The 72,089-nt window shown below is 31.7% G+C and overlaps 1 protein-coding gene across 1 annotated transcript; it reads left to right on the top strand.

Annotated features, from left to right (window-relative positions):
- The first annotated feature begins 22,513 nt into the window (after positions 1-22,513).
- LOC148272524 (uncharacterized) lies at positions 22,514-36,335 on the top strand. The gene is made up of 2 exons (XM_088239941.1): positions 22,514-22,996; positions 35,206-36,335. Exons 1-2 carry the CDS (start codon positions 22,585-22,587, stop codon positions 36,333-36,335), a joined length of 1,542 nt encoding a protein of 513 aa, XP_088096067.1. The 5' UTR covers positions 22,514-22,584.
- The last annotated feature ends 35,754 nt before the right edge of the window (positions 36,336-72,089 follow it).

A 72,089-nucleotide genomic window follows, 5' to 3' on the forward strand; every position in this document is an offset into this window, starting at 1 on the left:
AGTGTATTGCGTTTTTAATAATTAGTGTTGAATACGGTGATTTTTACAGAACTGCAGAAAAATAGTCATTTATAATTATATTACTTATATATTATGAACTTATATGTAGGTAGAAAGGAATTATCATTTTTTGTAGATTACCCTTTGAATAAATCACGGCTAGCCACTGGTATATTGGCTTCTCCCTCTATGTTACGATTCACTGGTATGTATATTGCCTGTCTCGCTCCAATCACGGTTTTGGTTCATATGTTATTTTTCATACAAATTCACGGTAAAAGATTGTGCAAAACAGAGTATGCACGGAGACGATTGCACACCCGTAGACAAATTGAGGGAATCTTCCATTAAAGTCGATTTCGTTAGGTATTTTAGCGCTAGTATTGAATATGTATAATGTTGCAATAGATCCCTGTTTCTGTGTATACCATTTTTTGGTACCAATATTACTAATTTAATTTTACATTATTTTACTTGGTATTGAACTGCACTTATGTACGTACTAAGGAACCGCCTCTGATTGATATGTACCTACCCCTTTCCTAGAATCCTTTTTCTTCCGTGAATATCTTACCACCATGGACGCACATCCAGACATCCTTATTTTATGTCCTTAAAACGGTTCTACTTCCTAAGCCACCCACTCTTTACGACGTTTATACTATTTCCAGCAAATCTAGAGTCTGTAGAGCGAGATATTTTCTGTTGCATTAAATAAATAAAACACCGCACCGCTGTTAAAAAAAAATATTAATTCTAAAATTCATACTTAAATTTTACACCGCTCTCTTTTGAATAAACTAAATAACCACATAAACTGAAAAGAACTCGTAAAGACTGTTGTCGCGAAAATAAGCAGTTATGTATTTGTATTAGACAAACTGAATCAAATAGCAAGCAATAAATTTTATCTTCTTATTATGCATCTGTATAATCAAATTTGAAATATGGTTTTATTTTTTGGGCAAGGTCTTCTTGAGTCCAGGATGTTTTTAAAATTGGAAAAAAAGATGTGTTTGGAAAATGGTAAATGCTGATTACCCGGCAACATGTTGGCCAATTTTTATAAGATAAAATTTATTAACAGTGACGGGTATCTATCTTTATACATCTATGTATTTATATCTTTATCATTTTACTATATTATATTATTTCATTTAATTCTACTGAAATTAGTCTATTTGTTAATTCAAGACCTGCATGTTTTAGTACACAGGAAAAAAACCACTGCAGTAAAACCAGGAAAAAAAGTAAATGAAAAGCTTCATTAGCAAAACGGCCATTTATTTAAAGAGCCCGTATGCATGGCAGTAAAAATATATGATAATCTTCCCAAATAAAATTTATTACTAAAATTGCAGGAGTGTGTTAAAAGCGTTTCTAATAAACATTTTTTTCTGAACTTTAAATGAATATTTGGAAGGTAAACATAAGTGTTTTGAATATGTTTCTTTTTTGAGTGATATATGTGTGTTGGATTTGTTCCAACGTTTCGGCTACCATTGAAGATGGCTATTGCAATGGTAGCCGAAACGTCGGAACAAATCCAACACACACGGTATTACCCAAAAAAGAAACATATTGATAACAGTGACCGTGAAAACTTTCGCACCTATAAGTGTTTTGAGTTTGTCCAAATTTTTGTAGATTAGGACTGGATTCAACCTCCTAGGGAGCTTTTAATATTAACATAATACAACAGATTAAAAAGCAGTAAAAGTAGCCTGTAAAACGTTCTTCATCTCTGATGTATTATGTTAAACAAAAGTGGTTGAAAACAAAGTTTTAATTATTTATTAAATCAATCACTAAATAATACTTCGATTCACCAAATTGTGTTGTTTTTCTAGCAAATTACTTACGTCTTTTAGCTACTGATATCACAATTTAACTAAGATTATTTATTCAAAGTTAAACTAGAGATGCATGTAACATAGAGTAATCTTTTATAAGATTAATATTTTAAGATTTTTCAACAGCCTGCTTTAGCTGTAAGCAGTATATATCTAGATACTTCTCCTACTTTTATCACGTGACCACGCACGTGGAAAGTCAGGTTAGACGTAAATATTTAACTTCCACCCGTTTACATGAGTTCAAAATATAACAAGGTTTTAATTATTTTCAAGGTAGTTAATCGTTTTCCTACCTGAAAAATCATTAAACGTAATATCAACGATCAACGTTCAACATCCGAAATATCTTAACCAACAATTTTATTAAATGGGAACTAATATAATTCTGGTTATATTTTTAACAAATATCACATTTCGTGATTGTTCGATCTCCTGTATAACTTGCAAAATGTTGGATATTTTTATTTTTATTTCAATCGACAAGCCTACAAAAGCTCTTATCAATTTTTTTTATTTATTTGACACTTTATATATATACACAATTAACATATCACAACAAAGATGAAGAACATTTAAGAGAAGGTAATAAAGAAGTCTAGACAGGGCTTATAACCTGTCAACGGTTGGTTTAAGTGCCTACTTTACACACTGTGTAACATTCACCATTCTGCCTATATTTGATCATCTATATTCCTTCAATTCTTTCATCTGTTGAGTTTTGTGAAGTTAAAAGAGCTGAAACCTTTATTTATGCGGGTGAGATTCATCTAATTGAATTATTTCACCTGCATACTAGGCAACGCCTAAAAATGTTATTTTTTCAATTTCTATACTTCTTCGTGGGCCAGGTGAATTTATCAGTACCAGGTGGATTTATGAGGTCATAAGCCCTGTAGATGCCTAGAATTCTATATAACCTTCTCTTAAATGTTTTTTTATCTCTGTTGGAATATGTTGAAAATAACAATTACTTTATCTACTACATACACACTTAGGTAATAGATTTTTCATCTCTGTTGTAATATGTTAATATATACGGCTCCCTAGGTAGTTGAATCCAGCCATTGTCTTCAAAAATTTGGACGAACTCAAAATATTGTTGATACATATACAATTCATATACAAATAAGGGCGGGCATATTGCCTTTAGGCAATTTCTTCCTACCTACCCAACCGTTCAGTTTGAGAAAATTATAAATACATGGACATATTGAATCTTACAATTTTATACAAAAACTAAAAACAAAGATTATCAAAATAAAAATATATAATATATATTTCAAAAAATTAACACTTTACTATGAAGAGAAGAAAGGGGGTGGGAAGGAAAGAAGAAGAATAAAGGAACAATTTAAATATTTAGATAGTGAAATTTCAATCTTGACTTAAATGTAAATAAAGAAGGGGCATCTCTAACATTAGTGGGTAGATTATTCCACAATCGAGCAGCTACTACTGTGAAAGAGGAGGCAAGAAAATTAGATCGATGACAGGGTATTAAAAGGTTTCTCTCGTTACTAGAACGAAGAGATAGTCCGTGTTGTGAAAGAGGTTGGATAAGCTCACTCAGATAAACAGGCGAAGTGGGATTATTTAAAATAGTGTGAAGAAGTGATAGAATGTGAATGTTTCTTCTATGCCTGATACTGAGCCAGAGTAGTTGCGTGCGATACTCGATTATGTTCTGTATTGCACAGTGATAAAAAGCAAAATACAAAATCATTTTGGTCGAAACGTCGAAACATTTTCGGCGTTTTTAGTCGTGCGACTACAAGAGATCTCAGCAGAATGCTTGTTCGAGGCTTTTATGTAATTTGAATTAGGTCTCTCTTCAATCCGTGCCTCATGTCTGAGGATGCTGACTACGCCTGACTCCAGGCCTGGCTCGTCTGTGAACAGTCTCCCTCCATCTGGAACGGTCTTGCGCCCTTTTATAGGCATTCGTCAGTGATGATTCTGATAATTAAGTGACTGTGTTATGTGGTTATACTCGGTTATGTGGTCAATTTTGCGAAGATCAAAGATAAAACGAATACAAATATTCTGCAATTATTCTAACATATCAAGTAATTCAGAGTTAGCATCTTAGATAGGCATCAAACATAATATATATAAGAGCATTCATGGAAACTATTTAAAATTACAGTAGGTATGGTAACAGCGTGATCTAGACAGACATGGCACTTGTATTATTTTAAATTCAGGAGTGATAACACCGCTTGCTTCTTAAATGCTTGCTTTTGCTGTAGAAACATATCGACAGTGCTGTTTAGAGAGATTTTTTAAACTGTTTTGAGGATCCTTAACAGATGTGAAAAGGATCTAAAATTTCCTACAGCAAAGACAGCATTAGCACGCAAATTACGGTGAGGTGCATTGAGGATATTGGAGTGCTTATTGCCAAATGGCTTTTTTTCCAACCAACTAATATAAAAAACAAATAAGTCAAACAAACAACCTACCCCGCCGTTACCTCGTATATATCTATGCATAAAAATCTCGCTTCCTCTGCATTCATGCATCTTCTCATGCACGCGCGCCGATTATTCCGACTTTCAACATGTCCATCTTCAAGAATTTGTTGGATTTGGTCATGCCATGTCTTTTTCGGTCTTCCTCTATTTCTGCATCCATCAATATACGCACTGTAAATATTTTACGCCGTTCTTTCGCTGTCCATGTCCTAACCAACGCAGAGCTCTTTTATTGGCTTGGTCGATGGTCCTTATCTCAGCCTTACATAATTTTATCACACATTTGCCTGCGAGATCGCATTTTGACAACATTCAACCTTCTTTCCTCCATGGAGTCCATACTTTGCTCCCATACATTAGGGTCAGAACCAGGACTCCACTGTGAACTGGTAATTTTGCCTTGAACTGCAATAAAATAAAACGAAAACGAAAAAAAAAATGGTTAAAAAGTGCATACAAAATAAAAAAGATACAAAAATAGAAATAGCAAATGCGTTTAAAAATTAATTCATGAAAAAGAAGTTGTGGAAGAAAATGAATAGGGTGTGTCAGAATGTAAATAAAAAGGTAAACCATGATCTGATAAGCGTTAAAATTTTGTACGGAGGAAAACACTTCGAGGCGGTCTTATCATCATTCGATTTTTTTTCAAGATTTCGGTATCATTTGTGCCTATGTTAGTAAGGACGAAGGGGCTCTTAAGATATTTTAAGGAATCAATTGTTTAAAGACAGTAAATGAATTTTCAGTTGAGATTTATACCACCGTCATAAGCAAAAAGGCAGTTTTTTGCCAAAAATCACAAAAATATTTTAATGTGGGGTAATGTTCTATAAGAAATTTCAAACAATTTCATATATACCAATGAGCAGTAAAACGAAATTTCAGTACATACGAGTACGGAAAGTCTATTTAAAATATTTAAGGTTCATACAGTAGACACTCTTTATAAAATAAATTCTATTATACAAATATATAAAAAATAAAAAATAAACGAATTTGAATTGAATAAGTCACTCAGATACCAACATAATATTAAAATGCTTAAATTCCATACAAGTCATGGTCAAAATAGCTTTGTCTTCAAAGGAGTAAAACATTATAATAATCTTCCTAATAAACTAAAAACTATTAAAAATAATATATCAATAAATAAATTTAAAGTTAATCCAAAGAACTTTTTTGAACTCGTGTAAAAACAACATTAAATTTTAATTGGCAGGAATGTATTTTTGTTTTATGTTTTTTCTTTATATATCCTATAATTTTATTTTTCTTTTCATGTACTCGAATTTAAAATTATATTAACTCTTATAAATAAATCTTTAACAGTGTAAGTCACTCTCCAAGCACAAGAGTTAGTCTCTTTTTTGGAGAGTTACAGTGATAACATAACTAGATGTGTAAAAGTAGTTATGTTTAGAATTTTTACAAAAACTTGTATTTTTTATGAAATTTATGAATAAAAAATTGAAAAAAAGTTCAAATACAATATCCAGAGATCAATTAGCAAAAACTCAGTGAAGATATGACACACCCAGGTTTTATGATTTAGAAACAACTGTATTTGTACATATCGCACCATTAGGACGAAAACGACTCAACTCAAAAAATCAACTTTTTGGGTAATTGCAAAAGATGAATGTAAATTATGACACCTGCTTATACTTTCGTCGATTGTTTCATATTTTTCGAAGTAAGCACCAAATTTTGAGTTAAAAATTATACCGAAGGCATTCAGCTATGAATCTAAGAAAAAAAAGCAACATGAAAATGAATTATTATAATATAATATGTAAAATTACAATATATTATTTTATGTTTATTAAGTTTAACCAACACGTTTATTTAATGAGTCATCATTATATTGAGGAAAAAAAAACAAACAAAAGCAAATTAATAAATAAAATAATGACAAATTTTTATTAGGTCAGATCAGGTCACCAGATACATGTTTTTATTTACTCATGAAACAACATGAACGTAAATAAGTCACTAAGATTATCGATAATTGAAATAATACAATGACATAAACTTAAATAAGTCACTTAGATTATCGGCAAGTCGGAACGAAACGATCACAAAGCTTAATTGGTCATTTTAATATTTAGAAAAATAAAAATGAACTTGACATTTGTATTTGAATAAAATAGACTCAACCGGCTTTCGGTCACTATATGTTTGTCAGCGTTGCATCCTTCACACAGCAATGTAAACACAACAATAAAAGCGTCCCTTTTGTACTGACACGGAATCTAAATTCCAGTGTAAAACAGTAAAACAGTGACCGATGTAATGGTTTTGTCCTATTTCCACCTAAACGTTACGTTTTTTCAAATGCAAAAAGATTAATAATGTTCATTGAAGCCGTTTTATGATCTTAACTCATTTCCAGATTTTTTGAGTTAAGTCGTTTTCGTTCTAAAGGTGCAGTATGATTATTTACAGCTTTTTTAAAAATTTGCATGAATTTGAAAAATACATAAAAGTGTCATATCTCAAAATATGACTTTTGCAAATAACCGCCTTTTTGCTTATGAAGGCAGTATATAAGTTATCTGTAGTAATGATAATATAGTACTTATCTGAACCCGCGAGTGCGTTTATTTTTCAAAGTTAGGTAAACATCGATCATGGCATTTCATTCAATAATTAAAATGTTTCCATTTTTCTCTGCTGGTATATTTCCATAAGTTTATTAATGGCTTAATTCATTCAATCAAAAATACGAAAACCCAAAGGTAACACAAATATTATGAAAAACGAACACCGAATGATTTAAACTCCCAAATTCAAACCGGAAATCAATTAAAACCCATTATATTTCTTCTTAAAGGTTATTAAATAAGCCAACATAACCATAACATTTCTGGCGCACAGAACCAATACAAAAACTATTAGGTATAAAACAAGAATATAAACAAAAACTCTATTAGCAGTTACTGAGGGCATCCTGTTTATACAAACTCATCAACAAACAAAGGATATCTCTACTTAATAATTATGTAAAGAAAAATTTAACACGATAGTTTTAGGCAAAAGTAGTGAAAAACTTTTTTGTTTGTATCCGGATGAAAGAAGAATACAGGTCCGTGTATGAAATATAATTTTAAATAGTAACGTTGATTCATTAATGACATTTATACACTGTCTAGTAGGAAACTGCTGCTTCCGTTCTGGCACTTCAATGTTAGTTTTGAAATGAAATCGCCTTAATAATAATGATAATAATAATATTTGGCTGATCTATATAGCGTCATTTTTGTGAAAAATCACCTCAAGGGCGCTTCTTTTTTTATTCCAGTAAAATGGCTACATAGTGCAGAGCCAATTCTACCATACAAAACAAAATTTTATATTTGAAGCACTTATGGTGGTCTCAGCATATTCCGCCATCGCTCGAACAAGGGTGAATAGACCCACTCTAGAGTGACTTGGGGAAGCGCGTTATTGAAGCTTTTCAGGCGTTCCCATAGGCTCCAGGCTCTTTGGCGAAGTAGGGCAGCGAAGGTGTTTACCCGTCCAGCTGTGAACTTTTCGGAGGCACTCCAGTACCTAGGCAGTCCAAATAATTGCCTGTATAAATACATACGTGACCCTTAATTTATTCCATGTATATTTTACTATACAATTGTTTATTTTAAATGACATTCTTACTAAGCTAAAGTGACATTTTATAATTCCTGATTTAAAGTTGAGGTTATAATAAACTAAAAAAGAGAGATCTTAGTTGGGATCTGAACTGACTGGCAATTGGTTCCAGGCAGAGGGGCCAGCAACGACAAAAGCACGATCTCCGAATTTAGTGTTTGGGGAGCGCCGCATTTTGACAAGTTCCTTCGGATTCTTTTCCCCTCTGCCAAGGATCCTCAGAACAGTGAACGAAATCTCACTTAACGGTACTGTTGATGTGTTTCTACAGCAAGGGCAGGCATTTAAGACACAAGCGGTGTTGTCTCTCCTGACTCGCGATGTCACACTTGCCATTTCCGCCTTGATATGCTTTATACCTTTTGTTAATTATACACTTGGTGAATTTAAGTAGTTTCTACGAATGTTTAAATTGACTATTACTCATTAATGCTAATCTATAAGAACTTACTTAAGCCTATTGATTGGCTTAAAAAAAAAAGTTTTCCTCCACCTGAATCAAATGCTGACCTAAGAGTAGATTTTTTTTGACGTGTATTGTACCTAATACAAAGGTCCGATAGGTATTTTGGAGTAATTTCACGAAGGAATTTGTATACTGTCCAGCAAAGTTTGTATTTCTAATATTTTTCTTAACCCGTCGGGAGTCACGCTATGAGCATTTTGCTCACGCTAATTTTAAATTAGTATTTTTCTGCAGTAGGTATATGACTGGGCGGTATCTTTTAAAATATTCTTCCTTTATCACACAGGTTAGTGCACATTATTGTCAGTACCCGCACGTTAGTGCAGTGAAACAATAGGAAAATATCTCATTTTTTTACATTTTTAAGGTTATAAAGGTTTTTGAAATACGGTCCAGTAAAAAAAATATTTTTGGCTAATTATTAGGAGCATAAAAAATACTTTTAAATTTGTAATTTTTAATTCCCTAAAAAACGGTCATTTCATTGGCCACGCCCCTAATACGTCACGACTCATATTTATTTGTTCGTGGCTATTGAAATTTGTGTAGAACAATATCACAAATCTTGACGTAACAACAACCAAGACCAAACTTGTCGCGTTTTTCCATGAACGTATTTTTATTGAATTTTTTTATTTTATTTATGTATGAAAACGTTTTTTTTTTTTTTTTTTAAATAAATATTTGGACCCCTGTATTTAGTAGCCTTACGTGTCATGTACAAGGCTTAGGTACTCGGAAAAAATAGTTTTTTTTGTCTTGGAAATGGGATGTTCGATCACTGATTTTGGTTTATTACCTTTTTAACTACAGTGTGGATATCTGCTAAGGATATTTCATCTTTCCTGCATTCTGCTTCAAGATTATGGCGTTGTATTAAAACATTTATCCACAAAATCCACATTGATTGAGAAAATACAATAAATTATTCCATTTCTCTTTCATATATTTTTATCGGTATTCGTGGGACGTGATATTTTCCTATGGTCATAAGTATATGAGCAATAGGGTTTTTGATGGTTAGAATAAGCTGCCACAAGAGCTGATTTCAATGTGTAGTCTCAATGGGTTCAAAAATGGACTAGATTTGTTTCGGAAAAGTTAAAGTCACAAAAAAAAACCCACACATATTCGTTTTGTAGGAGTATACAGATTTGTTCATTTGAAGAAAATAGGCATTGGCAGTTTGTGCCTCTGCCGACATTGGCCCTTAGCGGCGCCACAATCGGAACAAAACACTACTTGACCGAATAACATTTGGCGCATTTTTCAAATTTTACAAATAGTTACCGTATATGTTAAATTATTTTTTGTTATGGTTTTAATGAAATTCTAATTGGGTAGGCACTGCTTATGTGCCTATTACATTTTTTTGCACCACAACAGGCCAGGAGGCCCAATTACAGTGGTGAATTACATTACAGAACAACCAGGCTTGAGAAAAATCCCATTTTAATGTTGGTGTTCTCACCGGGAATCGAACCCGGAACCTTCCATGCGTGAGTCAAGCGTCTTGACCACTACACCACGGAGGCCGCCAAATGGGACGCACGCCACTGGGCACATCAATATGGTAAACAGTGAACTCAAACATTCGGAAAATCATCAAGGAGTTTCACACTCAAATCCCTCTTACTAAGGAAAATCCAGTCCTCAACTACTTTCTTGAAAATAGTTTTTGTCTTTGAAAGCTTAATGCGCTTTTTAAAATATTGAACACTCTTAATGCGATAAATGAGAGATGTCTCTGAGCAAAATTCAAATATATATGCCAAATAGCCAAGTTCTTATTGGGGACGATTGTGTCTAAAAGATTTATCGCTCTAACTTGTAGGCCTCGTGGTGTAATGGTCAGCGCGTCTGCCTACCAAGCAAGAGGTCTCAGGTTCGTTTCCCGACATGGTTGATATGAAATAATTATTTAAAAGGGTGTTTTCGCACCAGAATATTTCATAGTACGTGGACTGGTATCTGAAGCGTAAGACATTTTTCTTTCATGTAACAAAAATGATCAAGATACGATGCGATTGGTGTACCAATGCAGTGCTCTATGCACCATTAGGTGTGGAAAGGGAATGATGATGATGATGTAAAACCCCATATAAAACGACGACTCACGACCTCAAATAAAAATTCTTTGGGTTTAAGACAGATAATGAAACGACTCGTTTCATATTCTGATGATGAAAACAGAGGTAAAACAGAGGCTGCGGTAAACAGATTTTGTTCAATTTTTCCAAGAATAGGCGTTAAAATAAGCGTGATTTTCATGCAAAAATATACTTTGCTCATAACGTGTCCCATATGTTTTGAAGGATCTTTTTCTTCTTCACGTGTCATGTCGGGTCCCCCCGACGTTGACTATCACTTGGAAGAAAGCTTCCCTATCCTGAGCAGCGCGAAACAGCTCCTCCACAGTTCTAATCCTGGTTGCTTGGATGTTTCGAAGCCAGGAAAGCTGTTCTTCCGACCCCTCTACGTCCCTCGATCTTCCCCTTCATGACAAGCTGAAGTATGGCATATTTATCACCTCTCAACACATGGCCAAAATATGAAATCTTACGGAGCTTAACAGTGGTGAATAGTTCTCTATTAGTATTGGCTCTACGTAATACTTCATTGTTGGTTATCATATCGGTTGAAGGATATAAGTACTTTAAGCATGTATGACAAATTGAATGAATGTGGATGAAGCTAGGAATGTTTATCATGATAGATGTGTGTGACAGTCCATCCTCCCTGTCTTCTATTACATGAAAATTGCGTGATAGTAGTGGTAGAAGTTGTTTAAATAATTATATATTTTTTTCAAATTTTAATATCAAAGATTAGTACGTACTCATACAATAAATATTTACATTAATTTATCGATCGCAATAATTTATTGATCCTATTTTTCTTTGCTTCCTATCCTCATCCGTATTTCTGCTTTGTATGTTTTGATGTTTCCTTTTAATTTTTATATAACCTTTACCGTTATTTTTTTAACTTTATTGATTAATACGGCAGGCGCCGTGGCGCAGTTGATTAGACACTAAGAAACTGGCGTCGTGGGTTCGATTCTCGCCAGTCGCAAGAGAAAAATGCCAGAATTTTTTTTTTCTCAATTGTCCTGGGTGTTGTGGTGTATTTTTTATTACCTCCTTTCATATCCCTTCTATCCCACCTGCTGACTAGCCTCAAAATATTCCTATTGCTTAAAATATTTCTTTAAAAAATTATAGGTTTATTAATTTACACTTTATACACCATATTTAAATTACTATAACAATTATGGTTTTATCTTATACGGGTACATATTCTATTAACATAAATGATATTTTTATTTTGTATACCGGTTTATATTTGTAACTTCATATGTACAATTTATATTTTACTAGTTTTATCAGTATTTAATGTAATTTTTTGTATTTGGATTGCTTTTTTAAAATTCTATCATATGTAATTAAATAGTATTTTTAATTAACTCTATAATTCGTTGTTGTTAAATATTATGGCCAACACGGGCGCAGCCTAAAAATCCATAATATAAACAGGCGTCGCGGCGCAGTTAGTCAGACGGCCAACTGTGAGACTGGCGTCGCGGGTTCGATTCCCGCGAGTTGCAAGAAAAAAATCCAAAGTATATTTCTCAATTGATCTGGGTGTTGTAGTGTATTTTTCATAGCTTCCTTCCTTATCCTCTTTTTACCACTTGCTGACAAGGCTCTAAAATAGAGGCTTAGCGGGTTATTTCTTAGATAAAAAAATAAATAAAATGGTTTTGAATATGTGTACTAATGTAATTTGAAATTAATAATTAAAAAATTGTAAGTAGGTACAAGAACCTATGGCAAATGGGTAGAGGGTTTACAATAGCTCTTTACTTGCCCACTTTTGTCAAGTAGTTCTGTAAGTATCCCTGTTTGCATAACAATACATCCTAATAAGAGTTTATTCTCAGTCGCGTGCGCCGGGAAAACGCCAGTCAAGTGGAAAAATCGCGCAAGTACCTACTGAGTTACTTGTGCAAGTAGATTGTAAATTAAATGTTTCTGTTCAAAATAATACCAAAATAAATTTGCAGTTTAATTAAAAAAAAAATTAAGGGTAAAAAAGAAAATACAAACATTATTGAGAAATAGAGCCAGAATCCTGGACGAGTGTCGGTTGGAGGCTGCTCTCAGATAAAAATCCTGAATATGAAAGTCGAGTGGAAATAAGTCCGCCTTGCTGTGTAGTAGTTGGCGCATTCACTTTCAATTCTTAAGTTCCTGGATTCGATTCTTAGCAGGGTGGACGTGAAATATTGATTTTTAAACTGATTTTTACTGTAATATTTTTCGTGGACTATCACCTAAGCGTGAAATTGATAACCTTACCCCAATATTACATACATCATTCCCTTTCCGCACTTAATGCTGCACAGGGCATTGCATTCTTAAGGTTAGATGATCATTCTTACGCTTATGATACCAGTCCAGAGACTGTGAAATATTCTAGTGTGATTACACCCTTTTAAATAAATATTTCATAACAACCATGTCGGAAATCGAACCTGAGATCTCTTGCATGGTAGGCAAACGCGCTGATTATTACACCACAGAGCTGATATTACAGATAACCTTAATATACAGCATTTGGTATATCAGTGGGGTACCTACCCTATGCACATCTGGGTGCAGAAAGAGAGGTGATGATGATGAGAAGATGGCTGTTGTATTATATAGGTTGAATGCTGTATTCGTCTTAATAAGTTCAATGAAATTTTAAATATATCGGTCTCAACGATAAATAATAATAATTAAAAAATCATTGGTTTAGTTTTATTTTATTTGCAAAGTTAATAATAATAATAATTTATTTGCAAAGTCGGTCAAATAAAACAAAATGGTAAAAGTTTACACGTGAAGTTTATTGATATTTTTATAAATTTAATGCATTATAGAGTTTAATCAAGAAATATATTTTTTAAAAAACATCAATTTTGCGATAAGCAGTGTAAAAAAAAATATGAGTGACGAAGATCTTAAATGCATAGTAAAGTTCATCAATGGACCGAATGGCCATTGATTGGCCACCTTTTTTCAATGGTGCGTATAAAAAATATAGCCAGTAAAAACACTTTAATAACATATTAAAATAAGAAAAATAACATATAAATGTCAAATATAATATTCCGTCTATTCTTTGTAGTTCTATTCAAGATAAACTTATGAATGTTGAATTATATCGACGAATACTGATCTAGAAACGAAATGTTTTTTTAACTATTGTGTGGCTATGGTGTCACACTAGTCTACATACGATACAGGACTTATATATTTCTGTTTTTTTTTTTAAATGATTAAGTTGTATTTTTGTAACCTTCAAATGGACATTTTCACACCGGATTCAGAAAGTAACATTTGTATGACTATGCCGGATTTTAATAATAAAAAAAAAAGAATGTGATGCCAATTTTTTTTTTTCTATATTTTTATTAAAGAAGGTAAAAACATGAACAGAAAATATAATGGGAAAATAATGAAACCCACTAAACCGTGAAACTGGCTTGTCAGCAGGTGTTTTAATTTTCCTTTACAAAGAGAAACGTTAAATAAATTACATAAATTAAAAAGTAATATAAACATTATTAAGAACTAAAAGCATACCTAATTTTTACACAAAATTTATTTATAAAAATTAAAATAGATGGCATTAAATAATAATAAATAAAAATCTTTGTTACACATTAACCATTTAATTATTTTTTTCTTAAAAGCTTTGTCAACATTTTCTTTTAAAATCATCTTAGGAATCTTATTTAAAAAAATTGTAATTATATAATGAAGTGTTATATAATTACAATTTTTTTAAATAAATAGTAATCAAAATGTACTATAAAAGAACATGAAAATAGAACTTCAATAACAAGAAAGACAGACACGCTGTTATGTGGCAAAAGTTTGTTAGAAAAGAGATTTAGTCGGTTCTTGACAGCGATGGGGGACGCACGCATGTAAGATGACCGGCGTATTTATGATTTTTATTTTGCTTCAAATGCACAAAAATATATATTTTTTTATAAATTTCAGAAAACGCTGCTCTAATTATTGCATGTTTAAAGACCATTTTTAGCAAAATTGTGTTATGATTATGAATGCCAATATGTTCATTATTTTATTACGCGTCCATGTAGTTAAATAATGATTATTTTTTCCCTTAAGTATTTTCAGCATTTTTGAGTGCAAATTTCTACTTACTGATTTTAGTTATTTGACTTTAAAAACAAAAAAATGGAATTATTGAACTGTATTTTTCATTTATGTTTTCAAATGTCTGAACTTAGAATATTCCGTATTTTGCTTGTGGTAACACGATGCTGCATCACCTTGGGCAAAGGAATTATTTACCAGTCTTTTAAAAGTTGAGTACCCATGTATCTTTGTTGTGTCTTCGATGTGCGGTCGATGAGTATATCCAAACGTTTGTAGACATGACACGACGTGGTGTCTGTGTTGTGACGGAGATTTGAGTGCAACATTAAGTGTCGGCAATCCATAATGGGGGAATTAATCGGCACCGTAATATGACACCGCGATTCACTTGGCCGACTCTTGACGGACACTTGACCGTAGGACCCTCCACTTTGTTCCATTACTGTTTCGACCAAGTGCGCCCGCTAAGCCCCGAAACATTACAACAGATTATAATCGTCGTTCAAGTGCCACTTTTCGTTGATTGTAGGTACTACGTATACTAAAATACATGAAAAATAAATATATATGCATTTAACGCGCAGAAAGCTTTTAAAATAAAAAATGAAAATGAAAAATATAAAGGAGGCAGTTATTCCTCTTACTCAGTAAAGGTTATAAAGTACATAAACGTTACAATATTTTGAGTTTGTCCAAATGTTTGTAGACAAAAGACTGGATTTTACCCACGTTTTTTATCATTTTATTTATTTATTTTTACATATCATAATATTACATACATTTTTTTGTACACTTTGCCCAGCTAACAATGGTACAAACCCCGTTCAAAGCTAGGCAATTACATTTTAATACATAATAATTATTTACAAATTAAAAGAAATAACAGAAAAATAAAATATAAACTTTCTAGTCTACATATTTCAATACGTACACATTTTTTAATAAAAACCTTTATTAGCATATAAAAAACAATAAATGCAATTAAAAAAAATGGAACACTTAAGGTTGAACTTGCCAATAAAGAGTCTGGCTCTTGTGTTTACATATATATATGTACAGACATACATACATACATAAATATATATATATTTATATATACACAAACATACATACATACACACATACTAACACATATACACATACATGCATACATACACACAAACAAACACATACATACATACCCATGCGCATACACATACATACTCGTACATTAAATATACAAAATCTAATTAATATATGCGAAACTTCATAATTGCCTTTTGTACTTTTTTCATTTTTAAAATTATCTTAATGATTCATCTTAGTGATTTCTTAAGGGTGAAATCCAGTCTTTAGTCTACGAACATTTGGAGAAAATCAAAATATTGTAACAAAACTTACTGGTCCAAGAAGAAGTTTATAAAAATATTTATAGAAGTATTATAAAAATTGGACAATTGTTCTCAGGTGTTGCCTAGTATGCACATATAAATCGACCAATTGAATCACCTAAATGTTTTTCTTAACTAAAATCAACAGAAGGAAGAATTGAAGAAATACGGATGTTCAAACATAGGCAAAACGGGGAATGTATCTCCTACTCAATGAGGTCAAGAGCCCGTTTTTGAGTTGGAATACAACACAGTGGAAATTAGATGAATTAAAGAATACTAAAAATAAATATAATTGCAAAAACATAAATTTTACTTAACATCTGCATAACACGCTCAATAGTACGAGTATGTAAACCTATATAACATCTCACAGCTGTATCCCGCAATGGTCTTGTATACATCTAAAAATGGCTTATGTTTAGGAGAACTTAATAAGTTCATCCAGGACATTAAATACTCTTGGGGCCGCAAAAAGAAATTTCTCAAAGCGAAAGTCGTACGTGTTTTTTGGTGTAAAATAATACAAATTTCAGAAAAACCTCGTTCGAGCATTCTGATGTTATCTTCTTTTGTAACCGCATGACCAGAGATGTGTCAATGGCTCTTTTAACATATAATTTATTTCAGAATACGTATAAAACGTGAAGCTTCTTAATTAACATCATCACTGTTTTCCTATTCCATCTAGTGGTGCAGAAAGCACTATATCGGTTCTCTATTTGCGCTGTATAATAATAATAATTGATGAATTTTAATAGAACCTTTTTTTTCCTCATTCGCCTCAAGGGTAGCTTACGATTCTTCACCTATATATTTACTATTGAAATTATAATTCCCTCTCTCGCATGTACTGGCAGTACAATAAAGTTCAAAGCACAATGCGAATCGCAGATACATTAACTCTTAAAAGACTGTGGTAAATAATTTATTTGAGCGCTGTGATGTAACATCAAGTTACCACTAGTAAAATACGAAATATTCTAAAGTTCAGACATTTGAAAAAAGCAAAAACATGGAGACATACTGTTTGATAATTCCTTTTCCATAATTTATGCAAATAAACATACAGTTTAGCCTTGTTATTGCTCAATAAATTAAAAATCTCAAATACACCGCTCATGTTACACGCGTGCGTCCCCCATCATTGTCATAAACTGACTTAAGACTAAATTTGTTTTAGACGACACTCGCCGCAGAGCAGCGTCTGTCTTCATTGTTATGACTTTTATCTTCGTGCTCTCTCTTAAATAAGGTATATGTATAGATATTTTGCTGAATTAGCGGACATTTATTCTTTGAGTAGCAAGGATAAATATTTTTTGAATTAACATTTAGCAAAGTTATAAAAATTTTACTTTCTAAATCGGGTGTGGAAATATACAATTGAAGATTACAGAAAACCACGAATTTATCATCAAAAAAAATAAGAGATATAAATCAAGTCTTGTGTCCTGTGTCGATTAGTATGACATCACAGCCATACAAGAGTTAATAATGGCTAATTTACGATGGAATTAAAAAATGATATACCCCTTTATTGTACCACCATTTATGTATGATTTTTATTTAGAAACGTGACTGGTATGTCTTAAAACCATTTCTTTTTTATGATTTGATTGTTTGTTTCAGTAAAATAAATAAATTGATAACTTATCATCTATAGATTTAATTTCGTAATCCACCGTTAAGTATTTTTTCCTACGCTTTATTTGTTTAATTTTCTATTATTATAATTGTATATTTATTAATTTTAAGATACACTTTATTCTACTTTTTATTAAATTACTGTTTGTTATGAATGCTGTGGACAATTATAAAGAGTGTCAGGTGTGGCAATATTACGATATGCAATATTATCCTTAATATAATATGTATGTGTATAATATGTGTGTCCAGATGTATATTATTGTTTTTAATATTAAAAATAAACAAAAGGGCACGTCTAAAATTAAGTTCAATTTGAATTGGTTTGAGATTATTTAAAAAAAACAATATTTGAATCTGAAGGTTAGGTTTCCTTTATAACAATAAAGCGGTAATCTAATAATTCAACCCTCTAGCTACAAAGGGAGAGGTGATTTGAGCCCCATTAAGGACATTACCGCTAACCGACCAACTGTAAAATGATCACTTGTGGACATCCCTTAAATCCATGGGGTGAATCGTACCCTTAGTTACTTAATGTGTTAGCGTTTTGACATATTTTGTTAACAACGGTTGTCGAGGGTTGTAATCTTTGAGTGGGGACGATGAGAGTATCTATAGTAGATACGGAAATAGTTTAAATTAATTTAAATTGTAATGATTTTATTTTGTTTTTAAAATCAAAATACATTTTTTGATAAATCCGAGGGAATCAAAGTAGAGTAAATACAGACCGAAAAAATAATGATACACTGAGCACAAATAGTGTGATTTATATATTTTTTTAGAGTATACCTTGATTAAGAAATACGCTGTAGCTCAGAAACCGGTTGATCAATAAATAATAAGTGGTAATAAGTAAAGTATTTTCAAATAACGTTTTTATTTTAATTTTATATAATCATTTATTTATTTTTTTAACTTTTTGTGCATAATGTTATTTGTACATTGGCGGGCTTATTGCCAAATGACCATTTCTTCCAACCAACCAATAAAATAAAAGTTTTATTTTTTTAATTCAAGTTACAGAACATATTTAATAGAAAAAAAATATTAAAAAGCTAAAGATATTTAAAAATAGAAATAAACATATTTGTTTATAAATTAACATAAATCAAAACTATTACTCAATGGGAAAAAGGAAATAAGAGGAAAGAGGAAGATGGAAAGGAGGAGAGATTAAGGAAGAGAAAGGAGATGTTTCTTCAGACGTGATTTAAACAGAAATGATGTAGTAAAATCTTCGATGGTGGATGGGAGATGATTCCACAGTCGAGCCGCATGGACACTATATGAGTAAGAGAAGAAAGAGGAATTGTAGATGGGTATTAAGAGAGTGCCTTGAGAATAAGAACGAAGAGGTAAACCATGAAATGATAAGCGTTGAAATTTTTCACGCAGGTATTTAGGAGCGTTAGGACTATGGAGTATATTGAAGAGAAGTGAGAGAGAGTGATAGTCTCTCCGCTGTCTAATTTTGAGCCATTTTAGTTGCCTACGATAATCAGAAATGTGATCATATTTCCTAAGACCAAAAATATACCTTATGCATGTATTTTGAAGTCGTTCAAGTTTATCGAGTTGCTTACAGCTTAAATCAGTCATGGAAACATCAGCGTAATCAAGAATGGGGAATCATCACCTCCTTATTCGTATTCAATAGCGCATAAGGCACTAAATTGGAATACCAAGTGCAGCGTGGCATCTGTTACACAAATGTGAGGTGATCAGTCATGCGCTTTGGGTCCCAGATCAGGAACAGCAAATTATTGCATTGTAAAACCACATTTAAAACAAATATTTCACGTTGACCCTGCTAGAAAATAGGAAAAAAACGATGGTATGCAAAATTGCAAATGTACGAACTACGACACTATGAGGATGATTTATCTCCACTCGATATCCTTTGTCTTTTGGGTTTTTACCTGAGAGTAGTCATCGAGTCAAAAACAGTCGATACAAAACTGTATTATTCATTTGTCTAGACACATAATAAATTATTTAATTTAATATAATAAACGACCAGAACGTAAGTGCTACAAAAAAACATTTTTGGAAAATAATTTATTAAAATTATTTTATTAACTATCCAGAATGATAAAAACAAAAGCTTGCCCTCAAATAATATAAGGACATAATTTTAAGTTTCACTCATTTAAGGTTTTTTTAAACAGATTTATTCATTGTAACATGCGTAGGTCGAATATTAATCATCTTGATTATTTAAGACGGCAATTAAATATTTTTTTAAATTACTTTATTTTAAAAGCTCATGAAAATTTGTGACACGCAAGAATAAACCCTATTCTCTACTCATATTGTAACTTGAATCCAATTTTTACCGTCTAAACTTAAGTCTTTCTTATAAAAATACTTCCCCCTAAATTTTACTCCTGAATTATAAAACGAAAGAGACAGAATATTATTATTTCCAAGCCTTTTCAGCGGAAACGAAAGAGATAACCTTATTTTCTATCTTGGACTATTCTAAAAGCTTTCATGGTCGAGTTTGTTAAGTACAAAATGTCGTAGAGGGTTTTTTAAGGTGTATTCTAAAATAGGGCGTACGCTTAGTGCTGTAAAGCTTGATTTGCTGTAAAACACTGAGTGTGTTTGCCGATGTCGACTTAAAATAATGTGTTTGGTTGTTAATTCGTTAGGGAGAGAATGAGACAACGATTAGATTTGTGTTGAGCGATTGTTTAGAAACACAGAAGGGTTGAATAAAGTTTATTATTATATTTAAACACGTGATGTTTTTACAAATGTTTCAATATCGATCTAGATTTTCGTGACAACGTCAGAATAAGTATTCATTAAAATATACTTGGACTTTACAATGACTAGGTTGAATGGATTAATTTTGATTTAAAAAATATAAAACAATTACAAAAATAAAAAAGAAAACAACAATAAGAAAATTGATAATTCAGTGGAATTCCGTTTATCCAAACTCTTGCCACCCGGATTGCCAAATACTTAATAAATACAATAGTATTAAATTAAATATTTTATAAGTGTAATAGAAATAAAGACGAGATAAGATTGCCATTTTAATAAAAAAAACATAGTATCAAAATTGCGTTGTGTATAAATTTTTAAAAATGTATGAAGAGATGCCTGAATGTATGAAGAATGAAAAGAATTTTGATAAATTATAAAAATAAATACTGTAAAATAATTTAAATAGAAATGCTATTATAGTAAGTATAAATATGAGTTCAAATACTTATTGTAATATAAGCTAACTTTAAAAAAAACTTATGTTCGGATCGTTATAAGGAACCAAAAAAAATAAAAGAGATCACAACATTTTCTTTACTCTTCGCCGTTTGTAAACGAGTTTTTTCGTCAACGCATTTAAATTTGCTGGACGCATTTAAAAAAGCATTTAATCTGATTCCAATTCGCTGTATAATTTTAAATACAATGAATAGTGACCTAATAGTACGCTTTGCCTTTTCCTTCAAAACACCGCCTTAATATAAGGGTTAATCCAACAATGCGTGTCTGGGTAATTGGAGTTTGACTAAACCTATACAATTAAAAACAGCTGATAAAATTTACGATAAATTTATTTAAAATAAACTAATGTTATGCATGTAAATCGGTTTAGTACGGATTTCTAAATAAAAATGTTTTTTGTCTAGATAGTTACCCCAAAAAAACATATTTTAAAATAAATCGTGGTTTTGACAACATTATAGGTAAAGTTAATTTAAATGTTTGTAAACGTTTATAAAATCATTTTGCTTCTTCAATAGGCCTGAAGGGCCATTTCAGTTGTGAATCACGGCACTGTACAACTTTATACTGTAAACCCAGGCTTTAGAAGAAAAAACTTTTTTGTAACCTCACCGGGAATCGAACCCGGAACCCTCCGATTTATCCTCAAAAAATAGTATAACATCTTGTATTATACTTAAATTAATGTTTGAACATTTTTTCTGTTTTTTTTTTCTCTATTTAGCTTATAATAAATAATCATAAAATATAAGTTTATCGATGAGTACTGCATATATTCTATATGAATTGAAACTCAGTATGAACCGTGTTGTAGTCCTGCGGACTAACAGACATTTTGCCAAAGTAAGTTGTTCACAACTTGTTAAAAATGGCTCTTAAATTTAAATTATTTGAATAAATCACAAAACTTTTAAAAAAAAAGAATTAATTTTTCTTAAAATTCAAAAGCAGAAAAATAAATATTTTTTGCCTATTATTATAATAATTATAGTTAAATACTTAATTTGGCACCATTTTTGTGAAAATCCTAACTGGGTTTTTTTTTTAATGTGTTACATTTTTTTTTCAATAATAACAATCAAACATGCTTCCCAAGTGAACAACAAATTTAATTTATTATAATAAACAACTTCACTAAATATATAAATATTTAATGGTAATTTTTGAAGTGGTGCAATAATGTAGGCCATTCTTGTTTTGCTATAAAAATAAGCTTTTAAGTTCTTCTTATTCAAACTAGAGCGAAGAACAGAAAAAAACCTTGTTGTCTCTTTCTAATCAATGCGTTTTCAAATCATCCTCCGTCTTTCGTCTCCCTTCAACCCTTGATTTACGAGCTTTCAATACATGTGCGCTTTACTACAATACGCCTCAGCAAAAGAACCTTGTAAAAAGGCAAAACACGGAGTGAGTTTGTTAATTTTGCATCCAGTAAATGATTAGCGCTCTTGTGTGTATGGCTCAGATTTATATGGAAAGTTTTATTTGATATCCCATACACGTCAAGCAATTCTTTAACAATGTTGATATGACCAAATCAATTACGTTTTGACTCTCAATCTGTAAACATCGTGGTAGATATAAAATAAATTTACTCAAATTAATAAGCAGTGTATATTATAAGTGCAGTTAAAATTGAAGTCAAACTATTGCAGTGCTTTCAAAGTGAAGTTTAAAAAAAACGGATTGGAAAATATGGAGAGTTCCATTCACGCGGATTTTCTACCGAATTCTTCAACAAATAGAAAATCCATTAATTTTCTATCAAACACGACACCATTTTCTATAAATGATATACTGACTAAAACCAAAAATATGGAAAATCTTTCAGACTCCACGAATGATATAGAAATGGATGATTATAATAAAATTATGCAAAAGTTTGATAAAACCCAGCAGTGTTTACGGTTCGACAGGTATAAAGGCGAAGAGAAGGATTGCAGGGGAAGTGATAAGAGATTGGAAGGTGAAGACAGGTGCGATGATGAGAAATGTGAATATTTCGAAGAGTCGAGAAACGAGGAGGCAAGAGAATTAAAGAAAATGTACAAAAGTTCTTCAGAACAAGCTTTGGACATGCGAAAAAACGAATTAGAAAGTGACTCTGGTAAGTTTAAAAATATAAATTAATTTTATTTTCAAATATGTTTTTTTAATAATAAAAAAATACATTAAAAAAAATAATTAAAAGTTACTGTAAATAGGGCGGGATTAGGACTAAGATGCATGAAGAGAGGATTTGGAGGGGAAGGGAGATGTAAAAAAGTTATTATTATAGTGTCTATTACATAATACATTGTCATATTCAAGACAAGATCTGGACTTTTTTGGTTTAAGTTTACAGCGATTTAAACGAGCACTAAATAAATAGTCCAGATCTAGTCTTGATGTCCCTTATGTTTGTCAATGTTTTTTCTTTAAAAAATGTTTTAAGCTACTCTTCAATTGAAATATTAAAACCCTATAAATTCTATAAATGGACAATGTCCGTTAATAAATAAATAAATATATAAGTGTTAATTTTAAAACTGACAGAGTTATGTTCGTGTACTCTATGTCGAGCTATTTATTATACCCTTTTTGGACTTGATGGTGCATTGGGCACTGCATTGGTACACCAACCGCAGCGTATCTTGATCGCTTTGGTGAAATAAAGGTAAAATAATCAGTCTTAGACCTATGTTTGACTCCAATAGGTTAAATTACAAACAAATGTGCACCCAATATAACCAATTTTTTGAAAACCCAAAAGAAATAATTAATAATAAGGCCACTGCATCTTTCTAAAGACCATAGTAATAAAAAATAATTAAAAAAATGAAGTAACTCTAGACCCGCGAAAAAAAATGAAATACAAAATCTTTATGTACATATATATACCGGAAAAAACTTTTTTGCGCCTAAATAAAGCAGTAAGTAACCGAAACAAGAAAAAAAAGCAGTCTTCGCTTTAGGTGCCAGTTCGGAGACAAAACGATAACAGAAAACTACTTTATGAACAAGTATTTCATGTCCATACCCTAGGAAATAAAACCAGGACCTCAAGCACGGTAGCCGATTGCGCCAACCGCTACCTTTCTCCACTCGATTTCCTTTGTCAGGATTTTTACCTGAGAATAGTCATCAAGTCGAAAACCCTTTCAGGGGTTCTGGTTCTATTTCACACACAAATCTGTATTTTTCATCCGCCCGGTCATAGAATTACTTAATATATTGAGTTTTTATACTGACATTTCTTGGTGGAACTGCATTTTAATTATAATAATAAAAATACGCATACAGTTTTATTCCACTTTTATTTATAATTTGGTGGACGACATCACCAGTCTGACGATGTCGGTCACGAGGAAACCCGGTCACTGGTAAACAATTGTAAATAAAAGTGGAAAAGTAAAACTAAATACGTATTTTTGTTATTATAATATAATTACTTAGTTTTTATTGTCGTTAAATTACCTTTTTATTACAATATAGTTAATTGGGAATTGAAAAATAATTTGAGTGGTATATTCAAACGTTTGCAAATAAATAACAGATTTTACCCCTAAGTTTATTCTTCACCGCAATATATCATTGTTCCTTGACTGGAGCTTGTGCCGTTAAGGTACAAGCACGCTGTCCTAGAAAACCATAGCTTAAGACTGATCACCTTACTTTCTATATTACAAAAATTGTCCAGGTACCACTGGGTTTGGATAGGGAAATGACGATACAAATAAAATGAAAAACAAAATACTTACAAAAAGGTTCACAATACATGACGCGTTTAAGCTTAATGGGTCGTAGGAGCCTACTTGAGTTTTCAGGGGATGAGAAATGAATAAGTTTCAGTGCCACCTCCTGAAAGAACCTGAAAGTCTATAAAAATAAAGCTTTTAGCTGTCTAACGCAACTTTGGCACGTCAATAAGTAATAAACGTAACAAAGAATACATTAAGTAAATTAAGCAATAGAAAGACACGATTTTAATGCTTAAATGAAATTCAGGGGTAGCAAACAATATTAATCAATCAACAATAGTTATAATAATAAAAATACGTATATAGTTTTATTCCACTTTATTTATATGTTTTAACAGTGACCAAATTTCGTCGTGAATTACATCGTCAGACTGGTGAGAGAGTGAACAAATTTCTATGGAATATACAAGTACCAGCAAGGGTTGTAAATCATGATTTTATATAATTATAGGAAAAAAAGCATTTAAATTAAAATAATTAAAGTTTAAAGTTATAACGATTGGACGAGTTTTTCAAAAAAATGTTTATAATAAAAGCAGATGTAAAATCTTTAATTTTATGAAGATTTATAATGAAAATGTATTTGAGTTATCTTTTTTTTTTTAATTTTATTAAAACTATAACGGTTGTTTCTTCAACAGCCATGTCATTATAATTAAGTGATTCTCAAACTCTAAATTCGTATATTTATTAATATAATTGAAATGCAGTTCCACTAAGAAATGTCAGTAGAAAAACTCCCTCTGCAATCAACAATATATAGAACACGTCCATTTTATAGTTTTCCCTTAGAAATAAAAACACTAAGATACTTATATTTCTTTCACAAATAAACCACTACGTCGTTCCCCGTAGGGAAAGGCAGAGAGGATAGATTGCAACATCATTCTGTCTTTGCATATTAACCCCGCTTTGGGTACAAGCATACATCTTATCATGCACGCACACTGATTAGTCCGACTTTTGACTTGTCAATCTTTAAATATTTGTTTAATTTGGTCATGTCATGTCTTTCTTAGTCTTCCGCATTTACTACAACCATCAACTTTCGTAAAGTGAACCTTTTTTAAAAAAAAATTGCTGTCCATTCGCTCACATGTTCCTTTTATATGACTGAAAGACCCCATTTCTTTGTTCAATTATTTTTATTTTTCACGGCTTAATGTTTTTTATTGTACAGAGTTATCAAAAAATTAATATTTCTACATACATTGATTCACAGATGCACAGATGATAAAATTGTATTTGCTAAAGATGAGAAAGAACTTGAAAACATGATAAACGAAGTTAATACAGCATCCCTAAAAATAGGTTTGAAAATGAATGATTCAGAAACTAAAGTAATGAGTGATGCAAACCAATCGTGTAACATTTTAGTAAATGGACAGATCATTGAAAATATTGAGAGTTAAATATATCATACATATCTAGGATACGAAATAAGGCTCGGAAAAGATAATCCAGTGGTAGAAATAGAAAGAAGGCGAGATCTAGCATGGTCTGCCTTTGGTAAGCTATCATATATCCTGAAATCTTCGAAGTACTCACATTACTTAATGAAGAAACTTTTGATGCTTGTGTTCTCCCTGTATTGACATATGGCTATGAAACTTTTGTGTTCACGAAAATATTTTTACACAAATTATCAGTGACACAAAGAGCCATAAAAAGGAGAATGCTGGATATTTTGTTGAGAGGCAGAAAAACCAATACACTGATTAGAGCGAGAACAAAGGTCACCGATGTGGTCCATAAGGCTGCCAACCAGTAATGGAGCTGGACTGGTCATAAAGCGAAATCCGCAGACTCTAGATGGGCAAAAAAAGTCCTTGAATAATGACCCAAAACGGGTAGAAAAAGTGTCGGTAGGCCTCAGGCAAGGTTGTCTGATGACATAAGACGAGTTGCAGAAAGTGGTTGGATGCGGTTGGCTCAGGAAAGAGAGATATGGAGACTAAAGGGGGAGGCCTATGTTCACCATTGGACAAAAGACCGTTGATGATGATGATGACATTGGTTCACGTTATGTGAATCAGACAAATTACATTTAATATCATAAGCTAAATAAACTAAATACAATTAAAGAGATCAAAAATAATATGAAAAATAAAAATAATAAACAATATACGAAGAGTTTAACTTATATATGAAGAGAAAACTTAATACAACTAACAAAATTTAAGGTTAAAAGTGAGATTCGAATAAATAAAAATATTAACAATATTCGAACAATCAGCCTTTTTTGTATCGGCCCGAGACTAAATCGTGAACTGTTAATCTTGCCTCCTCCAACAGTAATTTGTATGCCTAAGTTGATTTCAATTCACCGTTCACCCTGTTCCTGGCACTCACCCTCTTTAATTTGAATAAAAGAGATACCTTACTATGTGTACGTATTGGATATGTGACACGTCGCGAAGAATAATCTGCGAACTATTTGTATCTACGGCAAGGTTGCAGAGGAGAGGTCTCGTAGTTGCTCCCTAAACTGACCAAATTTTTAATATGTTTTTAAGTCAGGATACGTAGGTCTACTCTACATTTTTTTAAATCATTCTGTGCTAAATAATTCGGAAATATTTTCGACATCTTTTCACGCATTAATGAGAAAATTTGCAACGGGAATTTGTTAATAAATAATGTTTTCTTACGCGCGGTCAAAATTAGAGCATTTAATTAAAGGGCCAAGTTCGTCTAAAATATAAGAAAAAATGAATGAAAACGATTTATATAAGAATTACCTACTTCAAATAACATCACAAATTCTTCCAAATCAACCAACGAGTGTTGAAATAGATTTTTGGTTTTCGGGAAGCCAGCCCAGCAATCAAAACAACTCACCGAGAGAACTAGTGACGTCTCTCGCGGAGTGAGGAAAATAGACACATAAAAAAATGAATTTGGGTTTAGTTTGATAGTCCATAAATGACCAAAATCCTCAAGCATACTTTACTTAATGAGGAAACGCAGCGCTTTATTCATTTTTTTATTTGTTAAAAGACTATTAAACTAATTCTATATAAAAAAAAAAATATATATATACATATATATATATATATCGTTGTATCAGCGCTATATTTTTTTAAAGTTTTATATTCCTGAAATAAGTCTACGTATGATGTCAGAGGTTCTCTTTTGTCAGTTTTCCATTTTGGTTCGTTTAAGGTAAGCAAACCACATATCCTTCACAACTGTAAATTCATTGACTGGTTCGTATGAACCAGTTCTTATGAATCATTTAAAGTAGTGCGTTTCTTTTTTTTTTTTTTCATACATTTTTAAGAGACTTTGTCGTACAATTTAAGGCTCCAATTGTTACCGCGCGCAAGAAAACATTGTTTGTACCCAATTTCTCGTAGGGCTGAAGTTCCTCATTGTGTTGAGTGCCTACATACGTCTTCGTTGCGCTTTTTGTCCACAAATAATATTTTCAATATACTTTCATGGCACCACGTTTTGAATGATTCATTTTTTTTTATGGTGGCTTGGGTGAGAGTTAAGCTTTGGACGCTATTGAAAAGTGCTAAAGAGATGTAACATCAGACAATTATAAACATTCACTAATAGAGTTTTAAATCTCGCTTAGGAAGTATATTTTTAGTATAAAATTTCGCCACCTCTTTTCTAATTTTCGTCCTATTGGAGTGTTCTCACTGTATATTAAATCAGCATGTCAAATGAATTCAATTTAGAAATCCACGGAAGCATTCTAATATATAACCTAACACAATTGAAACTTGCAGTATTGTGAAGCTTGTAAAAATCAAATCTAAATTATTAAATATGAAGTCAATCAAATAACGAGAATTCATTATTCTCGCATATTAAACATCAATATCGTGCACTCTAAAAATATTTATTTTATTACACATATTAAATTGATAATTGTTATTTATAAAATATTTCCTTAAAAAGATTAACAAAGCTCTTAAAACTTGAAAAAAGTGTATTGCTTTAGAATTATATCGAAGTAATTTACTTAAAAGCTCATAAATTCTCAAACTTTGGATGAATGGACGTTCTTTTTTTTATTGAAAATCAACAGAGATTTTTTTTGTATTACGTAAGAAAAAATAATGTTGGGATTTTTTTTCATTTTTCACAGTGGATAGGAAAAGACGTGCTAATTTTTAATTATTTTTTATAAATGATTTTTTTTTTGTAAATATAAAGTAATAAATGTTCTGCACATACATAGTTAAAAATAACGTTTTTACCCCTCTAATCAAGTGAAAACTTGTGTTTAGAGAGGGAGTTCGTTTTACATTATTTTTATTTTTATATGTATACATACTCGTTTATATATATGTGTATTACTTATTATTATTTAGATAAATACAATTCACATGTTTCCTACATGGTGTAAATTACCTTAAATATTTTAAGATATTTAAAAGCTTATTTATTAAATAGAGAAAAAAGATTCACGTACTTAAGTTATTATTATAAAAAAAAATCCAATAATAAAAATTCATACCTAGGTGATTGCGGATTTTACACAAAATACCATAATAAATATAGAAAGTAGAAATAAAAAAAGGATATAAACAGAAACTCTAAACTCAGGGCCTTACTTATAAACCTTGTAAAAAGTTACGCCTAGGTATAGTGGTAGAATAAGGATGGAAATACCATCCTTATTATAGTTTCCTTTGCCTAGGCGTAACTTTATAACACGTTTACAAGTAAGGCCCAAATATTATTAGGGTTTAAAACTGTATTAAGAGTTATCTAAAAAAGTATAAGAAATAAACAAAATTGAAAGCCTGGAAATATTTAAATCAGTTTGAATAAATACGATCTTCATATTTTTGAAAAATTAAATTTACTAGTTTAAATTATTTTTTAAGATGTTATGTTTGCGAGCTTAATAAAGCATAAATAAATAGTTTTTTGAACTCTTATCTCAGACAGAATCTCTTACACCTACAAACCAATTTTTTTTGCAAAATCTCATGGCATCGTAAAATTTTCACTTAAACTCGAATATTTTTAATAATCAGCAAAACATCCATAAAAGTATTTATGACTATTTATTTATACACACCCAAAAATTGGTAAATAATTTTCTAAGAAAAAAAAACTATTTTTATTTTATTACAACTGAGATCAGAAACATTTCTGAGAAAGGAATAAATTTAATACTAGTCTCTACACATTAAGACACTTTTAAAAAAGTTATACAGTCTAACGGATTAAGAAGCTCTGACCCATCGCACCGGCAATAAGGTAAAGTGCCAAAAGTTTAGAAATCCGTGCCTCGGTACCGATTGTACGGCGATGCTCAATCAGTGAACCGCCTTCCCAACCCCTTTTAAACTACCCCATATATATCTTCGACAAAATATATACAGGATGTTTTTATAAAAAAGTGTAAAAATATTTTGTACTTTTAGTATTGGTCGGAACCGCTTTCAAAATTGACTCTTTGAAATATTATAAAAAATTAAAGTGTTAATTATTATGACTTAAACGAATTTTTTTGATTGTGTGTATTTATAAAGGTATGTCATTGTATTCTTAATATTTATTTGAAATATATATTGTGATAAATTTTGCCTAATCTGTTTTTTGGTACTCTTTAAGATTTAAGTAAATAAAAATGTTTAATTGATAGACTCAAACCAAAATGTAACTGAATGTGTATTTTTTACGTAAATACACGAGATAATACGGCCGCGAGAGCGTTTGGAATACCCGCCCAGGTGAGTTTAAAAGGGAAGGGAAAGAGCTTCCAGAAATGTAAATGAATGTGTAAAGTGGCCACTTAAACCAGCCAATGACAGGTCATAAGCCCTGTAAATGCCTAGACTTCCAAATTTCTTCTCGAAAACTTTTTCCCTCTCTGTTGAAATAAATTTAAATATGAACAACTCCCTAGGGAGGAAATCCAGCCAGTCTGCAAGCATTTGGACATAATCAAACATTGTTGAATTACTACCTGGTAAAAGAAGAAGTATAAAAATTGGAAAATTGTTTCCAGGCGTTGCCTAGTAGGTGATTTGGTTCAGCCGGATGAATCTCACCCACGTGATAAAGGTTTCAGCTCTTTCACTTCACAAAAGTCAACAGATGGAAGAGTTGAGGAAATGTGGATGTTCAAACATGGGCAGAATGGTGAATGTTACACAGTGTGTAAAGTGGCCACTTAAACCAGCCAATGACAGGTCATAAGCCCTGTAAATGCCTAGACTTCCAAATTTCTTCTCGAAAACTTTTTCCCTCTCTGTTGAAATAAATTTAAATAAAAATGTATTTGAAAAAAACATTCACCGTAACTGTACTCGCGCACGGAATGTTCCGGGTTTGATTCCCAGTGAGAACACAAAAAATTTATGTGAGTTTTCTCAAGCCTGGGTATTTTGTGTTATAATTCACCACTGTAACTGGGCTAACTGGCCTGTTGTGGTGCAAACAATTTTTTTTTAATGTGCGAGAAGAAGAGTATTAAGTAGTGTATTTGTTGTTTAAAACCACATTATATTTCATATTTCACACATAACACCAAAATAATTTTATCATACAATAAATGAATTTGGAAGTTTATTGGTACGGAAAATTGAATTAAAAGAAATCTTTTCTTACACTTAGTAAAATTTACGTACCGGTACGGTGAAGAAGAAAAAATAAACTAAATAGGTTTTAGTATAAATAAATGATTCTGCAACGTTACAGGTTTAAGTGACCACGTGTTTATAACCAATAAACTATGGTTTTTAAAAAAATATATATATATATTGTTGTGGCAACCGGCAACATACTTTCGGCTTCCAAAGTAGCCATGTTTTTAACTCTCTCTTCAATCCGTGCCTCATGTCTGAGGATGGTGATTACGCCTGATTTCAGGCAAGGCTCGCCTGTTGACAGTCTACCTCCATCTGGAACGGTCTTGTGCTCTTCTATAGGCATTCGTCAGTGATGATTCTGATAATTTAGTGACTATGCCGCTTCATCTTGTTGGTTGACGTCCACGCAACCTTGCCCCTTCGACACTTCCCAGAAGAATAGTTTTCTCCGAACTATCAGAGTTTCCCCTGGAAATATGTCCAAAAAACTGCAGGATTTTATCTTGCACATGAATTTTAGTCTTTCTCCTATGTCCAGTTCCTGGAGTATAGATGCGCTCGTACGCCTCACCGTCCATGGAATCCGCAACATCGCCACCAATATCACGTTTCAAAAGGTTAATTTTTTTTTCTTCAGATTTTCTCAGTGTCCAACACTCCACACCGTACATGAACACTGATAAAACCAAGGCCTTCACCAGTCTCTTTTCGGTGTTAATGGTTATGGTGAGATTCTTCCAAATCTTCACCAGACTCATAGCACTTTTGGCAATACCAACACGTCGCCGTATTTCACCTTCACACCCACCGCCATCGCTGATGAGAGAACTTAGATAAATGAAATTGTTGACTCTTTCTAAGTTGCGCAGTAATGATAATGGCGCTACTTTATTAGCTCGATCAATGATCATAAGCTTAGTTTTGCTCATATTCATTGAGAGTCCCAGGTCTGAACTTGCTGCATCCATTTGGTCAATTAGTTATTTCATTTTTCTGATCTCTGAGAATGCAATAAGTGTGGTATCATCGGTATTTCTCAGGTTTGATAACTTCCTTCCTCCAATAAGTTTTTTGACATTTAGTTTCAAAATTTAATTAAAAATAATTTATTTTAATAAAAACATGGGGTTTAGCTATTAAATGTCAGAAACACTTCCCAACCTGAACTAGCGAAGTCACGGTCGGTGATGTTTCAAAGCTTTGGTGGGGGTTTTCGAAATTACAAAACTTTGAAAAATACATACAGCTTGTCCACCACATACCGCACACCGCATCTGAGGCCATAAGTCTCCATGGCGGTGCCCACATACACGGAACATTTGCTCATTGTCAAACGAGAAAAGCTGCCCAAAGGAGCTCTCTGAAATCTGGTAGCCTTAGCATCTTTGTGCTGAAAAAAAGTAATCCAGAAGTACTTAATTTGTACTTCATTGGATTGAGAAAAGAGAGAAGTGAATTCTTCACTGACTGGGATTAAATAATAATACAAACAATAAGCATTACAAATAATTAACTAAGTTTGATATTTAGTCTATTCAAAAACAATAAAAAACACTGAACTTCCTCGTTCAAACATACGCACTTTTAAACAAACTAAGCAATTAAATATAACTGAACTCTTTCAACTAGAATCATTAAAATTTATCCATAAATTAGCCACTAATGTAATTGTAGACGAAGAACTAAAACTAGTAAAAAAATGTAGTCAACATGGACATAATACGAGAATATCAGACAAATACCATATACAACTTTCTAAAACAAGACAAGGACAATCAAGACTAATGAACCAGGGACTGAAATTATACAATAAACTACCAGACAAAACTAAACAAAAGACTCAGACAAACTTTACAAAAGATGTGAAAAATATTATTTTGAACAACAGAGTATAAATGAAAAATGTATATATTATTTTATGTAAAATGAATATTATAATCCGTAAGGGTTTATAAATAAATTTTCAAATAAAAAAAAATAATAAAAACAACTCACACATACCGCATAAAGCCTTGCAACTTTTTTTTATGAAATAAACACCATGTAGGCAATGCAGACCACTTTGGTCATTAAGGTTTGTAAGTCATGGAAATGGGTGGCTAAAAAATAGAATCAATTCTTTTATGCGTGCATAAGTTTCCATAATGACAGGTTAAAAGGTCGCCTTACATACAAAATTTAATGACTATTGTGGTGTCAGGAAGAGAGTTTCAACTATGACATTAGATTATATAAAACGTTTTTTGAAGGTGTTTCATTATGTTAAATGATTTTCAATCAAAATAGAAAGGCGACTTAGCAATAACAAGTTTCTTAACACTTTCGTCCCGGGTGTTCGGTCAAATATAAACGAAATTAAAAAGTTAATTACACCCATAACTACCGAAAGTATTTTTTAATTGCATGAATTCCAAAGTGCGTCTATATTTCTTTTGCTTATGTTAAAAGCGAGCATTATACAAAAAAAAAAATATTTTGAGAGTATATTATAGAGAATATTTTTTTTTTTTTTTGAAAAAATTCCTTTAATCACAATAAATGATTTTTAAGACACGTTTTAAATGTATTTCACTTAACCATGTTTTGAATATGTCCAAATGTTTGCAGACCGACTGGCTTTCCACCCTAGGGAGTTATTTAGATCTAAATTTGTTTGCAAGAGAGAGAAAAATCATTTTTTAGAAGGGAATATGGAAGTCTAGGCATTTACACGGCTTATGACTTGTCGTTGGCTCTTTTAAGTGGCCACTTTACACACTGTGTAACATTCACTATTTTGTTTATGTTTAAACATTTCCTCAACTATTGTATTTGTTAATTTTGGTGAAGTTTAAGAGCTGAAACTTTTATAATGCTGGTTGAATTCATCCGGCTGAACCAATCAATCTACTAGGCAACGCCTGAAAACAATTTTTACAATATTTACAATTTTTATACTTCTAACTATACCAGTTAGTTAATTCAACAATGTCTAAACAAGTATATCCAAATGTTTGCAGGCTGGCTTAAGACCTGTAAATGCCTAGACTTCCTATTCCCTTCTCAAAAATGTTTTCCCTCTCCGTTGCAACAAATTTAGATCTTAATAATTCCCTAGGGAGGAAATCCTGCCAGTCTGAACAAAGAAAAAAATTCTTATGATTTTTTTGGTATAACAACAAAAACAACAGACCATCACGTGGTTTTCCCGTGGGGGTAGGCAGGGATGATGATGACTTCTTCTACATTCACACATCCTTATTTTTTTAAATATTTTTTTTTTATTCCTTTAGTACATACAAAATATTATTTTTTCACTTCCAGAAATTAACTTAGGTCTGAAGGGGCTTTACTCTCATTTACCAGTGCCCCTGAGGTGTTTTTTTTTTACAAAAATAGCGCTGTATAAAATAATGATAATTATAATTAGAAGATATATCCACAAAGCGCCCGCTACCATTATTTAATTTTCTTTTTTTACATTGTATGATGCATATATATTTTTAAAATAAAATATTATTATTTTTTTGACTTACGAAAATACTAAAATTTTGTAGTCATTTTATTTTAATGGTAAATAATCACATTGAAAAAATAAAAACAAGTAAAACAGTCGGAGGGGTTTGAGCCTAGGACCTCTGATTCATGAGTCTGTAACTCTACCACGGGACAGCAATCCATCACAAGTTGTATTTCAATAGACAAAAAATATCAGTGAACTGTGTAAGGAAGTCTGGCCATTTATCCGGCTTATAACATAAAATTAGATGGTTTAAATTATCACTTGACATACTGTCCTAACATTCGCAATTTGTTTTAATATTTGAATCTGCACATCTTTAATTTTTTTGTATATATATATACGAGTATATAGGATGATAAATTTTGGCTTTACAAATTTATTTCAAACGCTTATTTTATACTCCCTTCCCAAAATGATCGTATTCAATTTCGAAAGCCAAATGAGTTCATCATATTGACTTTTTTTTTATCTGTAAATAGAAGTAACGATTTATTTTCAATTGTTTCAGATGACTATGATTCACATTCATCGAATGGATTATCTTCTCCACTGTATGCGCAGTCAGATATGGGAGGCTATCCTGGTAGCCATGCTTTCAATGCAGCTAAATCCCTCATGAATTCAAATCAAAATCTCCACCAATACGTTTCTCAACAGAAACTTCCTGGATCTGGTATTCTAACTATAAACTCAGGAAGCGGTTCCCAGCTTTCTTCCAGCGCATCGCTGATGGAACAATTCAGTCCGACTCAGAACAGAAAAAAGAGATCGAGGGCGGCATTCTCTCACGCTCAAGTTTACGAGTTGGAAAGAAGGTTTAACCAGCAAAGATATCTTTCGGGGCCAGAACGAGCCGATTTGGCAGCGAGTCTCAAATTAACAGAAACACAGGTTAAAATTTGGTTTCAGAATCGAAGATACAAAACCAAAAGAAAGCAAATCCAAATGCAGGAAAATGGGCTGTTAGCCGCAGCTGCCGCAGTTGCAGCCAATCACCACGCAAGAAAAGTGGCTGTTAAAGTTTTAGTAAGAGACAGTCAGCAAATTGGTTTGGAGCATTTTGCCAATCAATCAAGTTATCAACAATCATCTCAACACCTTACTAAAACAGCCATGTCTTTAAACCCAGCATTATTCCCCGGAAATCCCCTTCAAGCTTCGCAAGCACCAATTCTCAAACACTTTGCTGGTATTTACAATAATGGTGAATTTCCCAAGAGCCAGTACAAACATCTACAAGATTCCTACAGTCAGATGTCTCATCAAGCTATGCTCCAATCAATTTACGGACAGCACTTTAATAACAACTACCCTTCAATACCGCTTTCTTATTTTTACTATCCATCTCACCCCCTATTTGGAGCGAACCCTTTATCGACGATTAACGAGGCGTCTAGAGACGACGATGATATTGACATTCAAACCGAATTGCAGAACGTCGCCAAGAAAAAAATCACAGACGCGAAGATGAAAAGTAAGGATATTGACTATTTAAAGAAAAGAAGACGCGACACTTTGGAAGATGCATCGGAAGACGAGAAAAATAAATTTTCTGAAAATGTGACAATAGAAAGAGTGTATGAATGTAAAGCTTCTAGTAGAGCAAGTAGTTGTAATGAAATAGAAATTGAAAATTAGTTTATTACATAATTAGATGTTTAAAAATTATATTTTCTAGTTACCTCTATCAGAACATCACATACAAAACTAGCTATGAATACAAATAATTTTAAGCATTAAAGCAATATACCAAATAAATATACTTTAATAATTAATTTATTATATCCAGTGAAATATTTAGTAATCAGACACGAACATTATATTTGTAATATCAAAAAATATTTTATTGTATTATATAAATAAGGAGAAAACGATTACAAAACCAAAACTGCTTGCTGATGGCTTTTTTAATTGTTAATATAATAGTTGATCGTTTTGTTCATACATAAACTAATTGATACTAATGTATACGAAAAAAAACTATTTTTTTTTACAAAAAAAGTACTAAACGATTGTTAGATGAAAACGACATAGAAAAAAAACATGATTTTATTAACATATTACAAAGAGATGAAGAACATTTAGGAGAAGGTAATATAGAAGTCTAGGCATCTACAGGGCTTATGACCTGTCATTGGCTGGTTTAAGTGACCATTTTACACACGGTGTAACATTCACTATTCTGCCCCTGTTGTAATATGTTCATATTAACAGCTCCCTAGGGAGTTGAATCCAGTCCTTGTCTACGAAATTTGGACAAACTTAAAATATTTTTGATTGATTGAGATTGAATTGATTTTGAATTCGATCGATTCGCCTGCATAAAAAAATGTGTTTTTATTATAAAGTACTTTAAATATTTATTATCTTTATACTAATTAATGAATTTACCAGTTAGGAATAATTTCTGTTTAGCTCAGAGTATGTAAAATCTGTGGGAATAATCAATAACGTAATAATAATTGGGATTCTGTAATAACGGTAACGTTTTTTATTGATGAGGTTGCATTCTCAACAACGCTGTCATTGGGAAATGATAAATAATGGGGATGATGGAAACTACCCTTGCTTGATCCGTATTTCCTCGCAAATTGGCCATGAGAATGGCAGCTCCTAATCTTATTGCCCCGTTTGTGAATTCTGTATAGACTACAACAGGTACTGCTTAACACCGCGTTTCACAATTTGTAAGCACGAAATGGTGAGGTGATTTATGTCATAGAAATTATTGTTGCCAAAACACTACATTATTTCATCGGCACATAGTAATGCACAAGTGCAAGGAAGACATGCAGGTTGAAAACAATGGGTATAGGATGTTCATGAAAGAGAGGGAAACAGGTATAGAATGTTCATTGTCAATCATCAACGAATACATTACAAGTCTAACCAAACGTGTAAAAATCAAAACCAAAAAAGAACAGATAGCACTCAATAATGCGAAATGAAAAATATGACATATTAAAAACAAACGCAAGAAAAAGAGAAACATATATTTTCTTAGTTCATCTTTTTTCGTTTTTTAAATAGTTTGATGTTTTGATTTAAAGGCGATCCTTTTGATTATAACGAATTTATGGTTTAAAGCACGTGTAGGCAACCCCCGGCCCGCGGAATTCAGTACTTAAAATAAAACGAAATTTCGTTCATGAACTCATAATATCAATCGTGTGTGATTAATAAAAAAAAAATTTCGTAATACCAAGAATACTGTTATCAGCGAGTTTGAGGTGGTTTTTTTTATGAATATTGTAAAAATATTTTTTATTATTATATTTAATGAAAAATGGTTGAAGGTCTACAGAAAGGTAACATTTCAGATGTGTTTTGAAGACACATAATTAAGTGTCTTTTGCATTTCATTTTGAATCTGAAATCGTATTTCATTGTTCTTAAAAAATAAAATTAAAACAAACCAAAGAAATCCAAATATGTACTTATGTTTTTAATTCAATGTGTAAGTAAGACTGTTAAATCTTTTTTTTTCAATAGTGTAAATATTATATTCAAATTTTTAGTGGAATGTTTGGTAAGTTAAAATATAGTAAAAAAAAACTCGTAATTGGTGTTAGAAATCGCACAAAATGTCTTATTAAATAAATGTTTTAAATCACGTTAAATGACTTGTTTTATTTATTATAAATACCTATTCAATTATGCATCCATCATCATCATACACATGTTTGCGCTATACAGTGCATAGGGCAAATCTGCTTCTTTCCTTCCCACTTTTAATCCTTCTACTCAAAGTATACTGTAGAAATTCAGTTAAATTTCGTATTTATTTAAAAAAATAATGTTTTGTTTAGTAATAAAATTTTAATTTAAAACGATTGTAGCTATAACGTGCTCATCTTTGCCATTTTCATTGTCAACCAAACGGTTTTCCCAGGTAGGAAGAAATTGCCTTAAGGCAAAATATACTCGCCCTTTTATGAATAACGACAAATTATGTATATTAAGTATTTAAATCATGGAATAAACGTATATCGATCACAGATACCCTTACGCTACATCTGCCGGACAAGGGTAAGTATTCTGATGGTAAGTTAAATTTTATCTTCAATTTTAACTGCAAAGTGAAATTAAGCTTTCTGTATAAAAAATAGAATATTTTTGAATAGCTAAACATGTTCAATTACCGGTTAATATTTTGAATTTTCATACAAATATTCACGCATTCGTACATAAATATCGATATTAGTTTATACCGTCTCAGTATATACCGATGAAGATAACCGTTCATAATCGCAGCCGAGAAACATCAAGTATTGCAATGCAGAACTACTTATTTAATCAATATTGTATGTGGCCCATCTCAGGAAGCAAAGCTGAAGCGAGTATGATAAATGAACGAACAAATTGTGAGCCTATCAATTATATTTTTTTAAATTGCTTTGTTAAAATCTTTGTAAATAATGTTTACTTAATTTAACATAGAAGAAATCGATCAAGATATGATGACAGAAAAAATGACTTAGTTTTTTATTGAATGAAGATCAGTTTTGCGCTTCAAGTTTCGATCCAGGGACACAAAAACATTCAACAAAGAAAGGTATTATTTATTTTTATCATTTCATACACATAAAAGCAAACATTTTTGCAAAGTTGCATTGACTGTCCGTTAAGGATTATTAACCCCATTTTAAGAAGTTAAAAAAATAATAAGAACAGTAATCAATACACAGAAAAAGTAAATAAGTAAAGTAAAAATAAAGTATAAAACAAAAAAAAACATGGTGTCTTTTATTATGAAACTAAAATACATTATTTTTATTTAAATACGTGAACTTAAAACGAAAAAAAAAATATTACAAACAATCAATGTTATTATAAACAAATTTCTCAAACTTCTTGGTTTCGTCAATAAAATGACGACGGACATCAAAAATATTAATACTCTTTATTGCTCACTAGTTGGACCCCAGCTAGATTACGCTTCTTCTATTTAGTCTCCATTCTACAGGACTCGCATTGACCATATCCAGTCTGTCCAACACCGTTTTCTAAGAAAAGTGGCATGGTGGCTTGGATTACAAAGAGGTAATTCTTTCTATTTTAAAATAGAGCAATCTTTTATCCGTCTTCATTGGAGAGACGTAGAAGTGAGATGGACCTTATATGCATTTTAAAAATACTAAATGCTATAAGTGATTTCCTATCTCTGTTGCAATCAATTTTTTAACATGTTTCCAACCGTGTCACCAGAATTCAAAATCTGCCATTTATTAAATCTTTTAAGAGCAACTTTTGTCAATTCATCACACCACTTGAAATTCTTTGGAATAGATCTTCTGGTTTTTCACAGATCTCTTCGTGACTAAAACAGTGTGGGATGAAATTGGATTGGCATGGTTTAGCTCGAAGTTTAATGTTTTTCGTCTTTATGTATAAATTAAATACTATTATTGTATTGCTCTTGTTTGTCTTTGCTACATAGTTTTGTCCAGTTTCTTGTATTTATGTTTCTTCATGTAACTGTTGTTATTGGCTTAGGCTGTATATATAATAAATAAATGCATATCCAATAACATCACAACAGAGAGTATCGATGGTCTAGAATCTAAAACATGCTAAGTACAAAAAAAATAAGTTGAGACATTCTAACTTCAAATGTATCATTTCTCTACAATACCGCAGAGTGTGTGCGGACCAACTACTTCTTTACAAAATTATGACAGGAATGGTGGAATGTACAGAGCTGCTTGGTTTAATAACAATACATGTGCCAGCCAGGATTTGTAGACGGTACTACCTGTTTCATGTACCAATAAGTAAAACATCGTATGTTAAAAATGCTTTTTTTCGCAGGACTTTTTCAATGTACAATACAAAATTTAAAAATATAGATTACACAAACATCACTCTGTCAGATTTAAAATTTACACTAAAAATGTATTATGTTACTTAGTAGACATTATAATAATAAATATGTGCATCTCCCCTCCCCTCCTTATCCTCTCTTCAAGCATTTTTGTCCTTATCCCGCCCAATTTACAGTAACTTAATGTTCTTAAAATAAATATTTAAAAAATCTTTGATTATTGAGTACATGAAAATAACATTTTTATATGTATAAATTGTATGTATTTATTTGATATGTAATATATTTTCTTTACTAACTTTGTATACTATGTGAAAATCTGTTATTAGTTCTGAGTTTATACACTATATCTGTTTGTTTACTAAAAATATGTATGTAGAACTGTTGATTTTCCAAATAAAATAAAATAAATAAAATAAATGTAATGGACGTGTCATCCCATTTGCACTCACTAGAACACAAATTTTTCATCTCTTTCCAAATCATGTTTCCGTATCCATAATAAGTGACGTGAAAACAAAGACAAAAAAGCAATTTGTCAAACTTGAAAATGCTGTCCTGAAATATTAACTTTTTTTTGTTTTGTTTATTTTTCCAAAGATAGAATTTTCATTACGAAAATACACATTAAAAAAACATCTTAAAATTAGGCTATACCGCAATTCGGAGAATTGAGCAAGAATTGACGAAATGTGGATGTTCAAACATGAGCAGATTGGTGAATGTTACACAGTGTGTAAAGTGGTCACTTAAACCAGCCAATGACAGGTCAGAAGCCCTGTAAATGCCTAGACCTTCATATTCCCTTCTCCAAAACTTTTTCCCTCTCTGTTGAAATAAATTTAAATCCCTAGGGAGGAAATCCAGCCAGTCTGCAAGCATTTGGGAATAAATGCATAACATCGCTGCTGTTTTCATTATTATCCATATACGTATATCGTATATGTGTATGTCATCACTGTCATACGTATTATTATATAACTTTTGATTCTATTTTCGACATGTATTATAAATTTTTATTATTTTTATTTTTCTATTATTATTTTGTATATTTTGTATAATGTTATGATTATTTTGCATATTTTTTTGATTACCTGTATATTGTTTTAATATGTAAAAAACTATTTTTGATTTTTGATTTATATATCGAAGAGTACCGACTTAACACGGAATTTTCTAACAAGTCGGGACATAAAAAAACATATAATTATGGCTATGTAAAATTGTGTATTTTGTGCATTAAATAAATAAAAATAAAATAAATTTGGACATACTCAAACATTGTTGTTTTATTTCATTTTATCAGTACACATTTCATTTTACAAGCAGAAACAACAGAATATGTGAAAATTATAATCCAGCTAATGGTTAATTTACAGTGCTTGACATCAGACCGCAATATTTACCGACTCACACTAAGAGGGCTATACACCCATCAGTTTCCCATCATTATGAGACTCGTAGTTCCAGTGGCGATCTGAGTTCTCGACCATTGCATTGGTGAAAACTTTTTTAGCACAGAGACAAAACTCCTACATAGGATAAAAGTTAAATAATATAATTTCAGAACCATGAAAGTGTTTTATGAGCCTCCAGATAAAGTAATTACCAACTAGTTTTCTTGGTGAAGTTAGTCTAGTGAAATGATGATGACGAAAAAAATTAAGGATAAACTTTCATATTTAACTCTTGTGTGGCTGTGATGTCACACTAGTTGACATAGAACACAAGACTTGATATATCTCTCTTATTTTTTTAAAATTATGAACTCGTTTTTTTTGTAATCTTCAAATGGACATTTCACACCGGATTTGGAGAGTAAAATTTGTAAGCTAGATGTAAATATTTATCCTTGGAGAATGAATGTCCGCTAATTTAGCCACACATCTGTATAAGAGGGAACACAAAGATAAGACTCATAACATGGAAGACAGAGACGCTGTTCTGTGGCAGGTGTTGTGTAAAACAGATTTAGTCTTCAATCGGTTGATAACAGTGATGGGAGACGCTCGCGCTTAACATGGGCGGCGTATTTATGATTTTTTGTTTAATTTGCCATAACAGGGCTAAATTGTATGTTTATTTGCATAAATTATGGAAAAACAATTATTAAACAGTATTTTATTTTATTTTATTTGTGAAACCTACAGTTCTACATATATATTTATAGTAAACAAACAGATATAGTTTATAAACTCAGAACTAATAAAAGATTTCCACTAAGTATACAAAGTTAGTAAAGAAAATATATTACAAAAATAAATACATATAAAAATGTTATTTTCATGTACTCGTAAATATTTTTCAATAATCAATGAATTTTTTTTTTTTTTTTAAGAACAGTAAGTTACTGAAAATTGTCTGGAATTGGCATTTCTAATATATGTCTTTAATTCTGTATTGTACACTGAAAAAGTCCTACGAAAAAAAGCATTTTTATCATTCGATGTTTTACTTATTGGCACATGAAACAGGTGGTACCGTCTACAAATCCTGGCTGGCACATGTATTGTTATTTAACTAAGTAGTTCTGTTCAGTAAACTCCGAATAAAGAGGTGCATCTAAATAAACAAAGTTCGTCTCAAGGCTCGCAAAATATTTCAATAGATTATTTCAGCGAAACTGATGTCTTCAAATCTATTAGTTCTTTAAAGAACACTTGTTCACTTGGTCCCGATTTTGTTCCAACCGCTGTGCTGAAGAGTTGTGTACACATTTTCAAAAAACCACTAACTGTTATTTTCAATCTGTCCTTAAAAACAGGTGTCTTTCCGGAGTTATGGAAGATCTCCAAAATTTCTCCAGTGTTTAAAAAAGGGAATAAAACATGTATCGAAAACTATAGGCCGGTGGCAATTTTATCTGCTCCTGCAAAGGCATTTGAATGGTTGATATATCATTTTGTCTATCCCCAATTAGAACCATTCATATCAAACGAACAACATGGATTTCGGCCTGGGCGTTCAACCAATACAAATTTGATGGTGTTTACGAATTTTGTCACTAAGTCACTCGACAAAGGTGCTCAAGTAGACTGTTCGTACAACGATTTTTCCAAAGCGTTTGATAAGGTAGATCACCAACTTTTGCTTCTGAAACTTCAGAGGATTGGCTTTAGCGACATTCTTCTGAAGCTATTCACAAATTATCTTACAGATCGTAAGCAATATGTGTCATATGGACTGTATCAATCTGAAACATTTAATACCTCTTCAGGGGTTCCTCAAGGATCTAATTTGGGACCATTGTTATTTTTAATCTTTATAAATGATATTGGTAAAGTCATAAAATTTTGTAATTTTCTCTTATTTGCTGACGACCTAAAAATTTTTTGTGAAATACTGACTTCTTCTGATTGTATTAAACTTCAGTGTGACATTCAAAATATAATTCAATGGAGCAAACAAAACAAATTGTTCTTCAATGTTTCCAAATGTTTTGTAATGGCATACACAAGAGCATCCAAAACAATATACTATCGTTATCTCATGGACGGAGTAAGACTTGAAAGGGTTTCAACGTCCAGAGATCTCGGGGTGTTGTTTGATGCTCAGTTATCTTTTAATCTTCATATAGTTAATCTATGTAATGACTCCCTTAAAATGCTTGGTTTTGTTCTTAGAAATGCCAAGATCTTTTCTAACACTCAGATTTTGAGGACATTGTATAATTCCTTGGTAAGAAGTCGTTTGGAGTTTAGTTCCATTATTTGGTCGCCACATGAGACTCGATACTCTTTGATGGTGGAGAGAGTGCAGAAAAAATTTCTGCGCTATCTGTACCTTAAAGAGTGTGGATATTATCCTTGGCTCTTCCCAACTGACTTTTTACTGGGAATGCTAGGCTATCAGTCATTATGGAGGAGGAGGGACGTTCATTTGGGTGTTCACTTTTTCCAGGTGATCGGTGGTCGCATACATAACTCAGAAATTCTGATGGATGTAGGTCTGTTCGTACCTGATAACTATCTTCGACAAAGACAGCATCGATTGTTTTACCTACCGCGATGCAGAACCAACCTGCCAATGGTTATGCCGGTTGGTAGGGCAATCTTGCTACTTAATCGCATCGCCTCGGATGTCGACATATTTCACGACAGTGGGCCTTCCCTTAGGAAAGCACTTTCTAACATTTAATTTTTCTTTTTACATTTTGTTATATTATTTTAATAACATAATTATCTACTGTAATTTGTGATTTATTATTGTATTTAGAATGAATTGGGTCTTTTTCTGTAATGTTCTAAATATCTGAATAAATAAATGAAATGAAATGAAAATTCCTGTCATAATTTTGTGAAGCAGTAGTTGGTCCGCACACACTATGCGGTATTGTAAAGAAGTGATTCCATATGTCTCCATGTTTTTTTTAAATGTCTGAACTTCAGAATATTCCATATTTTACTAAGGGTAACACGATGTTACATCACCGCATGCAGAGGGATTATTTACCACAGAATTTAAAGAGTAAAACCAATACCAACATTACTCCTTAGATATTTTTGTTAGATAAATTGATATCTCAACAGATCAGGGATTTTTGTAAATAAGATTCACCACAAAATTCATTTTTCCTCTTCGAAAAATCGTCGTCTCGACTGCAACATCAATCTATCGTTTCGAGAAAGCTCAGCTTTGTGAAGAGTGCTTCGAGCGTTGTACCAAATATAATAGAGCTTTTGAGAAGTACTGAAAAGGCAATTGCGAGCTTTTCAAGCGCTTTCACACAATTCACATGCAAATTTTTGAATTTCCCGCCTTGCGTTGCTTCTTCGCGCACTTCTCGAGAATTTTATCCCTGGCAAGTTTGGAAATTGAAGCAATCTGGACCGGTATTGCAAAGAGCCGATAAAAATAATCCAAAAAAAATCGATACCTTGTTTATGTTCTTATGATTAAGACAAATGTTTTAATTCGACAATGTTTTGAGTATGTCCAAATGTTTGCAGACAGGCTGGTTTTCCTTCCTTGAGAGTTATTTATACCTTAATTTGTTGCAGCACAGAGGGAAAACATTTTTGAGAAGGGAACATGGAAGTTTAGACAGAGCTTCTGACTTGTCAATGGCTTGTTTAAGTGGCCTTTTATATATATATATATATATAAATATATATACATTTATATATATATATATATTTAGTTGGATAATTTATAAAGCGCCATTTTTGTGAAAATCACCTCAAGGGCGCTGTACAATTAATAAATATCCCAGTACGTCTTGCAGCTACAGAGCGCATGGACGGTTGGGATTCTAGTTCCTCGTTTTCAATTAAGATCAATCAAAAATTATAATAGATAGGAGCTAGATTACATGACGTCTTGCAGCTACAGAGCGCATAGACAGTTAGAAATTTAGCCCCCATTTACACATTTTAAAAATTGACAAATAAATTTAGTGTATTACAAAATAATAATAATATGAATAGTAAAAAGGAGTAAGATTACAACACGCCTTGCTGCTACTAAGCGCATAGACGATTGGAATTCTAGACCCCGTTTACAAAATTAAGGTATTTTAAAGTTGATATATTAAAGCTAGATAACCAATCATCGTGCAGCTACAAAGCGCATGGATGAGAGTTAAAAGAGCAAAGTTAAAACAATATCAATAAATTTATAGAAAATAGAGTAAAGTAGTAAATTGGTCAAGTGTTCATACCAAGAAGTAAGCAATAAAAAACTAAATAAATCAAACACTGTTTCAACTCCATGGTTAACAAAGGGAGATAGATGTCCGAAGAGAAGCTTTTGTAGACAGTAGGTAGATATCGTCGCCATGTGGCCCGCTGGCTAGTAGATAGTTTCTGGAAACGCACGTGTGTAGTACTATTATGCCTTTTGTTCCAATGACTTGGTGTTTTTACTCACTGTGTAACATTTATAGCCTAGTAGGTGCATTGGTTCAGCCGGATGAATTTCACCGACATGATAAAAGTTGCAGCCCTTTTACTTCACAAAAGTCAACAGATGGAAGGGTTAAGGAAAAGTGTATGTTAAAACATAGGCAGAATGGTGAATGTTACACAGTGTGTAAAATGGCCACCTAAACTAGCCAATGACCAGTCATAAGCCTTGCAAATGCCTAGACTTCCATATCCCTTTTCAAAAATGTTTTTTCTCTTTGTTGCAACAAATTTAGAAATATTTCAATTTTCAAACCATTTCTGAAAAGTCAAATAAAGTTTTCGGGCTTTAAAATTGTAAACTGATGGTCTTTATTTTGCGATTTTTTCATCCAAATAAATCGGGTCCATTTTCAATGAGTTGAATCAGAAAATGCGAATTAAGTTGTGGTAGAGCGAGATTCAAACCTTGGACCTCTAAATCCACGAGTCTACAACACTGGACAAAAAGCCATGAGTTTATAATTTATCATTAAATCCCAGCAGTGCATTACCAATGCTGTCCATGGTCATTAGAGTTTCATTGCTGCCCATCTTCATGCATGAAGACAGGACGATATGTCAGGGACTTTGATACATTTTAGCATTTTTTTAATTTTTTTTTATTTACAAATTGTTTTTTAAGTTATGTTACCTAATATTTAACTGGTTATTTAACTGATTTATGTAAATTAACGTTCATTCATTTTAATATTAATTTTCCCAATAATGTTACGTTTTTGTTTTTATCAAAATACAGGCATTGTGAAGTAGTTGAATAGAAGCCCAACTTCGAAATTGACATTGAGGGCTTGATTATCGCCAGTTGCAAGAAAAAATTTAACAATGATTTGTTTCTCAATTGGTCTGGAAATAGTGATGTATTATTCATAACTTATTTCTTTTTCTTTTCTTTTCTTTTCTTTCTTACCTGCTGCCAAGCCTCTAAAACAGAGGGTACGCAAATAAAAAATTAAAATAAGTTAGATTCATGCAGTGCAAAGTACTTGTCAATGAATATTTATACACTCTCGCCTCGGTTGTTTCGACAAACATCGATACATTTGTAAGCGTACCATTGGGATCAAGGGCAAGGAATTTCGCTCCCTGAGCGTGGAAATTGGGGAAGTAATTTGAACGAGTGGGAGTTTTGTGAGCGATGATCAACGGTTAGAAAATTAACTTAATAGGGATGAAAAGTTTACTCAAAAATTACGCTGAGATTTACTCGGAAGAATTTCTGAGATGCTTTCAATTAATTTACAAATTTAAATCCGTTTTGGCGGTAACACAAGCGTTAAAATTTAACTGCAACATTTTATTTTATTAATATATTGGATGTTCGAAGGATGATTGAAGGCGAACAGAAGGAAGTGTCAAAAATGCTCACTTTCATCTACTTGACATTTCATTTTGACAGGCGCCGTGGCGCAGTTGGTTAGACGGTCAACTGTGAAACTGGCGTCGCGGGTTCGATTCCCACCAGTTGCAAGAAAAAAATCCAAGAAATATTATTTTCTCAATTGGTCTGGGTGTTGTGGCGTATTTTTCGTTACCTCCTTCCATATCCCCTCTATCTCACCTGCTGACAAGCCTCAAAATAGAGGCTTAGCGGGTTATTCCTTTTTTTTTAAAAAAGGCTTGTAATCAAATAAAATAATACATGTAACATAAAAACAAATAAATATCTCGTAGAACAGATTGTTTTCTTTTGAATGACGTATAACATTTATCATTTTGTTTTACTTTTCATGTTCAATATTTTTTTTTTTTTTAAATGGACCCAACTTACGTAAACACTTAGTATTTTTTTTATTACTAAATGTTCTTAAATATTTGCGTATAACCACTTACCGAATTTTCTATGTCTACTGGTTTTGAGACGTAGCCGACTCTTTCTCAGGACACTAATGAAACCAACATGCAAAACCCACTATACAACTTTACCATAGTTGTTGCACAAAAATATAAAACTAACATGACATGCATTTTAATAAGCACATGCTCTGATTAGGACAAACATGCACTGATTAGGACCAAACATGCACTGATAAGGACCAAACATGCACTGATTAGATTACATTTTGGGGCCCAGAAACCTGAAATTTCTTTGCTCGAATTCAGAGTTTGTGATAGACCCCATGACCCCTTCTCTAGTTTGACTTCTGGTAGTGTGGGAGTGTTCTTTTTGGGATTTGATAGAATTTACTTTCACAAACATTATTTTTCTAAAAATATATAATTGCCTTATTTCTAAGATCTCAAATTTCTCAAATGACTTGACGCTGGGGTACTTTTTTACTGAAGGGCTTTTTAAAAAGTATTTATATGATCGAATTTTTAGCAGATTCGGAGAGGTTCTAATATTGATTTACTACTGCCTCCCCATCCTATTATGCTAATTATAATTGAGTTTTTAGTATTTTATTTATAACCTCTGTATATGTCACCATGTTTTTTTAAATCTATACATGGACAGTTGTATGAAAGAGATAGAATGTATGGGTATTGGAGCAAAAAGGGATAATTTTTCAGTAAGCTGCTTGTTGTATGCTGATGATGCAGTTCTGTTAGCAAGCCGCAATACTGATTTGCAGCAAATAGTCTCTAGAATGTATGATGTATGCCTGGAGAGCGAATTGGCGATGAACGAAAGTAAGTCAAAAGTGATAGTATTTGATAGGGATAGTGAGGTTACTGACTGCATAATAAATGTAAACAACAAATGTCTCGAGCAAGTATAAGAATTTGTGTATCTGGGAAGCATGTTTCCAAGAGATGAAAAAGTAGAAAAAGATGTTGAAAGAAGAGTGAATGCGGGCAAAAAAATGAACGGAGCACTAATCACAGTAATTTCTAATAAAAATATGTCAATCGAAGCTAAACTGGCAGTGCACAACGGAGTTTTAGTCCTAACACTTATGTATTAAAGTGAAACATAGAACTGGCAGAGGAAGGATGAAAGCCGAGTAAACGCGGTTGAGATGCGAATGTGTGGGAAATCAATGTACGACTGGGTTACGAATGATGAAATCAGGCGAGAGTGTAAATCTGAGTCAAGTATAATTGATAAGATTAAGAAAGTGTCTCTGAGATGGTTTGGTCACGTAGAACGAATAGACGACGAAAAAATTGTAAAACAAGTATATATATGGCGAAAATGAACGGCAACATGAGACGAGGACGACCAAGGAAGACGTGGTATGATCAGATAAACCAAAATCTTAAGTCTGGTCATGTCAAAAGCAGACAGAACCGAAGGGCATGTATGACAAGATGTATGAATGTGGAAGAGGCTAGGATTGTTTGCCAGGATAGACGTGTGTGGCGGTCCATTCTTTCTGCCTACCCCTACGGGGAAATGGCGTGATGGTAGTAGTAGTAGTACCTCTGTATATGTCAATTGTTTATGGCCTATGTTAAAGGTCTTTGGGCGTTTATAAATAAATAATCATAATATGCTGATTGGAAGAGCAATCTGGGAGCTGAACATGATCACTGAAATCTTTCACATCTATCAGTTAAACTATGTTTAAGAGGTAAACACCTACTCTTACTATTAGAGATCCTTTATAAATTTATTGCTCAAGAGTTTTCGACGTGATACGTTGTCAGAATTTAATACCTCATATATTTTGTTTTATTTGTAATTTAATTTTGGTCCGATAAAAATTATTTTGAATTTCACATTTATGAATTAATTAATTAACACAGATTTTTTTGAATGTTGATGGATGGTGGTAGTCTTTGCTATCATGAAACAAGCACTTATATTAATTAAAACATAAGTTAAAATCACACAAGCACTTCAAGTGTGTAACAAAATTTTCAGCTAATGACTGAATTACATCTCTGGTACACTTATGTCTTCGAGAGTTACTGACCTAAGAAATTTGAAGCTTGGGATTTCATTAGTAATTAGCCTTCCTCAATATTTAATGAAAGTCAAGTTACCAATCTTTTAAAAATCGTCATTATTCATGATGACTGCAACCAGTTCACATGGATAATCAAGAGTCCCGTATGATGAAGTGACGTGTGATAGTCAAACTTTAAAATAAAATTCTGAGTTACATAGATCAAAAAAGTAATAAAATTTGCACACAAGTACCTACTTCAAAAGTTGTCGCGGGGCTCTGTATTGATACACCAATCACATTGTATTTTTATATTTTTGTCACACTAAGGTGAGATGATCAGTTTTACCAATCAAGTGTTTGTCTGGAATTTAACAATAAACGTTACAAATACATAAAACACTGTCACACGAAAAAATCCTACAAAGGCATGGCCTGTTTGTGAGTAACCATTTTGAATTTTAAAAGTACTAATGTTTGTTTGTTAATTAAAATAAAAAATAAAATATGTTTCTTTATTATACACTTAAATAAATACGTTATTTTAATCTGCTTTTTAAATTGGATGCGAATCATGTGGGTATGCATGTGTCAAGTATTGTTACAACTTCTTCATCCTTTTACTCACAACCACTATTCACTTCCCACATCAGTATCCTTTGATCACTCGCCACATTAAGATCTCGCGTCGTACATTTTGCGTTTATTTCGTTTAACGTGTGTGCCGCATTATAAAACTTTGTTTTCACCAACCACCAGTGTTGAGCTTCAGATCAAGGCCTGCCCTCGTGTTAGTGCCGCCACAAGTGTCAAGTTGGATCCGACAAGTCAATCAAGAACGACAAACAAGTTAGTGGTATCTCTTCCTAATCCATCTCATTTGTTGGGGTTGTGACTGATCGACACTGCATATCGCATAGCGAGGACACTCACTTATTTTCATCAAATTCAATAACAGTTCACTCCGCTCAATAATATCGTAGAAGCCTTAGGGCTTCGCCCTCGCTCTTTGGCGCCACGCATCCGAGTGGGATTTGTTTTCTCACCATAAATCCATAATTTTAAATAAAAATTAATAGCAAACAAATGTAAATAATTGATCTGTATTATAGGGTAAAATTCTTCAATAATTACAGTTTGAGTAGGTATGAGTGGTGGCAAAAGTTGGTTTGCAACCAGTAGTCTTTGGGTAAGTCTGGTGCTTTTGGGTGCGCTGCCGGTGACTGGCCTTGAGTGTCACCTGAGGGCGTTCTGGTGCTCCAGAGAGTAGTAACTAACGTTTCCCATCACTATCGACATAAAGGGGTTTGAAATGTGTGAAGGATTTATTTATTTTGTCTCTACTTTGTAGACGATGAGGGGTGGTTTTAGAGTGACAGTGAAAGGGAAATTAAAAGTTTTAAATGTAAATATTTGTTGGCGCTTTTTCTTACTGAATTTGGTAAGTAAAGGATAAAATATAATAAGTTCGTAATGAAAAAAGAAAATTGCTTGCTTGTATGAGTGAATATGTAGAAAGACATTTAGTCTTTAAAATGGATTCGGGGTATGTGGTTGATGCTTTTAATGATCTGTATCATATTATTATCCATAAGGAATGTATTAAACAGTCTAAGAGCTATGAAAAATGAGTACCTTGATTTACAACATAGGATTTCAATATGGAATTAGAGTAATGTTAATATGTATGTAAATTGAAAACACATCTCATTTTTTACAGACAGAACTTTTTTTTTATTTGCACGGACACAGAACGAAACGCGGTTACGACATTTACGAATAAAAAATAAACACGCTTACAAAAATAATTGAGAAACACAGAAATAACCCATTAATCCATTCTATCATAGCGTAAACAAACAGTGTCAGTGTAGCAGCTAGGAACATTACTAAGACTTGTAAAGTAAAATGCCTGCGTACTTGTACAAATCGTTCACAATAAGAGCTGTGTAGGAAAGTTCGCTTCTCAGACGTCCATCTTGTTTCTATTAAAACACCTATTCAATTTATACGCTTCTCATCGTGATTCCAACGTAAACACGCTGATTATTGCCCGAAGATAAATGGATTCAACATTTAATTATGCCAGTAGAGTAATCAGTGAAGCAAATAAATCTAGAACTACGGATGAAAAATATTTCAGTGAACTTAAATACGTAAGAAAACAAAGACACATATTTCGTTGATGCACCGAGCTATAGAGTTACATTATAAGGAAAAACCATAAGAAATAAGTGGACAAAAAAATTCATCAAAATGACATAAACAGACTATAACGAGCAAAAACCGCAACTTGTAAAAGAACGGCACCTTTCTTCTCAGAATTTCCCCTTAGATTTGCTAAACGTTGTATAAAACATTACCGCGCTTCTTTTGCAGGTAAAATCACTAAAATGTTTTTCCCAACGCTGGCTGATGGCAGCAAACTTCCGTCATCATTACCAAAGTACTTTCAAAATGACCCAAATTTTTACCGGACATGGAGCTATGAGAAGTTATCTATATAGGTTTAAATTAAGAATAATGACTATTGTCCATGCGATGATATTTCTTCACAGAGTGTCGAACATCTGTTATTTCAGTGTCCATTTTTCAGTTTACAACGCCATAAACTTGAAGCAGAATGCAAGAAAGATGGAATATCCTAAACAGATATCCACACTGTAGTTAAAAGTAGTTATCAGGCGCTATTGTTCTTGAACTTTGCAACAATGGTGATTGGACTCATAAAGGTAATAAACCAAAATTAGTGATCGAACATCTCATTTCTAAGACCAACCAAAACTATTTTTTCCGAGCACCTTAGCCTTGTACATGACACGTAAGGCTACTTAATACAGGGGTCTAAATTTATATTTAAAAAAAAAAAAAAAAAACAGACTACCACAACAGCAAAATAAAATACTGAAGCAAGTATATGACCTCTTTTATCTAACACCAACTACAGAACTTTAAAAAAAACTAAACAATTAAATGTGATTTAACTTTTTCAACTAGAATCTTTCAAATTTATTTATTAGTTAGCCACTGATATTACTGTAGACAAAGAACTAAAACGGTAAAAAAATGTAATAAACATGGACATAATACAAGAATATCAAAACAATACTACATACAACATTCCATAACAAGATAAGGACAATCGATACTAATAAATCAGGGACTGAAATTATACAATAAACTACCAGACAAAACTTAACAAAAGACTCAAACAAACTTTTCAAAAGGCGGTAAAAACATAATTATCAACAAAAGAGTATTAATAAAAAAATATGTATTATTTTTGTAAAATGAACCCGTAATGGTTAATAAATAAATTTGAAATATAAAAAAATAAAAATGTAAGTTAAAAAAACATCTGTCTATCGATTTTAAAAAATAATCGCATTCGCGTAAGCTTAAATTTTTTTTTTGTGGGTTTTCCAAAATTATATCTTGATGATTTTTTGAACGAGAATCATTGTATTGCAGGGTTTTCTTTGTTTACAATTAGCACCGATTTTACCCTTGTGTATATGTTTTTATTCCCTCGGGATTATTCTTGGAGCTTTGTTTTGTAATATGGTGAATTTGTTTCAAATCTGTCGTGATTTGATAGGATAATGTGCTGCTGTGGTGATTGGTGTGTGGTTCAGTGATTGCGTTGTAGGTGATTTTACATGAACCCATATCAACAAATCTTCTGGTTGTTCCCAAAATGGAAATTGAAATTGAAATGGTTTTGTTCGCTGCATTTTTTTTCGTTATACTATTCAGGTGTGCGTATACAGTTTAGAAATGTTAATAATTAGTATTTAGTTTAATGATAATTAGATATAAGTTAATATTAGGACATTTATATATTATATTTGTACTATTTTAAGACTTAATAAAAAAAAAACAAAAAAATATTAACCTTTTGCAACAAAGATGAAAAACATTTTACTGAAGATAATATCGAAGTCTAGGCATCTATAGGGGGTATGGCCTCTTATTGAATGGTTTAAGTGGCCAACATTTACCATTCTGTCGATGTTTTAACATCTACATTTCTCTGTCTGTTGACTTTTGTGAAGTAAAAGAGCTAAAAACCTTAGAGCTGTGGGTAAGATTCATCTGGCTGAATTATTTCATAAACCTACCAGAAAACACATTCCAAATTGAATGCTTTTTGTGTTTTATATTGTTGCATAGTATTTACAGTCTTGTCAACAAAGATTTGGACACATTTAAAATATTATTTATTAAAAACTTATGTTTTGAGAATGGCAATAATTTTAATGAATAAGGGTTATCCACAAAATAAGATTACCACATTTATGTAGGATCCATTATCGACAAAATCTAGAAAAGGGCTTTGCGTTGTTTTGGACATGTAGAGCGAATGGACAGCTAAAGAATGACTAAAATATTTACAGTGAGAATGTTGATGGATGCAGAAATACAAAAAGACCAAAAATGCATGACACGAATAAATCCAGAAAATATTTGAAGATGGAAATGTCAAAACGTTATTTTTATCTCCTGGCAGTCACAATTATTATTACAATTCACCAATACCTAGACTACACCGGCTAGGTAACGAGTATGGTGAAGTTGATGTATTTCGTCTGTCTTTATATAAATATAGGTTAAGATTTCAAAAGGTTATAAATTAATTTGTATAAAATTTCTTAACATAGTTCTTTATTTACTTTTTTTTTCTCATATATCTCTATAATAATGAATAAACTTATATGTATTTATATGTATATGTGTTTGTTTTCATATGTAAATTTATTAAATATGTTTCTATGAACCCTATACCTATGTTGGTACATTTCCTGATTTTTACTTATTATTGTATCATTTAGCTTTTCTTATGTTATCTTTAATTTTAACTAAATTCACATACATATGTTTCACTGCACTTGGATGTAATTTCTAATGTATGTAAAAGCCCGTAGGGCGTGTAAATTAATAAACAAATAAAATAAATAAATAAATAAAAGTCGGAATAATCGGCGGGCGTGCATACGAAAGTGTATAAATGTATAAGTAACGAGAATTGTATTGAAAGATAGATTGACGTGGAGTTCTCTCCTCTCTGGCAACGCTTAGGGGGAAACGACGTGATGGTTTGTTTGTTTCGCATTTGTAATATTGTATGTAGGTTTATGTGGGTTGGTTCTTTTAATTATTGTAGTTTAGCTCTACCAGAGTTATAAATTGTATTCTTAAATGCATCATTCAAATGCATTTCAAAATGCATCAAAATATATAAAAACGGCAGCTGAAATAGCAAAACAATGAATCTATCTATATTTTTATGGGTTAAAAATTGATACTGATAATAAAAATCTACGCAAATTACATTATGCGGTGGAAATTTCAATGGAATATTGGTTAAAAGTAATACTGCAACGATCGGACAACGGAGAATAAAAAAAATAATCTACAATAACTTTTTAGACCTTATGTAATTAGTATGCAGGTATTTTAGTATTTTTTTTGAGTGACTTCTTAGTCATCGAAAATCTTAGTGATATCATCTCTTTTACTAAGTCAACTCGTTTATTCTATAGCAATCTTGTACGTTTACTTTTCCTTGTATTTTTTAAGTTTTTCCATAATGAAAGCCATTTTCGTGAGAGGTGTACAGGTTTGGATTTTGTCTAGGGGAAGAGTCTATTGCAGGGAAGTGCTGCGAGAAATTGCACACATTTATATACTTTTAAGCGTGTTGTCCAGCCGTTTATTGAAATATGTATTTATGAAATAATTTTTGCTATTATTTAATAATGTTCATGCTTCTACTTTCCATTATTTTGTATCCTAACTAAATACAGGGCGTTTCGCCTCAAAGAGTTTGGGATACGTTTTTCTTTTGTAATATACATGTGTTTATATGAATAAACAAAAAAATAATTTATATACGATACAAAATTAAGGAGTCATCTTTTTAACCTCTGGTTTCAGTAAGTGTTCTTTATTTATTGCTTAATTCGTAAGCAAAAAACCATAAACGTTATTACTCGTGTACCAACTTTTTATGAATTTGACAATGCAGAAAAATAAACAGAATCACCATAAACAAAACAATTTTAATGGGTATAATAAAATAATAAATAACGTATTTTAATGAGTGTCTCTGTTATGATTTTCAAAGTTAATGGTCCTAATGTCGCTTAGTCTTACAGTTTATGTTTGCATGTTTATATGGCATCCTTAATCATGTTTACATGAAGAAAAGGATGTATTAGCTTTGGATGGTAATCTGAGATGACTGTGAACCAATTAACATGCAAAGCTTTAAGTTCATCTTATTAAAAGTAAAATTAACAAACATGCTTATTCTCGAAACTATTTTATTTTTGTCGTTTTACTGTAAAAACACTAACAAATGATTTGCGTTCTAGTATTATTTTAATTATAGGCCTGAGTTAAATCCTGTAGATATTTTTTAATTTATTTTGCAATAACTGCCTACATTGCCTTTAACATAACACATTATTTTAAAATACCTTATACGTAAGTATTTATAAATACAAAGAAGCAAAAATTCATTTAAAAAAAAAAAAATTCAGAAATTAAAACAAATTTGAAATTACCTTAAATTTATTGTCTTTTATTTTTTTTATAGTTCCTTCTCATCTGTTTTTTTTTATTCCTTATAATATGTAGTTATGCATATGAATTTTTCCTTTTTGAATTTTTTTTTTGCATTTAAGCGGGTTCTTTTTAAATCGTATTTATTATAAATCTTACTTTTTAATTACTTCATAAAGTTTTTTTCAAAATTTTAATAATATTAACATTTTTGTAAATACAAACTAGAAATTGTTGATTAACTCGTAACTTTTTTACTTTCATTTTATTTTTAAACTACTTTCATTTGTGTTTTTTTCCCCTATAATATTATTGTAGATACTTGAAAAAATAAAAGCAGTTAATTTTTATTTTATGCATTCTGGAATAAACTTTTTTTTTTCTATATCCCCGAGCAGAGTTGTAACAGTTTTTATAAAGGCTTATGTATACGTCACTGCTTGTAAAATGTAATATACTCGTAAACGTGTTATAAGGTAAAAAAGGTACACATACAAACATTATATTGCACATTATAATGGGAAACGTTTATGTAAATATATATATTTAATTTATATAAAATTTGTATTTGGTTTTTATATTGCATTCGAATTTTTTTATCTGAATAAACAAAAAAAATACACATAAATAAAATGGAGCGTTGTGCAATGATTTTTACATATCGGCTGTATTATTTATTATAGTAATCTTGTTTTAAACTTCCACCCTATTTTAAACAAACATGAAAGAAATTTAATAGCGATATAATGCATTCTCTACTTATTTCTATTTTGTCGAAAATATCAACTTTCATTATCTTAAGCTGATGACAAAACGCCAAACAAGACAGCTATTTTAACGTTGAATTTAGAATCCAAATATTTATGAATGTATTTTTAATGCCAGTCGGCGCCAATTTTTTGAAGTCAAGAGTCTCATCTTTTTCGGAAGGTCGGATTCAATACTGCCTGACCTATTTAAGTACCTTTAGGTGTGTCGTTTAGTTTGCACTTCCTGATTCTAGGGGTCTGGAGTCTGACCACCCATGGTAAAATGTTTTTGAAACTAAACACTTTGTTGACAGTTTTTTCAATAGAGATAGATAACTATTTGAAATAGAAATGTGTTACCTACACAGTCTAGACTTCTTTAATAATAATGTTTGGCTGATTTATACGAGTATAGAGCCATATTCTGTAAAAAATCTAACAATGCTTACAATTTATTGTATACGTAAACTTATACTCTAACTGCTGCTTCCATATTTAGATTCATCTATCAGCGACAAACGGTGATTTTGTTTACAGGTAAGCTAAAAAAAATGTTCAGAAATGTATACCTACATAGCACATAATAGGAAAAAATATTGCTTTTTTTTACATTTTTAAGTAATAAAGGTCTTTAAAATACTTTCAAGTAAAAAAAAAGTTTGCTAGTTATTAGTAGCATAAAAAATACTTTTTTGTTATTTTGAATTAACGCAAAAATTGTTTTTTCATTGGCCACGCCCCTAATACGTCACGATTCATGTTTATTTGTTCCTGCCATTGAAATTTTTGTTAAACAATTTCATGAATCTTGACGTCACAACAACCAAGGCCAAACATGTCGCATTTTTCTACTTACATATTTTTATTGAATTCCTTTTTTACAATTATGTATGAAAACATTTCTCTACAAAATCCATATTGATTTCAAAAATACAATTAATTATTCTAAATCTATTTCATATATTTTTATCAATAATCGTAGTATGCGATATTTCCCTATTATATAAGCAATAGATCCGTACATTGCTATGTTTTCTGTGATTCTCTGTGATACAACATCTCTCATTTACGAATTCAACTCAAATGATGATTATTATCAACTTCTCGATATATTATATTATGTAACTATATTCTCCATTATTTTAATATAAAACTTACTTGTATAAAAGTTTACAAAAACACCACAATGAATTCAATCGATATTATTAATTGTATTTATTTTTTTATTAATAACATTGTACACTCATTTGTTAGGGACAGAGACACAGACACATATTCCCATTAAGATTGAAATGTAAACTGATCGAATTGTTTTAGAAATGAATAATCCCAAAAACGGCCACGTCAAGTGCCACGTGTCCTGCGATATGAATGCATGAAAGAAATGGTGGTTATATGACAACTGAATCATCTTTTAAAAAAACTGCCCTCAGGAAACAATGCTTAATGTACTGTTTTCATTGATTATCTTTTAATAATTTATATCATCTGCAAGCTTACTGTAGGTGGAAACAACCACAAGTAGGTTTTAGGTGTTTAAAATATAGCATACTTATTTGTGTGAAGAAATACGCTGCAATAAACAACTAGTTTCTTGGCTCACTGCTGGCGCGTTTAATTTTTTTTTTTTTTGGGAAATACATACGGTGGCAATAATTTCAAAGAAATGGCAAATTTTTGTTGGTTTTTAGTAAATAAAATTAGTATAAAACATTGAAATGGATCGTCAAATATAATGGTAAGCTGCGCATAATCATTAATATTGACGATTCGCCTCTGTTAAATATGTTATGTAGGTAAATTCTACTGCATTAGGTGTAAACATGAGTTGTGTCCGTTTGTCCGTTCTAAATACAGAGAACAAGAAGACACAAAAAAAATAAATTGGTCGCTTATGTATTCTCCTTCATTATTTTACAAAAAAATAGTAAATAATTCATAACATATTTATCGTATACTACGTAAATCTCTTGAGCAGCTTTGGCAGCTTTGTTACTTCGATTAAACGCGAACATAAAGGGTTTCGAAAACGGTCACTTTTGTCTACTTAATATTCCATTTTGAAGGCCTGTAATCAAATAAAATAACATATTATATAGGTAAAACAAAAGCAAATAAAATAGAAAATTTTGTTTTGAAAACTCAATAGGTAATGGTGAAAGATTTTGATAAAAAAACAAAATTCTTCCGTTAGGTTTTACTTTGAATAATTTTACCAACGACGCTTTCGCCTAGGTAGTTTCATAATGTTTAACAACCTTTAACCTTACCCAAGAATTTTATTTATTTATTATGTTTTTTTTTACATTATACAAAAGAGGAAAAAATAAGTATTCAATAAACATAAAATAATTACATTGCAATGAAATACATATTAACAGTCTATAATAAATAGATAGGTGTAATATTTTTATGTAATATAAGAAAGAAAAAATATTCTTTAAAAGAATATACAAACAGACAACAACAGACCCGTAGGGGTAGTCAGAGAGGATAGAATGCCATAACTCTCTATCTTGGCATACATACCTCGCTTCCTCTACATTCATACATCTTCTCGTGCACGCACGCCGATTATTCCTACTTTTGACATGTCCATCTTCAAGTATTTGATGGACTTGATCGTGCCATGTCTTTCTCGGTCTTCCTCGTTTTCTGCATCCATCAACATTTGCATCGTAGATCCTTTTAGCCGTTCTTTCGCTGTCCATTCGCTCTACATGTCCAAACCAACGCAGCACCCCTTTCTTGATTCTGTCAATAATGCATGTCTCAGCCTTACACACATCACGGATCTCGACATTTGTGCACCTACCATACATCGTTTTACCACACATTCGCCTGAGGGATCGCATTTCGACAGCATTCAACCTACTTTCATCATTATTTTTCCAATTCCATACTTCGCTCCCATACATTAGAGTTGGAACTAGAACTCCGTTGTGAACTGCTAGTTTAGCCTCCTGCAACAAACATTTGTTTGCCAAAGTAGATTTTAGTGCACCGTTCACCCTGTTCCCGGCACTCACCCTCCTTTCAATATCTTTCTCAGCCTTTCCGTCCCTAGTAAACATACTACCCAGGTACACAAATTCTTCTACCTGATTCAGAATATCTCCGTTAACGCTTGTCATACTCTTTTTTAATATTAAATCTTACCTTGCGGCTAATAGTCTCAGGTAGAACTTGTTCTTTTTGATCTCAAGGTTCCTTGAAGGATAACATGGGTCCTTAGTTACTTTCCATTAGGTATTATTGCAAAATTCTAATGAAATACTGAATTTCTTGCTTGGTTGTGAACAACGGTGGGAAAAGACAGAATAAAGTGGTTCATTTCAAGTTTATTTATTACAAATCAGTAAAATATAGTTTTACAGACAACGGACATATATGTTTCTCAAGATGTTCAACAATTATTTATGAGGAACTTAATTATAGTAAACAGGATTAATAATAATTGGAGCAGAGATCTCTCCTAGTAAGAATTAAAATTGAAAATAGCCCATTATTAAAAGGATTCGAAATTAACCTGCAATGTGATTACTTCTAAGTGTCCTAGAACCGAAAATAATTTGGGCAGCGGTTCCCCGTAATGAGGATAAAGATTTGAATAATCCTGCGTATCCATTAGTTCACTGTAGTATTACATTAGGAGTCACTAATTTTCGAAGTATATTTCCACCAACCTTTATGAAGAGATGCACGCGAGGTACTCACATAATCCTCTGAGAGATTCAAACCATTCTATATTATTTTACTTGAGAAGGAAGTACTAGGAACACCAGCGATTACGAAGGATCCTAGAAATGGCGTCCTGTGTCGATTTGCCATTGAGGAGAAAAACTGCTGAGTCACGCCTCTGCAGGATGAATCAAAGAAAATGTCGACAACTCAGGTTCAAGGGCGAGATTCCGGGGTAACCTGACTCTCCATACTACAAAAAAATGTATTTCTTTACAAACGGCTCGAGAAAGTAAGTTAAAACAAAACAACAGTTCCGTACTGTATACTGTACTTACTAAATGGAGATTTGTTAGTTGTTACGTGGTGTATAAGGCTAAACAGTCGTCATAATGGATTCTAGCTTAAAATGATCATACGTATCCGATCTGTGGACAATAATGAAAAATTACAAATTTGTATAAGCGAAACAAGTTGATTTATATATTCGAAAGTTGTTGAAGACTTACCGGAAGCTGGTTTAATTAGAATACAAGTTTTTTTTTTGGGCACAGCTCAACATGGTGCATAGGGAATTATACCAAAACTCCCATAGTTATTTGCGGGGGAAAACTGGCCTAGCGCGGCGTGGACACTGCTCGCGAACCAGATTGCAACTGGCTGGCTCGCCAGCGGCGAGTCCTACGGCCCTACGTTCAAAAAACTAGTGTGGTGGGAGGTATCACGTGACCGCCGCAGAATGACCGCTGTCGGGTAAAGTGTTTATTTACGCGATTGATTTGTTTTCTATATTCAATTTTACTTTTAAACTATAACGGTTCTGATTATCTTATAGGTATAATTATTTTTGTCGCGGGACGCGACACGCTGATTTCACATTTAGTTATATTTTCGTCCCTTTCAAAAACCATCACTTTCGATTTATCAACATTCATAAGCAAATCGCCTTTCTTGCATACATCGTAGACTTTTGTTACCAAGAATTGAAGGTCTTCTTTGCTGCTAGTAAGAAGCACGGCAGCATCATAAAATAATATAAGGTACTTTATTTATTTTAAAAGGGAAATAAAAGGTTTTTAAAAAAAAAACATTGTAATATTCCTAATTATTAAAGGACAACAAAATATATCATAGAAAAAAAGAGTTAATATCTTAAGTTTTCCATGGATATCCAGGATAGTGCGTGTTTTTTAAAAGAAATTGAACAAAGAATATTAATATTTCTCAAAATCATTAAAAATAGGTTGTTCTAGAGCGGGGTTCGAACCTCGGGCCTCTTAATCCGGAGTCTGCGATGTTATCGCGAGACCACAGCCCGTCTAAACTTTATCGATATGATTAATTGCGTCGGCAGTCACTACATAACACTTCATTATAAATCATTATTAAAATGAAACTTCGTAAGTTTTAAATTAGTTTTATTTCAGCCGTCGATAGGAGGAGTGCTATCCCGAAACGGTAGTAGTGTTGTTGTAAAATAATAATAATAATTCATCCATCTTCTTTATTTTCTGCGTCTAAAAAAGTAGACGGATAGTCAGATTTCTCCAAAACACACTTGAGTTTTTTTCGCATAACTTAAATTCTCACAGAGCAATTATGTAGCACTTAAAAAAACATATTTAGGTGGTCCTCTTTGTTTTACAAAATTTTGCCTTAAATGTTTACATTTTAAGTGGCTATACCGCGAAGTTTCCCACACTTGTTCATTACCTACTATTTAGAAAACATTGTTTAATATCCTCAAACAGATGCCTGTAATATTTTATTTAATTTATTAATTTTATTTTATTTATTTTTAAAAAAAATGTTATAAATGAGAAACCATAAAATAAAACCTATTAGAGATATTCCAAAAATATATAATAAACAAAATCAAGTATAGAACGAGGGTGTGTCATGTGAGGTTGAGGGTGTGCGGGGAGGGTTAGCATTTGTGTGAGAAAGTGTTTGTGATAGTGTGTGTGTATTGTGAATATCGAGCGTCAATTTTTTATTTTATTTATATACGCAATCTTAAAGATTCATCTTTATAACTTATAGGTACAGCGCAATTTATGTTTAAAATATTTGACATCCTTTCCTTTTGAAAGGATGAATCTCACCCACGTGAATAAGGTTTCAGCTCTTTCACCTCACAAAAATCAACAGATTTGAGGAAATGTGGATGTTTAAACATGGGCAGAATGGGGAATGTTACACATTGTGTAAAGTGGCCACTTAAACAAGCTAATGACAGGTCTACAGCCCTGTAAATGACCATACTTCCATATTCCCTTCTCAAATTTGTTTCCCTATCTGTTGCAAAAAGTTCAGATTTATTTATTATTTTTAAAAAATACTTGCGTTCTTATGATTTTTCTAAATAATTTTGCGGCCATTTTCAACGATGTAAATACACGTGAAAAAATCAGTGTTACGCTTCAGATGCAATAATTTTTTTGTCGAAAACCACTATTATTTTTTTAAGTTTTTATAATAATGCTTATATAACAACGTCTATATTTAAGATGAAGTTCCATAATTGGATTGTATCGAGGGGTAGAGACCACTGTGTGAGATTGCTTCGGGAATAAATATATTACATTGCTGCTGTCTTCATTATTATCCATGTACGTATATGTGTATATCATCACTGTAATACCTTTTATTATATAACTTTTCTGCGTTCCATTTTTCGACATGTATAAATTTTTATTTATTTATTAGTTATTTATTTATTTATTAACACTTTTCCATGTTCACTTTGCCCAGCTAACAAGGGTACATACCCCGTTCCAAGCTAGGCAATTACAATTTAATATATTATAATAGTTATCAAATTAATATAGAGCACAGACAAAAAAAATATAAACTTATTCGGATACACATTTTGATTCATATACATACAGACATACACATATATACACACATATATATATATATATATATATATATACATATATATATACACATAAATACACATATACATACATACACACGTACATACACCCATGTGCGTACACATACATACTTTCATAAAAACATAGACAATGTATTTATGCGAAATTTTTAATTAAATTATTATTTTTTTTTTTTTTTTTTATTATTTATATTTTTCTATTATTATTTTGTATATTATTTGAATTATTTTGTTAATTGTTTTTAAAATGTTAATATCGGTTATCATACGTATTATTATTATATAACTTTTCTGCATTCCATTTTTTGACGTGTATAAATTTTTAGTATATGTATCTTTTTATTATTATTTTGTACATTGTTTTGATTATTTTGCATATTGTTGTGATTACTTGTATATTGTTTTAATATGTAAATAAATATTTTTTATTTATATATCGAAGAGTCCCGACTTAACACGGAATTTTCTAACAAGTCGGAACATAAAAAACATATAATTGTGCTTATGATAAAGTTATGTATTTTGTGCATTAAAAAAATAAATATATATATAAATAATGGAACACTTAAAATAAAAATTACATAAACATTAATTTAGATAAACATCTGAACAACACTCTTAATTTTAGTATATAAATCTATGAGAAATCTTGCAGCGGTCTCCTACAATGGTCTCCCAAATTTTTAGACTTCTCCCGAAAATGGCATTCGTTTTGGACAACTCTATATGTTGACCACAACCATCGTAAGCGAACGCACCTACCACTACATCACAAGATGGATGTTTTCCCAATCAATTTCCTTTTTTGGATTTTTTATCTGAGAGCAGTCATCGAGTCGCGCACACTCGTCCAGGATTCTGGTTCTATTTCTCACGCAAAATTGTAAACTTCGATGTGTCCGGACACCGACAAAAATAATATTTAAAAAATAAATAAATTTGGAAAATAAATAAAAATGCATTGCGATAAAATTATTAGATATATTATTGTATTAGTAGGTGAGCTAATAGTATTATCAATTCGTTTTCAATTCTCTCAAAATACACAAAAACAAGACAAGTGTATTTCAAAAGGGTTAATGACTTTTTGATCTTGTTCAAAACCCTTACTTATACAAATCGTCAAAATATTGGGTATGTCTACCTTCCAATTACGAGGTGGTCGGTACTTGAACCCCGAACCCTCCTGATAGTAAACAGACCCCAGCACCACTAAGCCACGATAACCTGTTAGCTACTCAAGAGATTGTTAAGAGATGTATAGCCACTGATTTCTCGAGTGGCACATGTTGAATGCTGTTTTTTTAGTTTGCGTTATCGAATGTAACTTTTAATATTGTTTACAACATGTTTGTAACAAAAACACAACAAAAAAAAAGGTTTTTTGTTTTAGGATGTTTTGGAAATGAATATTTTAACTAAAAGTTTGATGGAAATGCAGATAATCAACTTTATTTAACTTCATTTTCTTTTTGGTGCAACTGACCCAATATTTGAATTGGGCCAAGTGAATATTTTATGGATGGAAATATAAAAATTCACTTTATTTTATATAATATTTTTAGTGCAGCTGACCCAAAATGGGTAAAATAAATGTTTTATGGAAGAAATGTAACAATTAATATATTTTGGTTAACCTTTTTGGTGGAACTGACCTAATAAATCGGTAAAATAAATGTTTTATTGAAAAAATGTCACAATTTACTTAAGTTTAGATAACTTTTTTGGTGCAACTGACCTAAGGAATGGGTAATAATGTTTTATGGATGGAAACATAATAATTAACTTGATATTTTATTTAATTCAACTTTTTTTGGCACAACTGACCCGAAGTCAAAATGGACAGAATGCATGTTATACGTTGCATCTATGAAATAATTCCATCAGACGTGTTAATAAGGTTTCAGCATTATCTTCACAAACATTAATAGTGAAAGTATATTCCTCCAAGTATCCAAAACCGTTACAAAGATAGGTAGGTTTCATCGGTTTCACTTATACAAAAAAACATATTTTTTTCGCTAATAAACGAGTTACTCTTTCAATTTTTTTGAATTAAAATAAACCGTTGTTTTTTAATTCATTTCTCTTATATTCACTGCCTATGTCATTGTGTGTTTTACAAATTGTATTGAATATCTGTTGTATATTGTCAACCATCTTCATGACTATATTGCAAACACGAGTGGCAGCATAAACTGTATTTATTGGATCACAATGTCCATTTAGGTAATTTAAAAAATGTAAAAAAAAAACGGATATATCATTATTTTTAAACCTCCATACTCCGAATCCCTTCATAAAAGTCGTCAAAAGTTTTTATTATTTTTATCAAATGTAAACTAACTGTTTGAGTTTTCTGTTTACCGTATTGACGTGCCATTTATTTATTTTTAAAATTATTATTATATTTCAGATCCCACATACCTAATATTTGTCCTGTTGCCACAGCGAGGCTTATTTTTGCAATCTCCAAGTTCAGTCATATCACCCCACTACTTCAGTAATTACACTGGCTACGTTTTCCACAGAGGGTGAAATACAAACTCTGTTGGCTTCACAGCACAACTCTGCTCCTGAATATCTAAGGGAACTCTGCATTACAGATGAACTAGCTGGCAGACGTCTTACGCTTAGATCAACTATATCTACGTCGAGAGGAAAAGTTATTTTACCTCTACGCAAACAGCGCACTAAAATCGGCATTGAATGCTCTCCCAGCAGAGATGCGAAACTGTGAAAGTACAGTGATGTTTTGGAAAAAACTTAAAATCCACTTGTTCTCTAAACCATTTTAATAAATCCTTAGCATGTGAAGACAAAGTACATTGTTTTTCTTGAATTTCAAATTAAGAAAGTAAAAAAATATATTTATCTCTTTATATAATCACTTTGTAAAGCGCCCTTGAGGTATTGTGTTACTAAAATAGTGCTATATAAGTTATTTATAAAAATAATAATAGGCAAAACAGTAAATGGTACACAGTGTGTTAAGTGGCCACATAAATCAGTCAACGACGGGTCGTAAGTCTTATAAATGTCTAGACTTTCATATTTCCGTATCTAAAATGTTTTCCATCTCTGTTGTAATATTTAATAATAATACTTGGTAACAAGTATAAGAGTTGGTTGCTTCTGCTTTAGAACATTAAGGTAATTGCTGGTGCTATGTATAACACAAAGTCTCTGACGTCATAAACCTCTCAGAATTATGTAATGTTATAAATCGTTGAACCACTTGTAGATACGAGGGTGTACTATCGTGTTCATTTTTAGGGTGTCTGTTGATGTCTGCTAAATGGCTAGCAATGTTCTTTTTAATCAACACAAAAAAATTATAAAGCACCGTTTTCGTAAAAAAAAAACGCTTCAAAGGCGCTCTACAATAAATATCCCAACACATTTTGCAGCTATAGAGTGCATGGAGGTTGGGATTTTATATCCTTATTTCCAAAAAGTCAGGTTGCAAGAAAATTATCTAAATACGCTGCAATTGTAGTAAAATACCAATTCCCAAAATACCAATTTCCCCCACTGGGTGTGGATAAGTAAATGATTATGATGATGATTGGCAATAGACTTGCAAGGGTTGAAATATTTATTTCTGTCGGATTTTGCGATTTTTAACAATTTTACATTTTAATATTAAATTTTTAGAATTTCAAAATTATTGCAGCCTTGGTTTGAAGCTTACTTAAATTCAACTAATTTTAGTATATTGCGATTCATCTTCAGTTGAAGAGTCTCAAGTTAAGTGGATCCATCCATGCTCAACTTTTTATTGAATACACTTTTGAAATTATAACACACGAAAAACATTATCTCTAAAAGAAACTAGGAAAATGTATATAATCTTTTTAGAAAACCAAATATTTTGATAAAGTTTTCGATACCAAATTAAATTTTGACGTTTAATTTTTTTTTTCAAACAACTTTTATGTTTTTCATGGAGTTTATAACTCAACATGAAGTGATATCTTGATATAAAAAAAATGTTTCAATAAATTTTTACTAAGCGTGGTATCGCAAGACGAAAAAATAGTTTTAGCTAGCCGCCTCAACACAAATATTGGTCACTACCTCCTACCAGGAATTCAACGAACACTCAATCATTGAAATAATGTTGATGAGAGGTTGGAAATCATTGAGCAATTCACGCAGTCATTCAAAAATAAATTGTTAAAGGTCGTTTTGGGTTCAATTTATTGTGTTTGTTGCTAAATGTCATTATGTTTTTTCTCTTCTGTATTAAGGATTATTAGGCAGTATGCCTGTTTTCCCGTTTTCCCGATCATGCAGAAAAAAATAATTCATTGTTCAAGGTTTTAAAATTTTATAATGAGTAACCATTTAAAAATATGTTTTTTTTATATATTTTGGTGTAGAATGCATTTTTTTTTGTTATTTTACAATAAGCACAAGTGATAAAACAGAGTATTAAAAAAATAAAACATAAGTACAGAGCAATGAAATACATATTAATAGTAAAAATAGTAAACAAAAAATCCCACTAATGCATGGCCTGTTAACAGCATAACTAAAAACCTCAATAAAATCAAATCGCGTTCCGCATTTTGAGTTTTTGTGTTTTTTTTTATCATTATTGATTTTATGTTTTTTTACCAATCAGGCTTTAAAATATCATTCAAATGAAAATGTTTTTTTCCATACTTAATAATGTAAGTTTAACATCGATTCTTCCTTAAGTGCCCAGTTTTGAACGGTTTTCCCGTACTTAAATGATATTGTTATTTAATCGCCAAAAAGACAGATTTGATTTATTCTGTGAGGCATTGACCAGTTGACCACCTCTGAAGATATTTCCCAAACACCTTACTATCATCTCAATAGGTTTGCATATTTTTAAGTAGGAACTCAATTGGTCAATTAGGCCTCGAATGGGGTCAATCAAGGCCGGTTGCTTAATACATTGTCCGGTATACACCATTGTGAATATATTATGTAACATTAAAAAAAAATGTTCTTATGTTATCATCATCGTCATACCCAATTTCGCACTTGGTGGTGCATAGGACACCGCATTTGTACGCCAACTGCCGAGTATCTTAATGATTTTTGTTTCGTGAAGGTATGACGATCAACCTTCGCTTCAGTAGCCAGTCCAAAGACGTTGAAATTTCCGGTTGAAACATCCTTTTGAGTAAATATTTCATCTCAATCATGCCGAGAATCAAACTCGAGACCTCTTGCATGGTAGCCAAACGCTCTGACTATAAGACCATGAGGCGATAATATTTATTTGCACTAAGTTAACATAAATAAATGGTTCAAAAATGAAAAAAAAAAAAGTATTTTAAAAAAATCCTATTAATTGTGCATTTATACAAAGTACTTTTTTTCATGCAATTGTGCTTATCCTTTTTAGTCCGGGTGTTTATAAAAACACACACGATACTTAAAATTAATCTAATCCCGTACCTACTGAATTTAAAAAGCGGTGAGTTTATTTTTTGATTAATGGTATTAAAAGTAGGTATTTACCTATATTTTTTTGCTTTTGTTAGTAGTCGGCATTATTCTTAATAGTCTGTTCTTTTGTTTGAAAACTGACTTCTGACCTATTTGTTTGCTTAGAAACAAATTCTAGTCGTTCTTTCAAATTATATTTGAGCCAAATTTTTAATTAAAATTAATTTGAACTAAAATTGAATTGATTTAAACGAATAAAAATACGCCGTAAGATAAAAAATAACACATGTAACATAAACTTTCAAAAAATATTCAAGTAATTACTTTTGTAAATACAGAACATAAAACTTTTTTATATACTCGTACCCAGGAAGTTATTCAGGTATGAAAGGGTTGACTCTTGCGTAGCTGTGATGTCACACTAGTCGACATACTATAAAATACTTGATATATCTCTCTTGTTTTTTTTAATAGTGAAGTTTTATTTTTTATAATCTTCAAATGGACATTTTAACACCCGATTTAGAAAGAGAAACTTGTATAACTATGCTTGATTTAAATACAAAAAATATTTAACTTTGCTACCCGAAGAATCAAGTGCGCAAAAACAGCAATACACTTGTTTTAGAGGGAGCACGAAGATAAAACACAACAAGGAAGACAAGAGATGCTGTTCTGTAGCCGCCGTAGCCGGTTTTGTGTAAAACAAATACCTTCGGTTGTTGACAGTGATTGGGGACGCACGCGTGAATTATGAGCGGCGAATTTATCTTTTTTTTTTTTCTATAACACGGTTGAATTGACTGTTTATTATAAATTATGGAAAAATAATTATAAAACTGTATGTGTCCATGTTTTTTTTCTTTTTCAAATGTCTGAGTTTTAGAATATTCCGTTTTTTGCTTGTGGTAACGCGACGTGACATCACTGCGTGCAAAATGATTATTTACCACTGTTAACGAAAAGACTGACTGTAAATGAAAATTTGTAATTCCATTCAGTTTTATGATAGGGAAATATTTGAAGAAAGGATAGACACATGAAATGGATACCTACCTTTAATATGATTAGAATGTTCTTTAATTTCGGGCACTGGATGACAAAATGCACTTTAAAATATAACAATGTTTTCAACGACGCGCGACGAATCCAATCATTCTTTATGCAATTTTATGTGAAGTAAAAAATGATGTTTTGTTTTTGTTCTAAATCCGAATCTTCTAATTTTGAATTTTTTCTATCTTGACGTTAGGTAGGCACCATAAGAATGGGTCAAGGGAAGGATGGGAAAGAAAGGTAATCGGCCAGGAATAGTGTTGACAAATGCTGTTATTTACTTAACAACCACAGTCTTTTAAGAGTTACGGGCATTTTCTAATTCAAGATTATGTATTTATTTTCATAAATAGTATATTAAATAGAATAAAAAATTTAAAACATTGTCGATCAACGCGGTTTTTAGTAATGAAATATACTCAACCCAATAAAAACATAACTTTTATATTAAAGTTAACCGATATAGACTGTCCTTAATATGCGTTAATACTTTCAATTGGTTCTAAAACTATTCTAGTATAGATTAACAGCAAACGATTTAGTATGAAGTTGTCTTAACAAAGTGCTCCTAAGATCGGTTGCCTAAAGTATAAATAGAAATATTAGCGCTGAAAAATTTCGAGTATTTCTACTTCAAACAAAGTGTTTATAAGAGGAAGCATAGGGTATTAGGGGATAGTTTGCAAAATAAATCCAATGGGCTTTTTAAAATATCAGGAATCAAAAATGATAGGCTAAATTAGACGTCCCGATACATAGTTTATTAGAGGAATGTTTGCAAAATAAATCCAATGAGCTTTTTAAAATATCAGGAATCAAAAATGATAGGCTAAATTAGACGTCCCGATACATAGTGTATTAGAGGAATGTTTGCAAAATAAATCCAATGAGCTTTTTAAAATATCAGGAATCAAAAATGATAGGCTAAATTAGACGTCCCGATACATAGTGTATTAGAGGAATGTTTGCAAAATAAATCCAATGAGCTTTTTAAAATATCAGGAATCAAAAATGATAGGCCAAATTAGACGTCCCAATACATAGTGTATTAGAGGAATGTTTGCAAAATAAATCCAATGGGCTTTTTAAAATATCAGGAATCAAAAATGATAGGCCAAATTAGACGTCCCGATACAATTTAAAAGTCGATGACGCAAAACGTTTTGAGAAATTTCATTTGTACGTTTTTCACCATCGTCATTCTGCTTTTCGTACCCAGTGGTGCATTGTTAAACTTAATTTATTACAACAGACATGAAGAACATTTAAGAGAAGGTGATATAGAAGTCTAGGCATCTACAGGGCTTTTGACCTGCCAATGGCTGGTTTAAGTGGCCACTTTACACACTGTGTAACATTCACCATTCTGCCTATATTTGAACATCTATATTCCTTCAATTCTTTCATCTGTTGATGTTTGTGAAGTTAAAGAGCTGAAACCTTT

This window comes from Micrasema longulum, unplaced genomic scaffold (genome assembly GCF_059751315.1).
Source record: "Micrasema longulum isolate JH-2025_06_02 unplaced genomic scaffold, ASM5975131v1 h1tg002308l, whole genome shotgun sequence".
In the NCBI taxonomy this organism is placed as follows: Eukaryota; Metazoa; Arthropoda; class Insecta; order Trichoptera; family Brachycentridae; genus Micrasema; species Micrasema longulum.

Excerpts from the sequence above, each read along its gene's own strand:
- LOC148272524 (XM_088239941.1), top strand. The coding sequence starts at position 22,585 with ATGGAGAGTTCCATTCACGCGGATTTTCTACCGAATTCTTCAACAAAT. Across the intron at positions 22,997-35,205 it reads CGAATTAGAAAGTGACTCTG|ATGACTATGATTCACATTCA; the intron begins GTAAGTTTAAAA and ends CAATTGTTTCAG.